Source organism: Aotus nancymaae, unplaced genomic scaffold (genome assembly GCF_030222135.1).
Source record: "Aotus nancymaae isolate 86718 unplaced genomic scaffold, 86718_ANA_hifiasm-v0.15.2.pri h1tg000021l, whole genome shotgun sequence".
In the NCBI taxonomy this organism is placed as follows: Eukaryota; Metazoa; Chordata; class Mammalia; order Primates; family Aotidae; genus Aotus; species Aotus nancymaae.
The window spans coordinates 5973199-6045287 of record NW_026988433.1 but is presented as its reverse complement, the minus strand read 5'-3'; the positions used below and the strand labels follow the sequence as shown (position 1 = coordinate 6045287).

Sequence of the window (72089 nt, the reverse complement as noted above, 5' to 3'; positions counted from 1 at the left end):
GAGTCAGTGTAAAAATCAGAAACTTCCCCAAGGACTTCCAAATCTTTCTGGAGTTGAAATACTACCACTGGGATGAGAACCAATAAAGGCAATTTAATAATTTACTTTAAGTATGTCCAGAGAATCCAGTACATAACTGACTTTTGAAGTGACATATATTTATCTAAACTTATGTTTCTCTGAATATTTGAAAATCATCTTGCTATAATTCATCTCCATGTAACTCCTATTTACCTAACGTATGGGGCAGATGTGCTTTAAAAGCTCTTGGGTGATCGAGACTCTTTCTGCTTAGATTGAGGTGCTGGCAGTCAGTCAAGGTCATGGTTCATGTGTGTCTCCTGCTCCTGGCCATCACTCATCTCTGCGTGGAAAACTTGCTGGGAACCTATTGGTCACATGTCTTATCTGTGTCCTCAGCTCCAAGAAAAAGGAAATGTATCACAAAACAGACTTTGTTGAATTGTAAGTGTGTTTTCATTTTTTTGACTACAGTTAGGGGCGGAAAGTGTTGGCAATAGAAGGCTTACACACAGGCAGGTGCACATATACACACACACACACACAAACACATACAACATGCTGCCTTCCTGGAAACACATGTGCATCATTTCTGGATGAAGGTAGAGTAACACCAACCAGTTGTATCTTCTATGTTTCCAGTTGCTTCCCTTCAGACAAGCTCCACTGTAAACTACGTTTCAGTTCTGGCTTTGCTACCTAACCTGCTGTGGAACTTTGGGGGAATGGTCACCCTCTCTAAACCTTAGTTTTTTTAATCTGTGAATAAGGAATTAAAAATTTCTATGCACTAGACTTCATTCTAGGGAGAAAGTGATGAAATTAATGCAAAACTCTTATCACAATAAGGTTCAGTAATTGCTAATTATTATCATTAATATTGTTATTTGAGGGGACTTCAAAAGAAACTCAACTGTTTTAACTGAAGTGTAGCATTCATATAATACCATGCCCAAATCTTGAGACTATACCTAGATGAATATTTGCATAGCGCTATGCACCTATGTAACTCCTTCCAGAATCCTTAATTATTCAGAATATAGAATATTAACAGGATATCAGAATACTTCCCATGAATTCCCAGCTTCTACATCTCCCTTCAGAGAAGAGGAGAGGATAATTGATCTCTGACAGTTTTAGGTATTTTTGGAATTCATATGCAGGGAATAATTCACTATAAGTTATTTTGTGTTTGGCTTCTCTTGCTCTTTTTTTAAAGTTTGAGAGATTTATGCATATTGCTCTGCATAGAAATACTTCATTTCTACTGCTATATTCAGTTTTTGCTATATTGCAACATTCAATTGTATGAACACACTGCGATGCATTAATTTGTTTTCCTATTTGTGGGCATTTTTGTTGTTTCCAGATGTGGCTCTTATGAAGAAATCACATTTTTGGGGGAATATAAATCTATCTTAGGGTTATACCTAGAAGGAGAACTTCTGAGACAGCAGGTTGGTGTTTGTTGCCTTAAATTTACTAGATGAAACTTTTTGACCTGCAAGTTAATTATATCTCCATTCAACAGTAACTTTCCACCTTCTCATTTTGTTTCTGCCAGAGGTGTTTCGCTGGCTTTAAATTGAAGAAACCATGATGTTTGGCCTAGTTTTATATTCTTGGCCACCACAGAAGCCCACAGATACTAATTGTACTATAATAATCAATGAAAATATAAATCAATTCATCTGTCCTCATTCTTTACTTTTACCAAAAATCCTGCTTATGTTTGAAAAACTGACCCTCTTTATTACTATACTTTCAGCTTTTCTCATATTTTGACATCCCCTAACATCTATTTTACTTTGGTTACTTTACTACAGAAAAGAAAACCTGTTGAGGGGAAAAAGAAATAATGAAAAAAGGCAACCTGTGAACTCATTGTGCTGTGTTTCAGTCTCACCTTCCGAAATTTCAATCACCACCATTCAACATTTTCATGTACACTGTTGTGATTGCTTCACACCCCTCACCCCCACCCCCACCCGGGAAGGCTGCAGTTTCAGACAATGCAGCCTCCACACCCACTATATTAGCCTTTTCCTGTAACAAAGCAAAACAAGTTCTCACAGCTTGGCCTTTATCCCAGTGGCTGAACCAGGGCTCTCAATTGGTTCTGAAACATTCAAATTAGGAACTGCTGTGTCTTTGCTCTGGAGATCAATCGAAGCACTTTCTCAGAAGTGTATAAATGAAACTCAGAATGGGTAAACTCTAACAGGAAGTCATAACCTTATCTGCTAGCAGCTCAAATTGCTTTGTTTCTAAACCTCTGGACAAGAAAAGCTATACTCTGGTTTAACTGAAGCATGAAAGATGCCAACACACGTCCAGAACTTTGAACTGATGGAGGGAGAGAGAGAGAGACTGATTTCCTGCAAGAGGTGTTAAAAATGTCTGGGGTTGGACACCAGAGTCTGGAAAACCTGTTGTTATTTTTATTCCCTACTCAGGTGGCACCAGGAGAACTATAGGACGTTGCCTCTTGTGCTGAGTTGAGGGGTTGCAAAATTAATAATCAGCCCCAGGCAACTCGTAGCAGAATTACAGATGGTTTTTGGTGCTTCTCACAAAATGGAAATGATGTAGATGGTTCCTGAAGATAAGATAGGGACTAGTTTCATTATTAGCCATTGGTTTTCTGAGCACCATACCCTACAGAAAGATCATTAACAGCAGCACAGAGATTTGGGAGCAGTTTTGTATTTTTCTCTTCTTAAACTTGGGTAAATATTTGGTAGGAGATTGCAAATCGTGAGAAAAACCTTGAAAATGAAATACAACAGCCATATATTTCTCAATTTGAAAAGGATTTGGGAGTCAAACATGAGCTACTGAAGGAGAAAGAGCAGAAGCTGCTTTTATTTCACCCGATGGCACTTCTGTGACCCGCAGGGTGTCTGTTGTCTTATTCCACTGACAGTGACCCTGAATGACTGTAATGGCTGAGAATGCTCTGGGTAGACAGGCATCGAGCATGTGCTGCAGGTGCACACGGACAGGCAGATCAGGGATCACGGAATGGGCCCAGGTGACAGGAATAGGAAAATTCTCTGAAGTCAGCACCACCCCGTGGAGGACAGCGCCTGTTCTAGACTGATGCTGGTCTGGGGAAACACACTCTGCAGCGTGCAGGTGGGGAGGGTATACAGGAAAACAAACTCACCATAGCTTTTTAACCAATGGATTTCATGTGCCCCTGGGATGGATCTGTCATGAGCTTTGCGGATTGTACTTGCTCGGGACTAAGTAAAACTGAGTCAGGGCTTGGTACTGACTGGCTGGCATCAGGACCAGGCAGCAGTGTGCACTGATAAGCCCCTGCTCCGAAGACAGACAGGCCTGGGCTCCGGCGCCAGCACTGCCCTGTGACCTGTGTCATCCAGCGGGTTATGTAACCGGTCTATGCCTAGCTGTCCTGAGTTGTGACTTGTAAGTGCCTCATAAGTTTGGTGCAATGGTTATGTTGGAAAGTGAGTGTAAACTGATTTTTTTTTTTTTTTGAGACAGAATTTCACTCTTGTTGCTCAGGCTGAAGTGCAATGGCATGACCTTGGCTCACTGCAACCTCCACCTCCCGGGTTCAAGCGATTCTCCTGCCTCAGCTTCCCGAGTAGCTGGGATTATAGGCATGCGCCACCACACCTGGCTACTTTGTATTTTCAGTAAAGACAAGGTTTCTCCATGTTGGTCAGAACTCCATGCTGGTCTCGAACTCCTAACCTCAGGTGATCCACTTGTCTCGGCCTCTCAAAGTGCTGGGATTACAGGCATGAGCCACCACAGCCAACCCTAAAATGCTTCTTAGAATGTCTGGAACATAGTGAATCCTCCCAAGGTTGCCCATTTGGTGGATAGACATTGCTTGTTTTGATTGAAAGATGTCGTAGACCAGAAACACTTCTGATAGCAGGGAGGCTTGGGTTGGAATACACTTGATCCTCCAGGAACCCAGGCAGCTGAACTGAAGTTAGATGTGGAGGAAGAGAGCCTGGATGTCCAGGTAGGAAGTGAAGGAAAGCCCCTCTGATGAAGGCAAGGTGGGAGGAGTGCTCCTTGCTGCCTGTTCTAATTGAAAAAGCTGCCAATAATTGGACAGGCTTCGCTTTTTGGTTCTAGTGATTTCATCTTGTCCATAATACAGTCTTCAATTTATCGAGGTCTGAGTGCTTAGATTTCTTTTCATTGAGTTCTTTGCTACAAAATAAATTTCAATGTAATGTGTAGAGTTGATTTATTTTCGTTTTTCTCAGGTAAGTCTCTTCTCTTGCTGTTCCTGAAGGCTTCTGATTAAGGCTGGCATCTTTTATGGATGACTCAAGGTCATTGTATATTCTTTAAAAGACAAACCAAAAAAAAACCTTTTGGATACAATTTAAATTCACGCGCAGTTGTGAGAAGTAATACAGAAAGATCCCATCTACCTTTTCACCCAACTTTCTCCACTGATAATAGCTTTCCTAACTACACTGCAATTAATAATGCAACCAGACATTTTCACTGATACCATTTCTCTACCTTATTCATATTTTGTCAGGTTTACTTTCCCTTGTACGTGTAATTCTGTAAGATTTTGTCGCAGGTGTAGATTTTTGAACTGTCTTTTAAGATTGTAATCTTTCTTTTAAATGAGTGAAAAAACTTGCTTCAAAAAGGGATCTATTCAAATACAAGAATTATTGTCCACATTATTATCTCCAAAGGAAATCTGTAATAATGAGAATCTTGTCATATGGTTTCAGCTGCTACAATCTCTCATATAACTCCTCTAAGTGAAGCCTGAAACACAACTCTAGGGGAGTCTACAAGCTCTCTGTGGTCTGGAGGTCACCACAGAAATATCCCTGGCTGCCACTGTCCTGAGAGCTACAATAAGCCATGTTGAACATCTTCAGTAATCCACTCAGAACCTAACCTGCTCCTAGAAATCTGGAGAGAGAAGAGGCACTAAGGAGAAATGTATCCATGTTTACTGCATGGTACAACTAGTATCCTTTATTTTTTTTTATCTTTAATCATTTAAAGCTTTGTTGAGGTATAATTGAAATTAAAAATGCAAATATTTAAAATGAAGTATACAGTTTGATGAGGGTTGACGTATACATATTGATGCAGGATTTTCTTCTCAGTCATTTAGCAAGCCAAAAACCTCCGGCTGGCAATGCCCCACCCAGGCCATGCTTGACCACACTACCTGCTGTAGGAAATGGTCCACCCACTGAGCCTGCCAGGGCTGAGTCTGTCTTGTGCACCAGTTCCCAAGTTCCTGTCCAGTGCCCAAGATGAATGAGGATGCACTGACCATCAAAGAGTAAACAAGGTGGGGAGTTTTATTGAGTGATAAAACAGCTTTCAGCGAAGAGGGGATACAGGGGTGGTCCCCCTACCCAAAGGCAGGAAAGTCCACCCAATATGGCTGAATCCAGGGCTTTTTATAGACTCAAAATGGGGAAGGAGCGGGAGCAAGCCATAGGTAGTATTGGAAAAGTCAACATTCAATGGGTTGAAAGGCATTATTCAGAAAGAATCTGTAGGGGAAGGGTGGGCAAACAGGAACATAAGCTCTCACTCTGGGTCACAGGTTTCATCTGGGACCAGCAGTCTGGTCCTTCAGCCTTCATGCAGCTGTTGGCTTGAAGGTGGGGTTTCACCAGAGATCCGCCCCATCTGTGTAGGCATTTGTCTCCCTCTTGTCGCTATCGATATGGTTATAACGAATTCGTTGTTTTTGTTTTGTATGTAAAACGTTTTATGCAATCAAATTGGTTACATAATTTAACTGTTGATGATTGAGAAACCTACTACAATAAAGTATGAGTGGTTTTTACATTTAATAGTCTTCAATGTTACCGATAGATGATATATTTAACTTAATAGAGCTATTTACCCCAAAGACAGCCTATTTATCAAATAATAGTAGACAGTGATGGATAAGGCTCTCCAGAATTTGTTTTTATACAACTGAGTTTTCCAGTGTGCTAGGTGTTTTTATTAGTTCAGGGGAAACAGTTGGGCAGTAGAAACTGTATTCACTTGGCCTAAAGAGAGGTATAGACGGTGACTGAAAGCTGGCCAGGATGGAGGAGTTGAACTTTTGATAAAACTAATATGTAGATTTTTAAAAACAGTATTCACTAGAATAAAGGGAGTGCAGGGTTGTTTAATGAAAAAGTGACCTGTCACTATTCCGTCTCACTATAATGAAAGTATTAACTAGCCTTATGTAAAATGTGGCGTCAGACAGCTCACATCAGCAGGCAGTCTGCTTTCTCTAAGGTTTCTAATACCAAATACACAATCAAACAGGAGCCAGATCTTCTGTATTCCCCTCCCATACAGGGCAAGACAGAGGAGATGCAGCCAAAGAACCTTCTCATACATCTTAAAATAATGACTTGCCAGCTTAAATTCTGGACCTTTACTACATTAAATAAACCTGAAATCAGTTCCTGGACTTTGACAAAAGCACCAAGTCCAGGGCCGACTCATCGAGAATTGATCCTCTGATTGATGATAATTTTACCACTAATGCTCTAAAAATCAGGGAAACCACCTTCGCAGTAATTATAACAGAGAGAAAATTGTAACAGTGTGGCAGATCTGATCTAGCCAAACCCCCTCTTGCTTTTAGCCTTCAAGCTGCCTTCATTATTCTTGGGTTTAGGCTGGGCTGGCTTTGGTAGACATTTAGTTTATGCTTTAAATGATAATAGCCTTTCCCCAAAACTCAACTGTCTTTGTAAAACTAATGACAAAGCACCATGCTAGGAGAATAAAGAAGCTTGATTTCTGCTAAAGTGTAGACATAAATGATTGCCAGCCATGATTCCAAAGGTCACCAGATATGCAACTTTCCCAATTGCTCCTGCAGATAACATCCTTACTGTAGAAGCTAAGATTGGCATTTTGAGATATCTTTGCAGATTTTTTTGCATGTCTGACACTGATGATGGCTCCACCTGGACCCACCAACCACTCCTGTGGCCCCACCTAGAAGTGATTCTGCCACAGGAGATCAATGGCTGCCTGCTGCTGATTGGCTGAGGGTGCAATTATAGGGTGATTGCACCCCAATCAATAAGCAATAATTGCCCACTTCCTAGCCTCTCCCACCCCTTCTTCAAAGTGTTACTGGTGGAGGGTATCCAGGTTCTTGGCATCTTGACCAAAGAATTGGACAAAGCACACAAACAAAGCAAGAAAGGAATAAAGGGTTTTCTTGAAAATGAAAGTACACCCCACAGTGTGAGAGCGGGCCTGAGCATAGGGGCTCAAAAGCCCTGTTACAGAATTTTGGGGAGTTTAAATAACCCCTAGAGGATTCCATTGGTTACTTTGGGTACTCCCTATGTAAATAGAGAGGATGAAGTAAAATTACAAAGACATTTACTGTGCATACCCTATGGAAAGGACATTTCCTGGGGACATGTGGCCAACTCCACATGTCCCCAGGTCTTACCTAGCTGGAAGGCAGGTAAGTTAAATAATTTCAATTATCAAAAGCCAAAGAAGCAGTTTATGACCTTAAAGCATTTAGCGTATCTAATATTTGAACATAATTAGGACCCATGGTTACATTTTGAAGACAATTGTATTTTATCAATAATCTTTAAAATTGTCTTTTTTCCCCCAAAGATTGCTAAAGTCACGTGAACTAAAAGGCATGACACTTTCTACCTTTCTGACAAAATATTTAAGTTCTTATTATTATTAGTCCAGTTAAGTTAAGACTTCACAGAGGAGATTAACCAGTTTGCACAGAGAGAAAAAGGCCAGAGACTGATAGTAAGAAATTCTTACCTTTTTGCCAGCAGGCCAGGTTTCTGGATTCTCTCTCCTTGAGCGGCCCTAGGGACCCTGCTTGACTGTATGCAAACGAACACATTGCCATGAGTCAAGAATACCCACAAATACTTTACACATTTTGAAGAAATTAGGTAGAGAGAGAGAGATAAATATGTCTCAAATTATATTTGCAAAAGTATACTTAACACATGTAAAGTATCAGGAAGCCTAAAATTCAAAGTTTGTTTAAATAAAATGCTGGTGTGCTCCATGAATTCCTGTAGCCCAACAAAGTTAGCTTAGGAATTCCAGATAAATTGAATGGATGATGACTTGCTAGAATGCATAGGAATCAAAATAACTATTCACAGAGCCAAATAAAAGCCTTTTACTAGCATGGGTTTATATAGAAAGCCGAAGAAGAATAAACAGCAAATGAATGAAAACTAGAAGAAAGACAAATAAAAAACCAACCCTAAATTTGCATACTAAATTTATCCTGGAAGCTACAGTGTTACCCCAAATCCGACATAATGAATATTTTATTTCTGATATACAATTCAACATACGTAAGTTCACCAATATCATGATACATTCTGTGCAATCAAGAAGTCCACCGTAGGCACGTGACCAACAGGTTACTCCAGCACTATCCATGGAAAACAGTAAACACAGTGTGAAGCAATGCAAGCGTGTTTGTGAAAATTGGCTTGACGCTAAATTCACCTTCATGCTTGACTGTAGTAAAGAAAGTATTGTGAAACTGTCATTGCATTTGTACAATACTTCTTACTTTAATCAAGCTCGAGTTTTAACTGTGAAAATCTTAATTAGCCAAATGTTTCCAATTCTTTATCAGGTTTTGAAGAATATTTTATTATTTAAACTTTTTCAACTCCTTTCTCCCCTATTTAATGGTTCCTTACTATATTGTTTCAGAATCTTTTTCAAACCTTTTCAAATCTTAGTCTTTTTAAATCTGTAATTTCAACTAACTTTTAGATAACTTCTGAATTAGACGACATTATTTTCTTCTCCACTAGTAATAAAAGCATTTCTTGTACATTTTGTATACAGAACTACCTGCTAACTAGAATTTTATTTTTAGTAACCTAAAACTTTAGTAAAGCCCTAAAAAGCAAGAAACCCTGAACGATCAGATATGGGCATTCATAGATAAGAATAATTCCACCATTTTAGAAACATATTTCTCCATATTACAACCCATTTTTAATTGGAAATGACCCAGATATCAAATGAGCATTAAAAATAACTTTAAGATTTTAATTTACACAAAAAGTTTACCTAAAATAATTATTCTCTTCACTGTACTTAATTTTTTACTTTTAACAAGGGAGATGAGACATTCATCAACATACGTAAAATGAACATTGGTTTTGTCTGGAGGAAAGGCAAGGCGGGACAACTTTAGGGGAGAAGGGGGCTTGGGGCTTTCAGATCATGGGTGGGAGACAAATGGTTGCATTCTTTTGACTTTCTGATTAGCCTTTCCAAAGGAAGCAATCGGAAATGCATTTATCTCAGTGAGATTCTGAATAGTACGGGAGGCAGGCTCATCCCAAGCAGCTCCCAGCTTGAATTAACACTAACATTTAGAAATTTCTAGCAAAGACAAACATAAAATTCAGACAAAATGCATGCTGACAATTCTGAAGGCATTTCTATTTTTATTCCACTAACAATTGTAAAGCAAGCTTGTTTAGTAAAGTTATACATAAGTCATGTGAAGTTGAAAACCGCTCAGACTTATTTTACTTTATTTATGAGCACTCTTTTCTTATAACCAGTTTGGTAGACACAACGTATAACAGTACGTGCACAAATAAACACATCTAGACATGTGTGCACACACATAGACGAAGATCCAATGGCTTGGAACCTTAGCCGTGAGACAGCAATACAAGCTTGCTGGTTTTACTTTGCCCCGATAGATAATCCAAGGAAGGCCGTGAAGCAAAATTTTGGGGAAATCGGTCTCCACGGCAGTTTGATTTTAAAGGCTAAATGTCCCCAGACTCCAAGGAGTACTGGGGCCCAACCAAAGGAGGTCGTCACACATTAACCAGGCCCTCTGCTTAGAAGAGCAGCACAAAAGCCTGGATACGGGCAATGCCATTTCACTTTCCAGTTCAACAGTAAACTTCAGATTCTAAGCAATGTGGGGGCCAAGCAGCATTGCAACTGTTAGAGAAAATTCCAAGGCAGGCTTATTACTAGACCTCAGAACATCTGCCGAGATCATCCCCTTTGGAGAGTTTGAGGTCCGGAGGATCCCCAGGCGCATCCACTTTGTGGGGTCTAATCTTAGAGTCCCAGGCATCTCTGGCCTTTGTGGGCACCGGTGCCACTTTGCATGTGTTCCCTCCAGAGCCTATGGGCTTTCCTTTGGTACGTGGGTGTAATCCTCAACTTTTTGCATCCTTATAATTTGATAAGGGCATCCTTTTCCATGCTTCCGGTTCCATGAACTTTAATGATAGGAACTGGAGGCTGAGTGGGTTTCCTCTGCCCTTAGCCATTTGAATAGGGGAAGGGGAGACCTGAGCGTAAGGAAAAAAGGTCTAGGTCACCTGAAACAGGTGCGAGTTCGCTCTCAGCTGTGCCACGTGTAGGGATCAGGGACCACACACCAAAAATATATGAAAAGGTCCTTTCCCCTTTGGGGCAGGGTGATTATTTCCATTCATTCTTAGGCCTTCGGGCAATACCAGGGAGTGACCCCAGCCAATTTCCCTCCATTTCCAAGGAGCTACTAGGAAACGGCCATTGAAAGACTGAAAAAGAAAAAGAGAAAGAAAACCTGAAAAAGATCCAGATTCCTTAAGTGAATCGGGCGGTGGTGGTCAGGCTTCTCCACATGGAAACCTTTTAGTTTCACTGATCATGGCCAGAAGCTTGCAGTTCCTTCCATGTTTAGGTGCTGCCCAGTAAAAATTCTGCATTGGAAAGGAAAAGAGAGAGAGATTCCCCTGTACAGAGCAGAAAGGAAGAGGAGAAAGAAGAAGAAATCCCAAATTTTGGACTTACCTCTTCCTTCTGGCTGGCTTACCAAAATATGTTAATGGTGGAGGGTATCCAGGTTCTTGGGAGTATTTAAACTCCCCAAAATTCTATAACGGGGCCTTTGAGCTCCTATGCTCAGGCCTGCTCCCACGCTGTGGAGTGTACTTTCATTTTCAACAAAACCCTTCATTCCTTCCTTGCTTTGTTTGTGGCTTCGTCCAGTTCTTTGTTCCACTGGCTACTCTGGGTACGCCCTATGTAAATAGGGAGGATGAAGTAAAGTTACAAAGTCATTTACAGCATATGCCCTATGGAGAGGATATTTCCTGTTATAGCTGAAGTGTGAATAAGCCTTATGTTCCCTGCCTCCAGACCCTACTTTCCTGCCTCAAAACTAGCTTTTAAAAACCCCTAGTCTACCAGCCTTTGATGAGATTGATTTAAGGAATAATTCTCTCCCATGTGGCGTGGCTGGCCTTGTGTCAATTAAACTTTCTTTACTGCAATGCCGTGCTCTCTGTGAATTGATTGTGTTTGTGTAGCAGGCGGAAGAACAGGTCAGATGGTTACATCAGCCTTTCTACAAAGACAAACGAACCAACAGGCCAAGACGTCCAGTATTTATCACTCTTTTTTTCTCTTAAAATATGGAATTGAGTCCTCAGCAGTGAAAAATTTGGATGCTATTTGTAAACATTACAGAATCTTTCAAATGTTATCTTAAGAGCACCCTTATATTTTCTGCACCTCTTCTACACTAGCAATGCTATAAACAATGGGTGGGCAATAAAACGGTTTTCTGAGCCAAGCTAGTGTTCTCCTCCAAGAAGGCATTATTGTGTCTGTGAATGCTTCAACATTTTATTTTCATTACAGAGAAAACAAAGCAAAGTAAAATAAAACAAAACAAAAACAAACACACATGCACTGTGCAGAGTTATTTACCTGCCCTGCATTTATCCTACTTTTTCCCTCGAGAACATATGTTTCTGCAAATTTCTGTCTGGCTCAATGCCTCACACTGGGAAAAATTCCGTTGCATATTACAAGATAGCAGAAAAGTACTTAGCGACTGCCTGCCTGCTTGCGGTAGGCAACTGCGACTCGCTTGTTCGCTTTTGTTTCGTTTCCATTTTCTCTCTTAGCACAATTAATCTCCCTTTTGAAATTAGCACTTGGTATTTTTTTCTCTAGATTGGCCTTCTCTCTTCTCACCCACCCTCACCATCCCTGCAGCTCCATGCATCTCCTTCATATGGGGCTGACTCCAACCTTCGGATGCAGGGAAGTCACCTAACCCAGGCCTGACCAATCAGGGCATCATGCCTCTTAGAGATTATTTAAAGGACGGGCTCATGAGCCAATGTGATCTCTCCCTGGGGCTTTGCTGAGAATACGGAGGGAAGTTGCCCTTTCTTCTATCTGTTTCCTCACCTGATAGATATGTAGCTTGAAGCTGCAGGTGTTTATCTTGTTTTATTCGGGAAGTATCTACCTGAAAATTACAGAATGAAATAGAGCCAAATATGAAAATCCTGTTACCTGAAGACATTTTTGATAACCTGATCCCCTCTTTTACCTTTTAGCTGCATAAGACAATACATTGCCTTATTTGTGTGTTCATGTATGTCTTTATTAGAGGCTTAATCACAGTAAAGATAAGTCTTGGTCGCTTTCATCTGAAACCTGACAAGTACGCTCATCACACACTCTGCACCTTACTGTGATTCAATGCTGCCTCTGTGTGTTGAGAACATTGCTTCTTATTGTCAAGATACCTTCCCCTTTCTTCAGACTGGTAGCATCACAGCTGTTCAAATAAATGCTCCTTCTTCTACCACTCTGCCTAGATGGGCCAATGGTTGCTCCTTAGCGTTCACAGCTTTGGTGTACTGCACTGGACTATGAGTGACCCGGGTGGAGACTGAGTTTGAGTCATCTTTGTTTGCAGCACCCACCACAAAGTGTTCGTGCTGAACAAGCAGAGGAGGCTCCACATCCTGTTCTTTACAGATTTTGATTACTCTCAGGTGCCCGACTGGCTGAAAAAAAAAATCCTTCCCTTTTCCTGGCTTTCCGAGTGTCTTTCTTTTCTGGATCTTCATTAGGAGGTGGGCTCAGCCCTACCATGCTCATGTAGTCCTGTTGCTTCAGGGGATGCTCAGCATCCAGGTGGCAGCAAGAAAAGAAGGTGAATAGCTATGAATCTACCTTTTAGCCTCTTTCTGCCTTAAAATACTATAATTTTGCCTGAATGTGCTTGTGTCTGAGGGAAATACTGAGATACGGACATCCAGAAGAAAATGTTCCCCGGCATTAGAATCCTGCACACATCCACCCACCTCTTCTGTGTTTACCCCAATGCTGCTGTTAGTGAGGGGAGCAGGGAGAGGTCCTGAGACAGCCTGGGAGTCACCTACAGGAAGAGACATGGCTCCTGAAGAGGAAGTCACCGGGGTCTGGCAGGCAGGTCAGCTCACCTTCATTACCACCTGCCGCCCAGGTCTCTCTCTATCCGTCACAGAGAGGTTCCCAACTCTGATCATGAAAACTCTGAAGGAGCTTTCCAACACAAAGATTCCTGAGTCCTGTTCCAGATTTAGAGGTCTGAAGGTCTAGCAGTAGTCACCTAGGGAATTTATTTATTTTACAAAGCTCTGCAAGTTTGACAACCACTGCCTTAAAACACACACTTCTTCTGCCTCAGGCAACTGAAAATGCAACACTAACATATTCTCTGCGCCTCACAGGAAACCAAAGCATAAAGACCTTGAATTTCCCAGGATTGGCCCGTGTTGCAGAAAGGAATCCTAGCAGATTTGAACATCTTCTGTTGTTCCATAGCAGGGAGCTTGGTAAATATGTTGTTTTCTATCTCTACAAGCGTACATGTAAGAGAGCACATCACAAAATTATTAACTGAGAAGTGGCCTTATGTCTTGTTTTAGCCAATTAAATGTGAGCAGAAGTCATGTGGGTCACTTCCAGGTGTGGGATATAAGAGGCTTGCATGCTTCATCTTATTTGTTTGTCTCTCTTTGTCATGACAGCTGACAATCTTCCAGAAAGGCAATGCCTAATAAGTCTGCCTCAGAGGTGAGGACGTTGTCATGGTAGAGCAGCCTTCTGGGGTGAACGAGTAGCCTGAAAATCCTGAGTAATCTCCAAAAGCCTTCCAGAATTAATGCGTAAATTTAGCAAGCTCTCAGAATACAATGTTAACACACCCAAATCAACCACATTTCTATATCTTATCAGTGTACAATTAGAAACTTAAATTAAAACACGTGTGCGCGTGCACACACACACACACACACAACAATGCTATGTTGAATAGCTCCCCTAAAGTGAAATACATTGATATAGATTTAACAGGACATGTAAAGGTTGGTATGTTGGAAATTAAGAGAATCAGAGAATACCTACATAAAATGAGAACTAATTCATGTCGACGTAGTAAAGATGTCAGTTTCCTCCAAATGGATCTTTAAATTTAATGCAATACTAGTTAAAATCCCACCAGGACTTTTATAGTTATAGATATGTTAATTCTGTAATATATATGGAAAAGAAAATGAATTAGAAGACCAAAACAGTGTTGAAAATCAAAAATATAGTTGGAAGAAGCAGTACCCAATTTTAAGACATACTATTAATTGATAGGAATCAAGACATTGCAGTACTAATGAAGAGGTGGCCACTCCCGCTGCCCCGACTGGGATCTCTAAATGCTACTGACCAGTAGCAAGAACCAGACCCCCATAAGGAAATGGCTCATTCCAAATATTGGTCTGTAAAGGTACAAAATGAACCTGTGTGTCTTGTTATAATTGAAAGCAAGGACACCGTCGACTGTTCATGCAATTTAGTCAAAAAAAGATTCAGGGACCTGATCAAAGGTTATCCCCCCGGATAAAGAAGTGACAATCTGAGGATTAAAAAAAAAAAAAGATATCGTCAGTGCTTGGTAACACACAAAACATAGCCAAAAGGAGTAACGTTTTGAGCTTACTAGGTTACCATGTTACCATTTTGACTTCCAGAGCTGTGGTATTGGCCCTTTGCACTGGCTTATGCCTGTAATCCCAGCACTTTGTGAGGTCAAGGCAGGCAGATCATTTGAGGTCAGGAGTTCAAGACCAGCCTGGCCAACATGTGAAATCCCAAAAATACAAAATTAGCCAGGCATGGTGGTGGGTACCTGTAATCCCAACTAATTGTGAGGCTGAGGTAGGAGAATAGCTTGAACCTGGGGGACAGAGGTTGCAGTGAACTGAGATTGTGCCATTGCACTCCAGTCTGGGTGACAGAGTGAGACTCCATATCAAACAAACAGACAAACAACAACAAAAATAAACCCCTGTAATATAAAAAATTTATATTGTTTCTAGCCACTCCATTTGTTACAACTTATTACAGGAATGTTAAGAAACTTTTCTATTTTCTGTAGAGGCCCTGGAGCTCCTTAGCTTTGTGATAAGCCAGTGCTTTTCCCAACCGTGGGGTCAGCACTTGGAAGTGAGAGAAAGGAAGGACGATGACGGTCTGGTCAGGGACAGTTGCCTGGAGGAGGAGAAAGTGGAGGAAACGTAGCTGAGCCTGGAGAGATGCGGACGGTACCTTAAAGCAGCTGTCAGCCATGGGGATCTGATTGTTTTAAGCAGTCACAACACTAGACTCTTAATCAGAAAGCTCTGTAAGCAATTAAAAGCCACTGTTGTTTTAAACTGTTTTTATGTCACCTTCTAGCAACAAGGAAAATGATAAATCACCTCAACAAAATGCCTCAGTGAGTTGGAACACGTTTTTTATTTGCATTTTTATTTGCACATTTTCTAAGATACAACCATGTCAAAGTTTCCAATTATCTTTTTTTGTTTTGTTTTGTTTTTTGAGACGGAGTCTCCATTTGTTGCCCAGGCTGGAGTGCAGTGGTGTGATCTAGGCTCACTGCAACCTCTCTCTCCCTGGCTCAAGCGATCCATCAACCTCAGCCTCCTAAGTAGCTGGAACGACAGGTGCCCACCACCATACCTGGATAATTTTGTTTGTTGTCTGTTTTGTTTAGAGACAGGAGCTTGCTCTGTCATCTAGGCAAGAATACAGTGATGCAGTCTCTGCCCACTTCAACCTCCACTTCCTGGATTAAAGCAATTCTCCCAACTCAACCTCCCAAGTAGTTGAGATTCCAGGCACCCACCACCACGCCTGGCTAATTTTTGTATTTTTAGGAGTTGGGATTTCACCGTGTTGGCCAGACTGGTCTTGAACTGCTGACCTCAAATAATCTTCCCACCTTTGCCTCCCAAAGGGCTGGGATTATAAGCATGAGCCACCATGCCTGGCAAATATAATTATGTTTGACCTCACAAATTTACTTGCAAATATATGGTGAGGGTTGGACACTTGCTACACAGTGGGAGACACTCAGGAAAGCAGGTATGGTGCCGTCATTGGCTGACGTTGAAACCTCAGGGAAGAGACAGGCAGCAAAGCATTACCCTATGATAAATTAGTGGTCTTGCAATAAACCTGTTGTGAGATGATGTCAATGGAGGTCCCTGTAGACTTACGCAGCTCCAATGTGGGAGGGGGTGGAAAAAGGAAGGGGAGAGACATCCAGAGATGGGGTTTTGGCGTCATCTCTCAGAGGCTGGGAGAGACCTAGTCCAGGCTCACATGCTCAGCTTTCTTGGTTTACTGAAAAATGGAAAAAAAATGTACAAAATATTGTGTTATACTTTAACTGCTTCCATTAAAAAGATTCTTATTTCTGATAGATGCATGCAAGTATAACTGTCTTTCAAAATGTTAACAAATACATTTACCTGTGGCTGTGGGTCAGTTAGCAACCTGCATCTAATGTGGCTTCTTCCTACTTTCTCTCTGCCCCACTCCATAATTGGCTATGGATTTTAAATGGCATGACTGAGCCTCAGATTGGAGGATTTTGACAGTATAGATGCCAATGTTTTAAAATGAAATGAACATTGAGTACAGGAGAAATTCCTTGCAAAACTAAAATGGTAGTATCTTCTACCAAAGAACGAAGGCTACAAAGATACATCGTTCCTCTGTACATCTATTCATGTTTGACTTCTAGATTAGGAAATCGAGCTAGGTGAGGTAGCTCACTTCTGTAATCCCAGGCAGATCACCTGAGGTCAGGAGTTCTAGATCAGCCTGGATAACATGGTGAAAACCCATCTCTACTAAAAATACAAAAATTAGCCAGGTGTGGTGGTGGGCACCTGTAATCTCAGCTACTCGGGAGACTGAGGCATGAGAATCACTTGAACCTGGGAGGCAGATGTTGCACTGAGCCGAGATTGCACCACTGCACTCCAGTCAGAGCAACAGAGTAAGACTCCATCTCAAAGAAAAACAAACAAACAGACAAACAAAAAAGATTAGGAAATAGAACCTGAGTCTCTATTTTTATTATGACCAGCAAGGGTAAATGGGAATAGATAATCATAATATTATCGCTTTGCTTTTCGCCATTATCCTATTATCCAACTTGGCGGGTGGTTTCAGGAATGCCCCTGGAACCAATTACCAGTGAATTATTTATATTAACAGCTGCTATGAAGTGTATTCCAGCTGTTGCTTCATGAAGGACATCTTGTAGTTTTGGGATTTTGCTGAAGGCCTATGTAAGAAACAAAATTCATCAAATGAAAGAGATTATTTTCCCTCATTTTCAAATATAAAGACATAGTCAAACACACAGAGTTCTTCCATAGGGAAAGCCAACATTCCAATCTTAGCTATAAGTTCTCAAGATAACACTCTTATTTGCCACTGTGTTCTGTGCAATATTTAGTCTAATGTGGAAACAGAAGGGTTAGGTTCTGCCCACCACAATGGCAGACACTCCGAGTTTCAGTCATATGTTAGGATTCACTGCTTATTTAAACAGAAGAAATCTCAGGCAATGCCCTTCAAGTACCAGTCCGCCTCCCTTTATATTTAAAATGTTTTTTATGAACATGCACACTTTAATATTAACCAAAGGAAAACTTTATTACAAAGTCAAAATAATGAAAACTTCAAAAGAAATGAGTTAAGATACTTTAGATTTCTTTTTTTTTAAACCTTTCCACCTCAAAACTTATCCAGTGTCTCACTTCCTCAGTGCCCCTCTCTGCCATTCCTAAGATAAAAGCTCCATAGTGGAAAAACTGATTTGAAATAATATGTTCAATAATTGTTAGCAGATTGACCAAATTCAGATGTCAGTTTCCATTTTAATGGGAACTTTTTGGGAACATAAGGGGGACTGTGTTGGTGGAAATTTTAGGAACAGTCACAAAAAATGGTAATGAGAAATATGGTCCGGATGGTGCTATATTTCCTGACAACTTCAGTGAAAAGCAGCCATCTGAAGTTGCTTGTCTTAATAGTTGTGTTCCATCTTTTCTTTGGTACCATCTCAGGAGATGGAAGTTGATGTGCCCCTTCAGACGTCAAGATCTTTTTAACTCCACCAAACAATGTTTTTCTAAGACTTTCACACCTTCCTCATCCTATGTTCAGTTGGTGAGTAGCAGGAGGGGAAGAGACAGAAGCACATGAAATGATAATGCTTCTTCAATTTCCATGGCTGTTTCCTGCTCTGAGAACAAATGCACATCTCCCAAGAAGGTCACAATAACACTCAGCCTCCACCCACATCCACACAAACACATGCACATTCTTCCACATAGAGTCAAACATCAGCCAGTGAGGATGTTTAAACAGCTGAAACTAGCGGAATAGTGAAATTCCTAAATGCTGTATTGATTAGCTCTGTGTGGGCAAGCATGGATCTTAAGCTGTCTTCCATCGAATTCTATTTAGAAATGTAGAGCTGTAGACATATGAACACAGAGAGAAATCTTCTCCAGATGGGTAACACATGCACCTAAGCCCCTGTATAAATACATATGAATGGCAGTTACTCAGATTTCTGATATACTAAGGAAATAAAAAGTTAATACCAATTGCATTACCAGAGCCTTGGCTGATATATTACCAGTTCTGGGAAAAAAGATAACAAGAATGGAGTGATGAGATGATAAGTTTCACTTTCAACCACTGCAAAACATTGAATGTGGCTCCTCCTGGCTGCCCTACAGTTACATATTCACCTAGCAAATATGTATCCAGAATTTGCAATGTGTGGTGTTAGCCCCATTCTTTAGATGACTTGGATCCATTTGCATCATATCAATAGGTTAGTGAGGGAATCTCTGACTTTGCCCCATGGTTCCTGTAATGAATGTCTGCCTCATTTCCTGCAGCCAAGTCAAAGCAGCCATCTGAAGTTCTTTGTCAGACCCATCCGCTGGTCCTCTGACCACCTTCGAGCAGGGGCTCCTTGCCTGCCCCTTCAGCTTCCCTAGGTCTATTCTTCCTCTCAGCCCCTTGTTCTCTCCTCCCAGGTCTGAACCTCAGTCTGAACATCAGGGCTCCGATGCCATGCAAGGACCACACAGACACCCACTGGCTGGACACTGTCCCTCGCCTCCTCCTGCTGGGACTCCCTTGGTTCCTGTCCTCTTCCCAGGGGTCTAGTCTCTGGGTCCTTTCTGCCCAAGTGCAGTTCCCTCCACCACCAGCCAAGACAAGCAGAAGAGAAGAGATTAGACAACATTATTTTGTTTTCGAATGTACAGTGAGCAATCAGTTCTTGTACTTCATTCTTAGCATATGTCCTCATTGGAATTCTCCCAAAAGCAGAAAACTGACACAGAGACTTAGGTTGAGGTGAAGGTGGATCCCAGAAATCACAAATGAGAGAGTGGGGAAAGTGAGGTGGGAGAAAGAGAAAGTCAATAGGTATGTATTAAATGGTGTTTGCTCCACATTCCACTGGGAACCTTCTAAGGAATGATGTACAGTGTGTCTCAGAAAAGTCCCTCTGTGGGACAGGGACACTGGGCTGTCTGTCCGGGACTCCTGCCTTCCTTTGGCTGAGAGTTGCTATTGGCAGCATTTCCAAGCTACCTTGCACCAGGCTGAGCATCTTCTGCAAGGCTGGAGAAAGCTCCCAGGCAAAGATGTAAAAGAATTCAGGAAGCTTCCAGAGTGCAAAGAAACTGCTCTCCACAGCTCTGGATGGATTAGAAAGTGGGCTCAGCAGCTGTGGGGCAGGGCACTAACGATGACTGTGACAGCACAAATTCTCATCTCACACCACCTGCCATTGCTTCTGCCAGGAGTGTTCTTCCCTCACATCTGAAAAAGCCTCTCCTTTAACTGCATCTAGGCCTTTCCTATCTGTTCTGCTTCTCTGGAGGACCCTGACTCATTGAGGGGTTAAGGGTAGAAGCAAGGAGACCATCTTGGGTGTGGTGCAGAATCCAGGGGAAAGGCCACGGTGGTTGGGAACTGGGGGTAGTAGGTGAGTGGTGAGAAGTGGTCAGAATCTGTATATATTTGCAGGAGGTGGCAAGAGGATTTCCTTGCAGATTGGATATGGTATGAGAGAAAGGAATGACCTTGAAAAATAGAGATGCCATCAGCTGAGATGGATTGGCTGCTAGGGACCCCAGATGTGGCTGTGGTAAGAGTGGGGAAGGGCCAGTGCTTATAACTCTGCTTCTGCAGGTATCCCCAATTCTACTTTGGCACCCCAGTGGTCCATGGCTGAGGAACATCATTAGAAAACACCTTCAGCATGAACATTAGTGTATGAGTGGCTGACACCTTCCAGAGGGGACATAATGGAGCTCCTCCCAGCAGCCTCTCCAGGAACAGACTTCACAGGACCTGAGATGGTAGCATGGAGGATGTTAAGAGTAACAGGTGTTCAGGTCTCATTCTGCAGCTGTGTGCCACCAAAACCAGTGGGTTACCCAGCAGACAGGTCACCAGGTGACCTGTTCACATTCCAAAGCCCAGTAATGTCATGTTGCAGTGAGTTATTAATTGTATCTAGATTTATAAACTTTAAATAGGCTTTAAATCTTCCATTACATATAAAATACCAACATCATCAAAGATTGATTGCAAATTAGTCCACACGTCTCAATTTCCACCACCAGCTTCCTATTCCTCACTGAATTAGTCCATTCTCATATTGATATAAAGAACTACTTGAGACTGGGTAATTTATAAATAAAAGAGGTTTAACAGACTCACAGTTCTGCAGACTGTACAGAAAGCATGGTGGAAAGGAGGCCTCAGGAAACTTACAGTCATGGTGGAAAGTGAAGGGGAAACAGGCACATCTTAACATGGTCATAGAAGGAGGGAGAGAGTGAAAGGGGAGGTGCTACATGCTTTTAAACAGCCAGATCTCCTGAGAACTCACTCACTATCATGAGAACAGCGAGGGGGAAATCTTCCCCCATAATCCAATCACCTCCAACACTGGGGATTACAGCTTAACATGAGATTTGGGCAGGGACACAGATCCAAACCGTACCACATACCATGATCTCCCCTTTCCTGGATGTTTGTCACAATTTCCTGGAATGTCTCTATGATTCTCTTTCTGCCCTAGTTCAGAGAGATCCTTTTAATGATTAAATTATATCATGATACTCTGTCTCTTCAAAGCTTTCAATTCTATCTCATCACACTTAGAATTTAAATCTCTCTCTCTCTCTCTCTCTCAAGAATCATTGAATAGGCTCTGTGTAGTGTGACCCCAGCTCATGCAAGCACCTTCATCTCATGGTCCTTTCTCTTCCTCCCTGTGCACCAGCCACCCTGGTGTTCCTCACTGGCTATAAAGAAACTTTTATCTTTCAAGAAAGGGAATTTAGTTTTGGGGCACCTCCATTTAACAAAGCCTAAAAACCCAACTGAATACACAGAAGTTAAGGACTGATTGACTTTGTTGATCAACATTGGGTACAAATCAACATTTGAAGAGAAAGTTTGTTTTTGGCCATCTCGGGAAGACACATGTGGGGGTCACAGGAAGGACGGCCGTGGCAGCTGCCAGCTCACACGGCACTCGGAGCCACCGAGCTGTGACGCTCCCGAGCCATTCATCACTCTTGGCAGCAGGACTTTGATGTTGATTCAGCAGCGGCACAGGGGAAGGATAAAAGATGCTCTTGCCACTTCGTCTTGGCATTCGTCTTTTCTCCAGACATCAGGGCCAGGGAGCATCTGCTGCCAAGACATGAATCACAAACAGATGAAGAATCTCACTTTATGGGCCAATTCTCTTCTTCCTCCTCTCCACCTATGCTATAAAACCCACTTAGTAAACCGCAGGTAAACTCTTAATCATGTAAAGGATCATAGACAGGGCCCCCTGTGACTCACACCATGGCCAGAATCAGTTCCCAACACTTGTCACCTCCCATCTGCTGAGTTTATCAACATGAGAAGCACCAAATCATGTTCAGCAACAGCCTCATCCTTTTCTCTTTTGTCCTCTGCCGAGGCATAAATCTAAAGAAATCTTCAGGTCCATGGTTTTGTATTCGTTACTCACTGATTTTGTCGATTAATAAATATTTGACAAGCATTGATTAGCTCACAGACACTAAGAATAAAGAAAATGTAGTGCTTGCATTCATGGAGCTTAATTATTGTGAGGAGCATGTGAAGAAAATGAGTATTCTTTTGAGACAGAGTCTTGCCCTGTCACCCAGGCTGGAGTGCAGTGGTGCAATTTTGGCTCACTGCAGCCTCTGTCTCCAGGGTTCAAGCAATTCATGTGGCTCAGCCTCCTGAGTAGCTGAGACTATAGGTGTGCACCATCATGCCCAGTTGATTTTTTTTTTTTTTTTTGTATTTTTAATAGAGATGTTACCATGTTGCCCAGACTGGTCTTGAACTCCTAGGCTCAAGTGATCTGCCTGTCTTGGCCTCCCAAAGTGCTGGGAGTACAGGCGTGGCCCACTGTGCCTGGCTATATTTTTAATATTTTAATCTGAACACTTTAGAATAGAATATAGAAAAAAACGTAAAGACAAGGAGATATGAATTTGAGTAAGCATACTTCATGGAACGAGCAAAACTCATTTTCTCAGGTCAATGGACATCACATCTATCATCATGGATTTCTTGGTCTATGTAAAAATGGCCATACTGCCCCAAATAATTTATACATTCAATGCTATCCCCATCAAGCTACCAATGACTTTCTTTACCGAATTGGAAAAAAAATCTTAAACTTCATATGGAACCAAAAAAGAACCTGCATAGCCAAGACAATCCTAAGCAAAAAAAAAAAAACCAAGCTGGAGGCATCACGCTACCTGACTTCAAATTATATTGCAAGGCTACAGAAATCAAAATAGCATGGTACTAGCACCAAAACAGAGATATAGACCAATGGAACAAAATAGAGGCCTCAGAAAGAAAGACATAAGACACAGAAGCACACTTAGAAGTTGTAAGTCCAGGATAGAGCAGAAGATTCACAGGGAATGTTTCAAAAGCCATAGGTAGGGTGGTGCACTGGGAATGTCTGATATGGCTTCCGTCCCCTCTGTCTCAAGACCCACCTTCATCTCCTTTGCCTGGCCTATTTCTTATTGTCTTTCATGCCTCATTTTGTGTGTTTACTCCTGAGGGAAGACTTTTCTGGCCTTCAGCATCATCCTGGCTGAGCTGCCACTGCAGTAGTGTCTGAAGCACTCACTTCTGTCTCTCCCTCACAGCCCTGACTGCATTGCATTGTGACTGTCTGTGAATGTGGCTGTTTCCGCCAGCTGACATACTGACGGAGGCTAGGGCTGCCAGATTCGCACAGACACATCTGAATTTCACACTAACAATGAATATATTTTTAGTCTAAAGGTTGCCCTGTGCATATTTTATACATGCTGCATCTATTGAGAATCTTATGGTATCTGACACAAAACAGGCACTAATTTTAATGAATGACTAAACAGAACATTCACAGCAGCATATAGCTAATGTAACTGAAAGCAGACATACATCTGATCCTACGGCAAGCCTCTGTTACCCTTGGCACAGTGAAACCTCCACAACTGTCTTTTTTTTTTTTTTTTTTTTTTTTTTTTTGCAGAAGGACAAGACATCTAATGTGCGTTAACTTCAGGAAACACACTGGCTATCTGTCAGGTGCATAATCCTCTATCAGGGCATTAAAATAGAACCTGTACAGCAGCAAGGCAATGAAGCTGTGAAAAGCTTGTGGGATGAGTAGCCTGAGATGTAAATATCCACGTTTCATGAGTCTTTGTATTAAATCATGTATGGGAATGACCGTGTTGCTAAATTTAATAGAGCGTAACAGTAGTCAGTAGTCTCACAATGATTATTTGCCTCCTCACTTTGTTGATTAAGTTTGCCATGCGGGTGGATCAGCTGAGGTCGGGAGTTCGAGACCAGCTTAAATACGGAGAAACCCTGTCTCTACTGAAAAAACAAAATTAGCCGGGTGTGGTGGTGCATGCCTGTAATTCCAGCTACCTGGGAGACTGAGGCAGGAGAATCACTTGAACCTGGGAGGCCGAGGTTGCAGTGAGCCGAGATCACACCATCGCACTCCAACCTGCGCAACAAGAGCAAAACTCCGTCTCAAAACAACAAGTTTGCCATAATATCCTGTCAAAGATAAGAGATTCATTTCATTAGAAGAACGTTCATGGGAGTATCTGGTGCAGGCTGTTGCTTTGAGAAAACACAGCAGAGGACACAGAGGTGGAGGAAGTGAAGCAGAAAAGCGCGGACAACGTAAAACCAGAAAGTGATTAAGCTTCAATGAACTATTCCCACTGCCTGATTATTTCATTAGGGAATTGACTGAAGTCTGAAGCCGTTTTACTCATCTCCCATCTTCCCAGTCTCTCTCACACACAGACACATTCTCTGCCACGGTCTCTCGCCAAGGAGCTACAAACTCATTTGGCCTCCAGGCCATGAAGATGACTTAAATTCACAAATTGCTACTCACCTACAGTCATTTTTAAAAAATAAACTTTATTTTTGCTCACCAATTATGTATTTATGCATGTATTTAATTGTTTTATTTTTATTTTAATAAAACTTTGTTTGAGACAAGGTATCCCTCTGTCACCCAGGCTAGAGTCCAGTGGCACAATTATGGCTCACCTCCCTGGATCAAGCGATCCACCTATCCAGCCTCCAGAGTAGCTGGGACTACAGGCATGCACCATCATACCTGCGTAATTTAAAAAAAAATTTTCAAAGATGTGGTCTTGCCATGTTGCCCAGGCTGGTCTCAAAGTCCTGGGCTCAAGCAATCCTCCCCACAACTATTCACAGCAAAACTGAGTGAAAGGTACAGGGATTTCCTGTCCCCACACAGGCACAGCCTCCTTCGTTCTCAGCATCCCTCACCAGAGTAGTCTAGTTGTTACAATGGATAAACTTATGTTAACAAATCATTATGACCCAAGATCCATTACTGACATTAGGGTTCACTCCTGGTGGTGTACATTCTGAAGGTTTGCACAAATGTATAATGGCGTGTATCCACCAGTGTAGTATCATGCAGACTCATTTCACTGTCCACAAAATCCTCCGTGCACTGCCTATTCATTTCTTTCTCTCTAGTTTTTACTGCATCCAAATATGGATAAGATGTAGCCATATTTTCTCACTTTTGGAGAAAATCCTGAGACCTAAAAGTAAAATCCCACAACTTTTAAATCTCTTGAGCCCACACCTGTGCTCGCAGAAGTCCCCATGACGTCCTACCTGACACCAGCTCTTGCTCAATCCCCACTTCATTGGCCCAGCTATTTTTGGTCAGTTCAGCCCTCAGGGGACTCCCCCGAGCCCCTGTGTTCCAAACTACCCCATGCGCCAGTTGTGGGGAATTTATCCCACAGTCTCGTCACCACTAATGGCATCTATCCATATCAGTCATTGTACAGACACTGCCTCATATATAGTTACACATTCATTTGTTATGTATGCCATATTTCAAGAGATTATGATGATTTAAAAATAATATCCAAACAACATGCTTTGTCTTAGAGAGTTTATTTTGAACAGAACAGTTAGGATAATTATCAGAAGTGTTTCTGTTAAACCTAGGCTAAGGGCTTTCCTTTTTTTTTCACTTAATCCAACCTCATCATAGTCTGAGGAAGAAGTTACCACTGGAATCCTTATTCTATGGGGAAACTGAGTCCAAGGGAGGTGACATCTCAAGTGGCTAAGCAGGTAGTGAATATCAGAGCTTGAGTTTAAATCCAGGATGTGGGGAATTCTAAAAAATGTTCTTAAGAAGCATTTGGGTGAAAGGATAACTTGTGGAGTGCTGACACTCCCTGATCCACCGTAAGTCTCCAAAAACCGTGAACATGTCCCAGAATTTAGACAAAGGAGAAGCCAGTGGTTTGCAGTGAGCCTTCCTCAGTTATTTTTAAGGTGCCTGCAGGCTGAGTCAATTCCAACATCTCTTTTCAGAGAATCCTTGGCTCTTTGAACTCATTTGTTAAGTACCTTCTTTTACTCATTTTACTGGAAAGATTCTCTGGTACAACTCTGCCTTTTAATGGGCAAGTAATATATATTTTTAACTGCTCAAGGCCAAACATCCTTAAGGAAATAGAAGCAGACAGTGATGCTTGTAGTTCTGGAATTTCAGAATGCCTCATAGACCTACAACCTCCTAAATGCTGCTTTGCCTTCTTACAACTTTAAACCTGAACTCAATTCTTCATGAGGCAAAGTAACAGGTATCATGATTACATAATAATCTTGATTGAAGTATAACAAATGCACATGGGGACAGAACTAATAGGATAGATGTATATATGAAGAGGAGTTTATTATGGAATAGTGAGTCACACAATCACAAGGTGAAGTCCCACAATAAGCCATTGGAAGCTGAGGAGCCAGGAAGCCAGCCCAAGTTCCAAAACCTCAAAATCAGACAAGCCAACATTGCAGCCTTCAGTCTGTGGCCAAAAGCCTGAGATCCCCTGGCAAACCACTGGTATAGGTCCAAGAGTCCAAAAGCTGAAGAACTTGGAGTCTGATGTTCAAAGGCAGGAAGCAGCCAGCACGGGAGAAAGATGGAGGCTGGCAGACTCAGCAAGTCAGGTCCTTCCAACTTCCTCCACCTGCTGTATTCTAGCTGCACTGGCAGCTGATTGGAGGGTGCCCACCCAGATTGAGGGTGGGTCTGCCTCTGCCAGTCTACTGACTCAAATGTCATTCTCTTTCGGCAACACCCTCACAGACACACCCAGGAACAATACTTTGTATTCTTCAATCCAATCAAGTTGACACTCAGTATTTGCCATCAGTTGACACTCAAATCTTGCCTTAATCAGTTTCACATTAAGATGGTGCACAGGGACAATAATCTGGACTAATCTGACCACAGAGAGCTTTGTCTGGCCAAATTCAAGTTTAATGTCTTCATGAAGAGAGTCCATGCTCTCTAGGCACTGCAAACCTCACCAGCTCATCATGCACTTGCAATCACTCGTGTTCTGTACTTGGTACCAGTAAACATTCACTTTTGGAATGCCTGGAACTTTTGTGAGGATTGTATATTTTCTGTCTCTCCACATATATTTAGAGGTGCTAATATCTGATTAGCACCTCTCTCTATATATAGAGTCAGAAATATCTGATTAGACTTTTTTTATTTCTAATCTGAGGATTGAATATAAATATCCTTCAAGAAAGAGCAGAGAGAGATAAGCTATCAGTGACTTGTAGTTATTTGTAGCTATTGGGAAGACTCATTCCTTGATGGTTCAGAGAAGGCACTGTGCCTTTTTCAGAACTCAGCTGAGTTAAGTTCTGGTGTGGAGGCTGACATCTGGAGAAAGATGTAACACCCATGGGAAGGAGGAGACACGTATATCGAACTCAAGCCCACCATCTGTTAAGTGCACAAGTGGCTTCAGTACTTTAAGGAGACTACACCTATGAGTTCTTCTACAGAAGGAAGGTGAACCTGTCACTAAACAGTGATATTATAATATAGGGTGCTACAAATGGAAGCTTCAGCTGGGCACCAAGGGAACAGGTGGGCACTTCGAAGTGAAGACAAGAGCTAATGCAAGGACCCAGCACACACACCACTCACTTAATATTCACAAATGTGTCTCCGTTTCCAGAGTGTGAAAGAAGCATCCTAAGAACAGTCATGAAAAGGAAAATTAGATTAGATTTCGTTTATTTGATGAATTCCTTATTTGATGAATTCCATTATTTGCTCCTGCTTCTGGGAAGAGATAGAATTACTGAAGTCTACCATAAATCTGGTAAGAGCTGTTATTCAATTTAATCATGATTATTAATATAAATGACTATCAATAAATGAGATTTTTGCAACCTAGTAAGAAGGTAGGAAACCATTTGTTTCCTACTGAGGATCATTAACCATGAAGGGAATAATTACAGACCTCATAAGTAAAAATGGAATTAAACAATTTTGTATAATTTTTATTTTGTACAGTTTTTATGCTCAGAGATGTGTAAAATGTTCTACTCATTAGTTTTTTGTAAATAAGAACAAGAAACCTGAAACTGTTCAATAATATAATAAGTTATAAAGATTACATTTAATCTTTTATTTAAATTCACATGATGGTCAGTTGGGAAGAAAATGAGGATAAAGAATCAGAAACTCAGAGAATCAGGATGGGGTTTGCTGAATAGCTGGGAGTCTGGAGATTTGGGTCCTTCTATTCTGAGCTCCATCATGAAAAATCTTTGTGGAGTCATTCCTGCTGCACATAAGAGTTTTAAATTCATGGTCACTTTGTTATCATCTATCTGTGAATTAAAATAAGAAGGGAGAGAGAGTTAGCGACACTCTCTTTTTTGATACAGGAAGACAGAAAATAAACAAGAGTATAGAAAACTTGAACAACTCAATTAAATTGGACTCCAGTGATCTTTACAGGACACTCCACCCAGCAACATCAGCATACATATTCTTCTCAGGTACTCATAAAACATTTCCCAATATAGAACATATTCTGGCCCATAATAAACCTTCAAGAAATTTAAAAGGATTTGAATAATACACATTTATGATTTGTCCAACATGAATATAAATTAGAAATCAATACCAGGAAGACCTATGAAAAACTTCCAGATATTTGGAAATCAAACAGCATAATTTTAAGGAACTTGAACCAGAAACTGGAAAACATTTTGAATTAAATGGGAATGAAATGCAGCATATCAATATTTGTGTGACATGGCTAAGATAATTCTTGGGAAAATTTGTTTTTGTTCTGTTTTCTTGAGATAGTGTCTTGGTCTGTTACCTGGGCTGGAATGTGGTGGCGTGATCACAGCTCACTGCAGCCCCAAATTCCTGGGCTCAAGTGACCCTTTCACTTCAGCCTCCAGAGTACCTGGGACTACAAGCATGTGCCACCATGCTCAGCTATTTTTTGAAGTTTTATTTCTGTAGGAACAGTCTTGCTATGTTGCCTAGGCTGGTCTCCAACTCCTGGCCTCAAGCGATTCTCCTGCCTCAGTCTCCCAAAATGCTTGGATTACAGGCATGAGCTATTGTAGTACCTACAATAAGTAAGTCCTACAAAAGTTTATTGGGAAAAAGAAAAAGTCTGTGTCAGAAAAGAAGTAGGGCCGCAAATCAATGACCTAAACTTTCACTTTAGGAAATAAACAGAGAAAGGGCAATAAGAAGGAAGAGCAAATAAAATCCGAAGTAAGCAGAAGAAAAGAAATAATAAAGACCAGAGTGGAAACCAATTAAGTTGAAAAGAAAACAATAGAGAAAATTTAATGAAGCAAATCTAGTTCTTTAAGAAGAACTGTAAGCCCTCAGTCAGATTTACCAAGAATCAAAGAGAGAGAGAAAAAAAACAGAAATTGGCAACGTACAGAACCAGAGAGGTCATCTCACTGCAGATTCTACAGATGGTAAAAAAACAAAACATGATGAACCCTAAGCCTATATAATGCATCAACTTAGTTGTAATACATAAATTCCCTGAAAGACAAAGGACCAAAGCACACTAAAAAATAAATATATAAGACCAAGCGCGGTAGCTCACGCCTGTAATTCCAGCACTTTGGGAGGCTGAGGAGGGTGGATCACCTGAGGTCAAGAGTTCAAGACCAGCCTGGCCAACATGGTGAAACACCATCTCTACTAAAAATACAAAAATTAGCTGGGCATAGTGGTGTGTGCGCCCGTAATCCCAGTTACTTGGGAGGCTGAGGCAGGAGAATTACTTGAACTCGGGAGGTGGAGGTTGCAGTGAGCCGAGATGGTGCCACTGTACTCCAGTCTGGCCAACAGAGTGAGACTTCATCCTTCATCTCAGATAATAATAATAATAAATATATATATATAATTAATATCTGAGTTTATTAAAGAAATTTAAGATAAACCATCCCACAAGCAGCCAGATGGCTCCACTGGTGAATTCTACCATATGTTAAGAATAAATAAATACACAAATAAATAATAGCAATTCTACTCAATGTCTTCTAGAAGATTTAACAGGAGAGGACACTTACTGGCCAATAAATTCTATGAGGGCAGCATTATTTTTGTACCAAAATCTGCCACAGATAAAATAAGAAAGACAGCTGTAGATCCACATCCTTAATATGGATGCAAAAGTTCTGAACAAAATGTAATTCAATAGTACATATATAAGCAGTAAATAATTTACCATGATCTAATATGGTTTACTGCAGTAATTCAAGTTTTTTTAAATTTCTGAATATCAATCAGGGATTAATTTATTAACAGACTGAAAAAGAGAAATAAGTATAACTATTAAAAAAAGTCGGAATTGCATTTGACAAATGCAACACCTATTTCTGTTAAAAAGCAAGAAAACAAACAAGAAACACTCAATAAACTTGTAATAGGGAGAAAAATAATTTCCCAAGTAGGTAAAGAGTACTTACAGAAATACTGCAGCTAACCTCATCCTTAGGTAAAAGACAGAGTTTTACTTAGAATAATTTTTGCTTAGAGATAAAAGACAGAGCTTTCCCCTTAAGGTGGGGAGCAAGTCAGTGATGCCAGCTCTGACTAATATTTTATTCAACATTGTCCAGGAGATTCTAGTCAGAGAAATAAGGCAAGAAAGCAGAAGTAAAGACTTAAACATCTGTCTTTATTTCACAAAAGTTCTGCTGGAACTCACTGGTGAGCTTTAAAAGGTTGCCAGATACAATATTTTGAAAATCCATTGTATTTCTATTAGTAACAGATAATTCAAATTTAAAATGAAGAAAACAATAGCACTTAAAATGGCATAAAATATGTGTAAGAGAGGAATAAACCTGACAAAAGATGCATAAGTTCCATACAGCACAGGAACCACCACTCAGGACCGAGCCTCCTCTGCTCTGCCTGCCAGAGTGAACACAGCTCGTCACTTGCCTCCTCCGATTCTAGATCTTGCCTGCTCCCTCGGACCCTGAGACTTAATCAAGACTCTCCAGAAATTTGCCCCAACGAGCCTCTGAAGGCCTCATTCTGGTCTTCCTGGTCCATACTCTTTCATCCTCCATTACACTCAGGGGGTTCCTTAACAACATATCACAAATAAAGTGGCTTAACAGAACAGAACTTCATTTTCTCATGGTTCTTGAGGCCAAAAATCTGAAATCAGGCTGTCAGCAGTGTTGATTCCTGCTGAGGCTGTGCTGGGAGACTTCTTCAGGCCTCTCTTCTAGCCTCTGGTGAGTGCTGGAGACCTCTGACATTCCTTGGCTTGCTGCTGGGAGCCTTCTCCAGGCCTCTGTTCTAGCCTCTGGTGAGTGCTGGACACCCCTGACATTCCTTGGATTATAGATGCGTCACTCCCATCTCTGCTCTCATCTTCCCCAGACATTCTCCCTGTCTTCTTATGGAGGACACCAGGCATATTGAATTAGGGGCCGTAATTCAATTTTGTTCAAGCCAACATTGAACAAAACAGGCAATGGTTCCATGACTTCCCGCTGACTTGGGAAAAAGACAAAGCTCTTTGATAGAGCTGACAAAAATCAGTAAAGCCAAATTCCTACTTTTTTCTCTGGTTAAGGTCCCCAAGTTCCCTTTCACACTCACCCTATTCTGCTGTGACTACATCGTCACCAATCATATGTGAAAGGACCTTATTTCCAAATAAAGTCACATTCTGGGGTACTGGATTTAGGACTTCAACAGATTTTTTTTTTTTTTTTTTTTTTTTTGGCAGATGACAATCCAGTGCATGACACCTTCCATACTCCAATTATATCCTGAGGCTTCACGACCACCTCTACTGGGCATGGGTGGACAGTGTTGGGCGGCAGTGGCCGGGGTTTGAGTGAATTCTTGTTCTTCCCCTTACAGGTTTAGTGAATCTAGGCAGATCATTATTCTTCTCTGGGCCCTCTTTCCTGACATCTATGAAATGGACAATTGTCCTAGATGAATGGACAATTCCTATAATCTCCCAATAAGTGTTATGAATTCTAGTTATTATCTATCAAGACACTCTTCAGATTTATGTCTAATTTTTACTTTCCCTGATCACCTGCCTCTTTCTAATTTATTGATCATTTGAAAGGGCATTTATGGCAATGTGTATTCAATTGTCCCATGGCCTCATTGTCACTGATCTATGAATCTGTCACTGAGGGCATTCTGGAAGCTCTTGAAAACAGGGTCTAAACCTCGCTGTCCCATACCTACCCAGAACCTTGTCTATGGCAGCTTTAGCAAGAGTTGGGCAAATTAAGTTCAGAAAATGTACAGATGAATTCTAGACAGATTTATTTCAAAAGCCAGAATTTAACAAAACAGGCAATGGTTTGTTCCATGGATTCCCGCTGACTTAGGAAAAAGACTAAGCTCTTTGATATAGCTGACAAAAATCCATACAGTCCAATTCCTACTTTTCTCTCTGGTTAAGGTCCCCAAATTCCCATTCACACTCACTCTTTGTGCCACTGGCCTTACCTTGTCTTTCACACTCACTATGCTCTCTCCTTCCCCAGGACGTTGGCACAGGCTGCTCCCTCTGCTAGGAACGCCCTCTCCTCCTGCTTTCACCTGGTTAACGCTTAACCTTATCTTCAGGCTCCAAGTCACATGTGAGGTCCTCAGAGCCAGCTCGACATCCTGGATTGGGTCAATTCCACCATTTCACGTTCCTCTTCTGCATAGACTTGGAGGTGCTGCAATTTTCCATATGGTTATGGGAATATTTGGTGTACGACTGTCTCCCCTAGACTGTGCACACACAGGCAGGGAGCAGTTTCCTTATTCCACACTGTGCCCCCTTGTGTTCATTACATACGATAAAATCAGTTTCATTAGTTAATTAACCAGCACCAGAAGGCATGTGAGCATATTTTATTTCAATATTATCCTTGAGTGGCTTACATTAAAAATGTTGTAAAACAAATAAACAAAAATGTAAATAATCCCTGATTTTATGCAATATCTAAAGAGATGCATCTGTACTCTAGAATATGTTGCTAAGTATTCTAATAGAATAATGAAAAATGTGCCCTTTTTTCTAATCAGACATATATCAGACAAAATATACAAACATATGTATTTTCTAATTGTATTTATGTATATGTACACCATCCATACATTCATACATATATGTAAGTATATATGAAAGACATTTTTATAAGTTATTTTAAGGAAAGGGTGATCTTAACTAGATAGCCAACAGGGTTTTGTAAGACCATGAAAACCATTGACATATGCCTTCTTTTGAAGATTACCCATCTCTGTTCTTTATCTTGTCTCATCCTTTCAACTTCATGTTGTGGTTCTAGTCAATATTTATTGTATATTAAATATGTATCTCACACAAAGTCAATAATAGCTCATACCAAGTACATATCGAATTTAATAAGGGGCTATTGGTAGCTAAGGATTCATTACCACAGCATGAGTTTTTGTGTCTGGATCTAGGAAACATAATCATTAAAAATAAGTCATCATGTGTGTTAACATTAAATGACAACTAAAATACCTAAAATATAGTTTTCTTGTAAAGATTAAATGAGATAATAAGGGAACTATCATTAATTTGGGTGGCCTACCTTTTAATGTAATTTAATACTATGTGCATTAAACTAATCATTAACTATGAATGGTGTGGAATTTTAAAATGCCACACCGTCCTATTAAACATTACTAGTAACATTGATAGAACCAGACGCAGCTTGAACTTCTGCTCTGATACTTTTTATGCCTGCTTGACAATGTCATTATGGTAAAAATAGTTTTCTAGGATTGATTTTATTCAAATGTGAAGCCTCAGTAAGGCCCCAAGCTGTAATCCTCAGTACGAAGAGTTTACCACAATGCTCCTGTTATATTTTAATATAGATCAGTAAGTTATCACATTGTGTTCCACAGACCTATAGGTTCCACAGCAAGGCTGCTTTATTTAGGGGAAGAACAAAATGGGTGGAGAAGGGTGAGCCTCAGGTCGAGCTGGGTTCATGAGTTTCTGACTAGAGCAGCCACCCTTTTGTCTGGCAATTCAGATGAAAGAGGAATGCAACTGGTAGAATGTCATCTCTGAACAGGAGGCATATCTTCTATGCTGTGTCTGACTATAAACAACAGAAAACTTAAGTCAGAGTGATTTAAAATAAAAAGCCATTTGTTCTTGAAATGTCCAGTAGTGGCTACCTCATGGTTGGCTTAGTGATAACTAAGAGATGTTATTATAAATACAGGCTCCTTCCACTGTTTCACTCTAACATGCTTAACTGGTTATTTCCTCCCCAGTGCTCAATGCCTCACAGTTCCAAAGGGGTTTCCTCAGCTCCAGGCATCACATCATCATAGACAGCATACAAAGCAGTACAGAGTATGAGACAGGAGGACAAGATAACCTGTGCATTAAAAAAATAGATAAGGGGAGGATTTTCCTCCAGAGCGCACCAGTTCTGACTTGTGTCTCATTGTCCAGAAATAAGTGAGATGTGGCCCCACAATCACTGGGAACAGCACTGCAATAACAATCAGACCAGTGTTGTTAGATCCCCTGGGCTGGGAACACAACTAGCCCAATAGCATCAGGTTTGGGAAGCTGGGAGACAGTGAGAATGGCTGCTGGGTGTTGGCCAAAGGAGGATAACAGCTTTGAGCACAGTTTAGTTTTCCGCTGGGTGGGAGATGATGAAGAAAGCGCTTGTTTGGGAGTTTCGACTGTGAAAACGTCCTATTAAGGAGCACCAATGAATTGTTTTTAAAATTATTGTGGTTATCCCTTTTTCCTTAAGAAGAAAATAATACAGATGAAAATTAGCTACTTTCTTAATCTAAACTTGTGTTTTCCCAGAGATTCACCTTCTGGTCACATCTAACCTAAAAATCAGTTTTTTTTTCCAGGAATTTATCCATTTTTTCCAGGTTTACTAGTTTATGTGCATAGAGTTGTTTGTAATAATCTCTGATGATGGTTTGTATTTCTGTGGAATCTGTGGTGATATCCCCTTTATTATTTTTTATTGCATCTATTTGATTATTCTCTCTTTTCTTTTTTATTAATCTGGCTAGAGGTCTGTCTATTTTGTTGATCTATTTGAAAAACCAGCTCCTGGATTTATTGATTTTTTGAAGGGTTTTTTGTGTCTCTATCTCCTTCAGTTCTGCTCTGATCTTAGTTACTGTCTTCTGCTAGGTTTTGAAACTAACTCAGAACCACACAGCTTCATGGAAACTGAACAACTGGCTCTTGAATAAAAATCAGCTTTGTATTATACATGACTACCATAAAGACACATTGCTCTATTAGCTGCCAAAGGGAGATTTTTTTAGGAGTGAAATGATAATACTATGTTTTAGTAAACTTTAACTTCAAAGTGTGGACACATAGAATTATTTCAAGATCCCCTGAGCAAGTCAGGAAACTAGAAGTCACTTTTAGGTAGAAAGAGGGAATTTTCTTTTACATTGAAAACAAGAAAAGCAAGCAAATGTAATTTTACTATCATCTCTCTTGAGTTTTCCAGATTAAATCAATCATTTAGTGATAAATCATTTGTCATAGTCATTTAAATAGATTGCAGTGATTCATTGAAGTACAGCCACAGTTAAAAATTGGATAATTAAGTCGAATAGATCCTTAAAAATGATATGCAAAACCCATGTATTGTAGTGGTACTAACTTTGCAAAAACTGCATTCATTTATCACGGATGACTCAGACATGATGTGGAATTCGCTCATGTGCAATCAAGCCTAGATGAGCTTATTTTGGTTACATTAATAGCTGAATCTCTGATGAGAGACATCAGGAAATAATAATCAAACTCATTCAGACTTTTCTGCTGCCTATGTGAAGCTTCTCAGCAATGACTCATGCATTTGCAACTTTTAGGAGAATAAAAAATATGATGTCATGTGAGGCATGAGCCAATAAGAATGGAGAGAAATGGACATAAACTAATTACAGCAGTGAAGAGCAGGCTTTTCCATCAGCTTCCGTTCCAGTAAGTCAGAGGTTTGTCATGTGAGCAACTGTGTTACTTGCTGGCAGAACTTCAATGGCTCCTGTGCAAATGAGTGAGCTCTATTCTTTTGCAAAACAATTTTTATTTATTTGAAAATAATTTAATATATAAATAGGCATTTTTAAATGAAAAAGTAGAAAATACAGATGAGATTAAAAATGGAAAGCCATGAAAGTTCTCCTATCCAGGGGAAATAATGTCCTTTACAAACAGCATTTCCGAAATCCTATCAAAAATACAAACTAACCAGATGTGGTTTCTCTGCTTTCCTGTGGATTGGTCCTACTTCTGAGTTCATGTGGTAAATGTGTATTTTACAGGCTGATGCCTTTGATGTGAGCTCAGCCACAACTCTGTGGAGACAACCTTAAAGCTTAGGACTCACTGTAGCTCTGTTCCTCTCTCATTCGGCACTATACACCATTTTGTAATTAGTCACGGGCCAAATCAACAACTTATAAATGTGCCCCCTGATTGACATCAATAATCCATCAGCACAATGAATTCTCCAAGTTCCTCTAAATCTGGACAATAGCGCTGTTACTTTAAATGGTCTCAGCTGGACACACTTTGACCCTGAAAGCTGGTCACCTGCAGGTGACCTCCTGCTGGTCACACAGAATGTGGCTGGGGAAGGTTAGGGGTAAGAAACAGTAGTGAAAGCTTGAGCAGCAAAGACAGCAATAATGCTATTCAAAGGAATTGATCTATACTCCACAAAATCATTTCCTTTAGAAATAGGCAAGCAGGTGGCTGCAATTTATATTTATTAAGTTTACCCCTGCTGCTTTTATTTTTTTTATCTTTATGGACAGCTTTTTAACCAAGCTGTTAATGTACAAGTTATTTATCCTGCTTGTTTTATTTTTCTGTGCCCATTTCCTTCTCTGCCTTCCTCATGGAAAGTTTTAATCAAAAATGTAAGCATTATCTACCAGAAACCAAATGAGTAAAATAATCAATGTATTTCCTTTTTGTGAATGTATATCTAAATAGATCACTTGTGGAAAATTATGAGTAAGGACAGATTATGATTTCACATTGTAGAATTGTGCAATTTTTTCCTGCCAGGCCCTGAGCTATCATTATAATCAAAATTCTTTTTTTTTTTGAAAAACCAAAATGAAATTTCAAAATTTCTAAACAGTGCACGATGGTGGCAGATAGTAGGGAATGCAAAAAGTTAATGAAACTTAGATTCATAGATCACACTGAATAGTTAGAAAAGGGGATGTGATCTCCTATTGTCCAGTAACTTTATCACATCTTCTCTGCTTTCAGAGGTATTGAAAAACCTAAGTCAGTGTTTGCAAAAGTAATGGCAAGAGGAGAACAGAATGAGTTGCCTTGCCTATACTTCTGAGGACAGTAGGAATGGACATCTCCCCTGCACTCATGTGGATGGGATGTCTTTGTGCAGATTACATTTTCAAGGAAGGAGCATGACAAAATATCTACAGCACCCAACATCTTTCATCACTCCTGTCTCAGATTTCGCCCACCTGCCTGCCTAAGCTAGCACAGCTATAGAGGGAGCACTGACCCCAGCATGAATACAGTTCTCCGTGTCTTCCTCTCAGCTGTGTCTAGCCACAGAGTTCTTTTACTGTTGGAAAAGAGTCTCACCTACTATATTGGAATATATATTGGAATATATATTATATAATATATATAAGAATATATATATGCTTAAAACTATAAGAATCCTAGGGGAAAAAAACATATGAAACAACATTCTGGGCATTGGCCTTGGGAAGGAATTTATGACTAACTCCTTCAAAAGCAATTGCAACAAAAACAGGAATTGACAGCTGGAACCTAATTAAACTAAAGAGCTTCTTCACAAAAAAAGAAACCATCAAGGAAGCAAACAGAGAACTTCCAGATTGGGAAAAGCTATTTGGAACTCTACATCCAACGAAAGTCTAATACCCAGAATTTGGAGGGCACTTTAAAAAGTCAACAACCAAAAACAAATAACCCCATTTAGAAACGGGCAAAAAACATGAACAGACACTTCTCAAAAGAAGTTATACAATTGAATAACAAACGTGAATAAATGCTCCACATCACTAATCATCAGAGAAATGCAAATCAAAATCACAATGAGATACCATCTCACACTAGTCAAAATGGTGATTATTAAAAATTCCAAAAACAGCAGATGCTGGTAAGGCTGCAGAGAAAAGAAAGGGAATGCTTTTACACAGTTGGTGGGAATGTAAATTATTTCAGCCACTGTGAAAAGCAGTCTGGATATTTCTCCAAGAACTAGAAGCAGAACTACCATTAGACTCAGCAATTCCATTACTGGATATATACCCAAAATAATACAAATCATTTTATTAAAAAGACACATTCATTTGTACATTCATCACAGCACTATTCAGAGTAGCAAAGACATTAAATCAACCTCTGTGCCCATCATTGGTGGATTAAAGAAAATATACATATACATCACAGAATACTACACAGCCATAAAAAAGAACGAAATCATTTCTCTTGAGGCAACATGAATGCAGCTGGAGGCCATGATCCTAAGCAAATTAATGTAAGGATAGAAAACCAAATACCACATGTTCTGAATGGTAAGTGGGAACTGAGCATTAGGTATACACAGACATAAAGATGGCAACAATAGACATTTGGGGAAAGGTGTGAGATGGGGAAAAGTTGAAAAACTTACTATTAGGTACCATGCTCACTACCTAGGTGATGGGATTTATACCCCCGACCTCAACATCACACAATATACCCAGGTACCAAACCTGCATAGATACCATCTGAATCTAAAATAAAAGTTCAAAATAAATAAATAAATAAATATGACTTTTTAAAACCCTGTATTTAGCATTTAAAAATGTGTATTTCAGGCTTCTCTTTTAAAAAAGAAACATAGTTCCCAATCTAAGCATTGTGTGCAGCTGCTCCAGCCAGACAGAGGATCTGCTCTGCTGACGCCACAGTCTCTACTCCTCCCTGCCATTCCACCTGTCTCACTTAAGTAATTTAAGTCTTCTCTCTGGTGGCTGTTGGTGTTTATTTGGAACTTGTTCTACTCTTCTGCTCTGATATCCTTCCTGTGAGCTTCATTACTTCCTAAAGTCTCATCCTACAATCTCTTCCAGAATCTTAGTGCAGTTTCTCAGCTTGTGCCTGCAAACAAGCTGCCATCCATTTGAAGCAGAACAAGAAGACAGAGTGGCCTAAAGAGGAGAGGAGAGGAGAGGACAAGGCAGCCTGCAAGGGGACCTCTGAGGGGCTAATAATGTGGCCAAGGGGACAAGGGCTTTTCTTTCCTGTCTCCATGGATTTTCCTACCTTGTCCTCTTCTCTGACTAGTACCTGCTGAGGCTGAAATGGAGGCATCATTTGTGTTCTGATGGTCTTGTCAGTCGTTCTACTGCCATTCTTCCAACTTCAGTCACAGTCCTGAGGTCTGGGAGTCCTTAGAATTCTGTGGCACGGAATTCCTCCACACTCCTTCCTCTGTGCATCCACAGCATGTCTTGAAGGTCCCTTTAGTTTTGTTCTGCAACTTCCTAGTTTGTCTGTGTGTCATTCTTCAGTCTTGCAATTTCCTTACCCTCACATTAATGCTGGAGCAAGTTTTATTATTCCAGCCACCAAAATGCCCTCCTGTCTCCACCTGATTTCTGCCCCCAACTCCTTACTCATCTATTCTTATGCTTGGACTGTTGCAGTAGCTCCTTAACTTCATCACACATCTACTCTTGTCTTGGCAAACCATTATCCACACAGGATTTACGGCCACCTTTTTAAACTACATGACCTCACTCTCATGAATAAAAATATCTCCGTGAGTTTCTCAATGCATATAACATCATCAACTCTAGTCAACCTTTCCAATCTACTCTATCTATTTTCATCTCTTTAAGCTTCTAAAAAAATGGGTTTCTTTACCTTTCTCAAACACTCCAGGCATTGCCTTTGCATTTCCTGTTCCCTGTTTCTGGAATTGGTTTTCCTTTAGGTTAGCATATCTGGCTTTTACATCCTCCTGGTCTGTTAAATGTCCATTCTTCAGAGAGACCTTCTTGGAAGACTCACAATTAAAGCAGCATCATAACTTCATTTTATGAAGTTAAAAGTGATGTTATGAAGTAAAAAGCGATTTCTTTTACTTCATAACTTCATAATTGGAGTAAAGTGATGGGAATAATTGGAGTAAAGCACTCCAATAATTGTCTTCCTGTCTTTTTTTTTTTTTTAAGACAGAAAGACAATTATTGGAGTGCTTTACTCCAATTATTTCCCCTGAAGCCATCTTATTTTTTCGTTTACCCATGCACAGTTGACCACTCCCACAGAAGACCAACTCCACATCAGCAGAGATCTTACCCCTCGTACACAACTATATTCCCAATGACTAACTGGTAAAGAGTGGACCCCCTCAAATACATGTGGGATGGTGAATGTTTTGCAGTAACTATAAGTTGTCTCAAGAATTACTGTTTTATTTTTTATGTTTTTCAAGACACAGGGTCTCACTCTGTCACCCAGGCTTAAGTGCAGTGTTGCAATCATAGCTCACGGTAGCCTCAAAATTCTGGGCTCAAGTGATTCTCCTGCCTCAGCCTCCCAAGTAACTGGGACTACAGATGCACCCACCACACCTGGATAATCGTATTAGTCCATTCTCATACTGCTGACAAAGACATACTCAGGACTGGGTAATTTATAAAGAAAAAGAGGTTTAATAGACTCACAGTTTCACATGGCGGGGGAGGCCTCACTATCATGGCGGAAGGTAAAGGAGGAGCAAAGGAAAGTCTTAAATGGCAGCAAGTAAGTGTGTGTAGGGAACTGCCCTTTATACACTCATCAGATCTTATAAGACCTATTCACTATCCTGAGAACAACATGGAAAACTCTTGCCCCATGATTCAATTATCTCTCACCAGGTCCCTCCTAAAACATGTGTGAATTATGGGATTCAAGATGAGATCTGGGTGGAGACACAGCCAAACCATATCATTAGTTTTTGTGTTTTTTGTAGAGACAGAGGTTTCACTATGCTAACCAGGCTGGTGTTGAGCTCTTGGGCTCAAGTGATTCTCCTGCCTCAGCCTCCCAAAGCACTGGGATTACAGGTGTGAGCCACTGTGCCTGGCCAATAATTACTATAAACTACTGAAATTACTGTAAATTTCTTTTTTGTGGGGCTCACGTCACCCTCTTTCCTCCCCAGAACCCAGTATCATTCCTGGAACAGAGCAGCTGCTGATATCACACATATTTGTGATGGCAAATGCTGGTGCCTGAAAACATTTTATATTTACTTGTAGTATGAAACTGTCTCTGTGCAATGAAATGTGAGAATTAACTCACATACAAAGCAGTTCTGGGGCTTGACTCTCTACCCTACTCTTCCCTAACTCTGTAAACATTGGGTCTCATGTTGAGATTGAGCCTCTGGTGAGAATGCCTTTCCTCCAAATAACAAAAAAAACCCAGGTTGGATATGTGGCAGAAACATGAAATAATCTCTTGTGATGTTGTTTATATTTTATGCTGCTGAGATGGTGGAGCTCTTTGTTACAGGGCATAACCTAGCCCATCCTTACCGATGTAGCGTATCCACCTACTAGACACTATCTTAGATGCGATTGACACAAAATGAACAAGATAGCCTCTTCCTCAGAGGAAATTAAGGCTGGTGAGATTGAGTGATAGAAATTAAATGAGGTGCCTAGATGACTGGTGCAGTCAATGAGTAGCATAACTTAGCAAGTTTGCTACTCAAAATACATTTCTCTAACTGCACATTTATGTTTCTTTTCCACAGCATTGGGTTGCTGTTAAAGATCTCTCATACAACACATCGCAAAACTCTTTCATCTTTTTGTATGTTTACATTGTTTGATCACCGTCACCAACCACAGAAGTTGTTGGAATGAGCATCACTAGAACCCTAGAAAATGTGTCCTTAACTCTCATCATCCCATAGACTTAGTTCCCTCATCCATGAATATATATTAGAAAACAGCAAGAAAAATTTTAGCCAGCAGAAAGCTCAGCACTTGAAAACTTTACACACAACTTTCTAAAATCAACCTTGATTTGGAAAGACACCCAGGTTCTCTTCACCCTTACTTCTGAAAGTATCTGAAGGTAATAAGATATCAGAAGTTTACAATCATTATAGGAAGTTACAAGTTTGTAAAAATGTGCGTGTGCATGTGTGTTTATGTGTGTTTTTGTATTCTCTGGTACCATTCTTTTTATGTATTTACTTGGCCATGGCTGACCCCTCCCATGGGAGGACCAGCTACATAGCAGCAGATAGCTTGTGACTTGTTAACCCCGTACCCCAATTGGAAGAAAGGATGCTAAGATGGAAGCAGTAGGCTAATGGTGAGATTAACTGCACTGAATAATTTTTGTTAGAATTTTTAAATAAAAATATATTACTGTTGCATTTTTAAGGGAAATTATACTAAAGGAACTGTTTCACCTTGACATGTCCTGAGTTTCCTATTTGAGACATTTTGCATCTTTTTAATTTTTCTTTTATCTTTTAGAGATGGGATCTGTTCAGCCAGGCTGGAATGCAGTGGTGTGGTCACGGCTCACCACAGCCTTGACATCCTAGGCCTAAGTGAGCTCTGCACTATGACTGGCCAGATTTTATAGCTTTCACACTGAGTTGTGTAAAACAGAGCAAGCCATCTTTGCAGGACTGTCTGAGATCAGAAGCACATATCAGGATAAGCTCCTCTGCCTAGTCTTATCTCCTTGTTGTAGCATCCTGGGGCAAGGGAATGGGAGGGATTCTGAGAGTACGTTTGACCTCAGACAGTGCTAGGATTGCTTGAGAGTGCCTATCTGGGCCATCAGGGGGATAAACAGGAGCATCTGTGTTATGAAGTTTTAACTCAAGTTTAGAATGCTATGATGGCATTTCTCCAGCTAATAGCACTGACGTTATCACTGTTACTTCACAAATGATGCATATTTTGAGCAGTTAATGAAATACTTAATCTGTACCAATTTTTAATGCTAACAAAACTACCAATATTATTCACAGTTGTTCATATATGAAAGCCACATTTCTAGATAACTAATAGGAAAAACTTACCAATTCAACCCCAAGGCAACAGTTACAGAAATTAGTTTGCTTTGCTTTTAAGCAACAAGCAGACTATCAAAATATTAATCTGATAAACTACAAAGTAAATTAGATTAAGCAAAGTAGCTACTTTGTATTTTTACATTTTAAATATAGTCCTGTGCAAATCAGAGAAGTAATTCCCATGTAATAATTTATTTCTGCATTTTAATGATGTTAAAATCCTCTTTACACTTACCTTTTAAAAATTTTAATATTTCTTAAATGTATAGAAATAAATTTTAATTTGGCAAACAAATTAAAACTGGCATTTATACTTAAAGGAGAAAAGGATGACTGTCTAGGAGAATATAAATACCAGCTAAACATAGGCTTTAGATTTTTGTTCTTTTTTAAGATGGGAGAGTTGACACAGAGTTTATATCTAAATATGCATTAAGAAAGCACACATTTGGTCCAATTCTTCCATTTCGTAACATCTTCTGTGTTTAGCCTTGTACTTTCTTGCAATTTTATCATTTATAAAAGCATCCCTAGTCATAAGGTTCAGTATTATTCACCTGGTTCCCCAAATTCTTTCCCTTCTTCAATGGCACAGTGGTGCCCATGCTGATAGTGTATGGAAATAATGGGGCAATTGGAAATGGTTTTGAAATTTCTATCATATAAGCTTACTGTTAAATTGTCTGAGTTCTGTTAACTATGATCTGGAAAACTGCCTTTAATCTCTGGAAACCTTTGGCTATGTTTGAAAGCGGTATTTCAGAAATTGGCTTTCTCAGTATGTACAAAATAACTTCTTAAGCAATGACATTCACTTTTGTATAGATAGCAGATATGGGCAGTCATAATGGGTGGTTTGTAAAATGGTTTCTATTTGTTTATAATCAGAGAATATGTATTAGAGCCAGACATTAATGTTAATAATAATTATTATTATTCTCATTAAGCATCTATTTATTGAGGAATCACCTATGCCATGGTCTGTAGCTGTGACAGTCACTAGTTGCAACCACCACCCCAGAGCACACAACTTCATTATCTCTCTTTCCCACTGACAAAATCCTTGATCTTAGCTAGCTATGCAGAATAAACACTGCATTTTCCTGTCTCTCTTGCAGCTAAATATAACTCCATAATTAAGTTTTGGCCAGTAGGATATGGAAAAATAATGTATGCCTCTTACGGGCCATAGCTATTTTTTTTTAATAAAAAGAACATATTCTCAGCTCCATGTCCCTCTTCTCACTAGCAGTAGTAGGATGTGAAGATGCATCATCTTGAAACATTTAGATAATAAAAACATTGTAAGGTCGGGTAAATGACGAAACAGAAATTGCCCTCTTACGACCATTTCTTTCTGAATGTTTCATGTTTCCAGTTATAAATACAAACAACCATCACTTACACACCAGGTAAAACAAACATCGTTACCCCTTTTTGAAAGCTATGGAGACTGGCAGTCAAGGGGCTGAAATACACAGAGAGTTCCTGGTGACATCAGAATCAGAAGTCAGATTTTCCAGTGTAGACTCCTGACAGGGTGGTGACAGGGATGGATAATAGAGTGTTAAAAGCCAACAAAGGCACATTTCCTGGGAGAACCTGTATTTCATTCTAGCTGGCAAGGGATTTAATGGTAGGAGATGGTGAGATAATCCGTCAGTGTTGAAGAGGGCTTTAAACTCCTGAGTAGTGAGTAAAGATCTCAGATTCAAGCAATATTGCTGGTCATAAAGCATTTTCCCTCCTCTCATTCTTCCTCCCAATTCCTCCTGCACAGGCAGGAAGTGCTATTGTTTACCCTTTGCAACTGGGGAAATAACACACAGATGGTCTATTAGTCTGTTTTTGCACTGCTATAAAGAACTACCTGAGACTTGGTAATTTATAAAAGAAAGAGGCTTAGTTGACTCATGATTCTACGGGTTGTACAGGAAGCATGGCTGGGGAAGCCTTAGGAAACTTTAAATCATGGCAGAAGGGAAAAGCAAAGCAGGTACCTCTTACATGGCTGAAGCAGGAGGGAGAGACCAGGGTGGGGTGGGGGGAAGGTGCTATACACTTTTAAACAACCAGATCTCATGAGAACTCTATCACAAGAACAGCAAAACGGGGAGCTATCTACCTCCATGGTCCCATCACCTCCCACCAGATCCCTCCTCCAACACTGGGGATTACAGTTCAACACGAGATTTGGGCAGGGATCCAAGTCCAAACCATATCAAACGGCTTCAACTTTCCCTGTCATGAAGCACTTGTTTTGTTCGTGTTAAGGACTGTATCTTGATCTACATGTATTTAGTTCCAATTCACCTGTGGCACAGCCCAACTTTTCTTTAATGTGACAGTTGAGGAAAAAATTGGTTTTCTTTCTACAAGCTATAGAGAAGCTGAGCAAAACACTCACTGACCCTGCCTCACCCTGGAAGCAGGGGCTCTTGGTTAGACTTTATATCGGCCATGACTTGAGTTAATGTTTTTAATGTTTTTAAGTGAACAAGAGGAAGATTTCTAGCATGGTAGGCTTCTGAATATACACAGAATGAGTTGAATGGGAGAAAACCCTCCTGTTGACTGCAAGGAACTCTCTAAACCTTCCCTGACAGCTGTTGATGCAGGTTAAAATGTGGCATTTTGGGAAGTGGATGAGACAGCACATATATGGCATTTCTGATAAGATTTGGTCATTAAAATTGAGAATTTTGTACTTTATATTTTTTATTCAGGAAGACGGTTCCATTAGGCTTTTATAAAATGAACTCAGCAAACATTACCAGCTCAATAATCGATGTCTGGCTATTGGGGCAGGTAAAGAACTAAATTTAATAAATACAAGACTGAAGACACAGAATGTTGCTAATTTTCTGAATAACGGTTCTGAATTTATAGCATGTGAACCAGAAAGTTCCACCTGTGCTCACAAGTAGTACATGACTTACTTGTAGCTATATAGGAAAGGAGGTGTTTTTGTTGACATCTGAGTCATGTTTCAAGCTGTTGCTTTAATTAGGACTTTTGCCTTTATTCCATTATGCTGAAAGCCTCTTGGGACACGGGCATCATTAGGGATGTTTAGTGGTAAATAGAACACGGTTTTGTCTATGTATTGACTTGGGTTCAAGCTCTGCTTTATCCTAAATAATATATATATATAGACACATTTATATATATATATATATATATAGACACACACACATATGTATATGCACAACTGGGTACAAACCTAAATTAGAGATAATTAAGCCATGAGTAGTAATACTTCTTCTTTTTTTTTTTTTTTTTTGAGACGGACTCTCACCATGTTGCCCAGACTGGAGGGCAATGGTGCAATCTAGGCTCACCGCAACCTCCACATCCTGGGTTCAAATAATTTTCTTGCCTCAGTCTCCAGAGTAGCTGGGATTACAGGCACCCGCCACCACGCTCAGCTAATTTTTGTATTTTTAGTAGAGACGGGGTTTCACCACGTTGGCCAGGCTGATCTCAAACTCCTGACCCTAGGTGATCCTCCTGAGTCTTTTTTAGTACAATTTTCAAATATTTCTACTTTTAGTACTTTGCATGGAATCCTCTGGGATTAAGATTTTTCAAAATTAGAATATGAAGGGTCTAACTTAAAATTTCATTCTAAGACAATTTTATCAGTTGGTTACAGAAAGTCCATTTTGAGCAGTATGATAAAGGCATATATCTAAATATATTTTAAGTAAATTGAGACCATTTTAACCCTTGATTGATTATTTTACTTTGCATGATAATTCCATAATAAAAGGACATTCTGTGTGGAAGTGCAGAAAATAAGACGAGAATATTTTAAGAATCCTCTAGTCTCTTTTGTGCCCTTCTGTATTAGTAAGGAGAAACAGAACCAACAGGGTAGGTATATAGACAGATATAGAAAGATATAGGAGGAGGCATATTAAGGAAATTGACTTACATGATTCTGGAGGCTGAGAGGTCCCATGGCAAGACACTTGTAAGCTGGAGACCCTGGGATGACAGTATCATGACTCAGTCCAAGCTCTAAAGCCTCAGGACCAGGGAAGCTGATGATGTAATTCTCAATCTGAGCACAAAGGCCGGAGGACCTGGGTGCTGCTTGTGTTAAGTCTTGCAGCCCCAAGGCCAGGAAGACTAGAATTCTAATGTCTAAACTTCAGGAGGAGAAGAGTGTCCCAGCTCCAGGAGAGAACAACAGGGAATCTTTTTCTCTCTATTTTTGTTTTATCCCAGTCCACAGCTGTTTGAATGGTGCTCTCCCACATTGAGGGTGGGTCTTCTCCACTTGGTCCACTGACTCACATGCCCATCTCCTCTGGAGACACCCTCACAGATGCACTCAGCAGTGATAATTTACCAGCTCCCTCTATATTCCTTAATCCAGTCATGTTAACTATTAAAAGTAACCCGCACTCTCCCCTCCAGCATGTTTTTATAAAAGATTAGAGAAGGATATTGGACTTTATACAAAATGAAGATTCACTCTTTGGGACTCTACTGGTTTATTTATATCTTCAGAGAAGGTTGATTTTCTCCAAGTTGAAACTTTTGCAGAGATTTACGGGACTTTTGCTGTACCTGGACCATGTGAATGGGAAAGATTCACCTGTGCTCACAGGTAGTACAGGATTTGCTTGTATCTGTAGAGGAAGGAAGTCATTTTTGTTGACATTTGAGTTACGTTTCAAGCTGTTGCTTTAATTAGGGCCTTTGCCTTAATCCCATTACGCTGAAAGCCTCGTAGGGCACAGGTGTCATTAGGGATGTTCAGTGTAGATGGAACACAGATTTTGGTTTATTTATTACTCGGGTTTAAGCTCTGCTGCTTATTGAATTTGTGGTTTCGGGCTTTCGGGCAAATAGCTTAAACTTGCTGAACCTCACACTCTTCAACCGTTAAAATGAAGCACTTATGTGGGGATCGCTCCAGCATCGAGACCACTCAGTGTCTCCGCCATAATGGAGTTTGAGCCTGGACACGTTTCCCACCCCCTGGAGGTAGTCGAGATCAGTGAAAGAGAGATTTAATAGAAGTTTGAGTTTGCAGAAGTCTATTTCTGGTCCACTGACCTAAAGGCTGGGTGAAGGCTGTGTGGTTTTACTAGGCATTGTTTCTTGAAGTACCTGCTCTGGGCTAGTTTTATGACTTTGTTTACCCTCTATTGATGGGTCCCGTGCTTGTTCCTGTGACTGCTATTTGCAAAGTTAATGGGTCTATCGCCTCTCTGATGACTTGCATAGATCATTAACATTTTAACTATAGGTTTCCTCACCCTGATAATGAGACCCACCTGCATGACTTGATTGTACCCATTGTGTGTTTTCCGCTGCCTAAGCTTGTAGCCGGATGGCTTTCTCTTCCCTTTATTAAGATAATGGCATCTGATAATTGAGATGGGACTAAGAATGCTTATATAAATGAGGTGGGGCAAAGAATGTTCCTGTAAATGAGGTAGGAAAAGATATATATACTAACTCTGTGTACAATAAAGTTGCTGGTTTTAAGCATTGCTAAATTGGGAATTGCCTGGCCAGCCCTCCAGACTCCAGCTGTTCTGTCTTTTCTTTTCTTCCGCACACTCTCTCTTCCAGGTATTGGGACCCTCTTGCAGGTCAAGAGACCCTGGCAGATGTGCTGTTCTCACCGGCCCCCGACACACTTGTGTCATTCAGCTTCTATGATGCTTAAGTAATAAAAGAGGAGAGTTGGTATAATTAATATTTTCTGCATCTTTTCCTTATAGGTGCTGCTTCTACCAACTCCATGTGATTCTGGTGCAGCTGTGAAATGTGTGGCTTGCTTAATTAGTAAGAACCGCATAGCTCTTACTTCTGCCAGGCACTGTTCTAAATTCTTTAAAAATATTAATGCATTTAACACAACAAGTTTATGTGGTGATTTCGATTATTTATCTCATTTAACAGATGAGAAAATAGAGGCATGGGTAAATTTAGTGCCTTAATGAAAATTATACAGCTATAAGTGACAGAGCTGGATTTACACACATATTATTAGACTCAAGGGTCTATGCTCTTAAATCCTATAATGTGATGAACATGTGACTCAGACTGACCCATTATGTGACTCCACTTTTTGGAATCAGTGATTTGTCCAGGATTGTCATGCCTTACATAGTGAACCCAGTTCATGGCAATTTTTTATCTGAATCCTGGGAAACAAAGTATTCAGAATTATATAAAAGATTCTGACAACTGAAGAAGACAAAGAAAATGATCCAGTTACAAAATAGGCAAACCCTTTGAATAGACGATTCTCTAAGGAAGCTATTGGGAAGTCAAAAAGGACATGGAAAGAAGATCAACATTAGTCATTAGGGAAAGGCAAATCAAAACCTCAATAAGATACGATTTCCTGTTCATTAGGATGGTTATAATTAAAAAGATGGAAATTAACAAGTGTTGGTGAGAATGTGGAAAACCCGTGATGGAAGTACAAAATGCTACAGCCACTTTAGAAAACAATGGCAGATTCTCAACAAGTTAAACATAGAGTTACCATGTGACTCAGACATCCACTCTTAGGTATTTACCCAAGATAGTTGAAAATATATGTCTAAAAAATACTGTTACCCTAATGTCTATGGTAGTGTTACTCATACTGTCAAAATATTGGAAAGAATCCAAGTATCCATCAACTTACAGGAACAAAAAGGCTGTATGTCCATACGATAGAAGCTGATTCAACCATAAAAATTAATAACACGATGGAACTTGAAAACCTTATGTTAAGCAAAAGATGCCAGCCACAAAAGTGATTCAATTTATATGAAATTTTCAGAATATACATATTCGTAGATACAGAGAGCAGATGAGTGGGTACCAGGAGTGGTGAGGAAGAGGGAGACAGGCTGTTAATGGCTACAGGGTTTCTTTTGGAGGTGATGAAATGTTCTGGAATTAAATAGTGCTGATGGTTACATAAACTTATGAAAATACTTTAAAGGTGTATTGTATACTTTAAATAGTGAATTTCACAGTATATGGATTTTATCTCAAATTTAAAAAGAGAAAAATAAAGCACCTTTTACTGGTTTCTCTTTCTTTTCTGCCTCACTGCTCTTCAATATTTATGGGGCACTTTCTGCATAAAAAACTTGAATTTGAATACTTGTCTCAGATTTTCATTTTGAAGAATGTAAATTAAGGAAAAATCCATCTCACTCCAAGCTTAAGGCAAACGAAAAGGGCCCCCCTGGCTAGCTCAGGTAGGAATGGGGGTTATAACATTTTGACATCTTTCTCCAAAGAAATCCCCATATGCTGCTTAGCCTCCTGGAACTTCACTCTTCTTGTGGGCTCAAGATTTGTAGTCACCATCTTTACAAAGTTAGTTTAGCACTTCACTTTGAAAAACGAGGGTTCTTAACCTCAGTAGTGCTTTGTTGAACCATAAACTTGGCCCCTTATCATATTTTATTAGAAATGCAAGAATAACGTAGCAACACCCATGTATGCCAGGGTGACTTCAGGAATAAAATCTTACAAATACAGGTGAAGCCTCTGGGATACCCTTTGTCTCTCTCTCGCTTTAAGATACCATCCTGAGTTTGGTGCTAACCATGTTTAGCAGCCCTTTTAACTTTGGGGTTTGGCATGTTTACAATTTGAAATGAGAGTATTCATAAAGTGGAGATTTCAAATTTTGACTTACAATGACCGTATCTCATGCATTTTAATGTTTCATAAGGACACAATCTATTTCATTACAAATTACTTTATTTCACCTAACTAATCCTTACTCATAGGCTGTGCTGACAAATTCAAGGTATCACAAATCATTGATCAATATTTAGTTGTAAATTCAGTCCAACTTTGGAAACAGGCCCAGGAGCCAATTTTGTATCTCTTCTTGCAAATCATCCATAATTTTTAATTACTCTTTCCTTCAAATGTGACAGGTATTTGATTTTGTAAAATGGCAGTTTGTTGAACACACACACACACACACACACACAAACACACAGACATTTTTCTCTAAAAACAGGTGTTCTCCAAAAGCAGGGCATTGCCAGAAACTTTTTAAAGTTACTTTAGGGGAAACAAAAGCAATGTTTACAGAAACAGCAATACAGTTTTGAGTAACAGGAGAATTCCCATTGCTTATTTCAGCAAAAAGATGTTGGCTTGAATTTTATGATTGTTGGTGATATGTGACCTAGAATAACTTTTCTTGTCAAAAACTGAAATTTACTTCAGATGTCTGGCTAAGTAAATTGAAAGCTCTGGGAATTCTGGGTACTATAAATTTTTGGCACGGCTTTGGAATAAATACGGGTATGTAGACATCAGTCCTTTCTTTACAACACAAGAGTTTATTAATTGAGCATGGCATGGTGTGTAGCATATTTAAGTATGTGCTCAATGCTGAGGAAGGCCTCATATGCCACCCCAGGTGTAGCTTTTCACTTCTTCCAAGGGATGTAAAAATATCTTTAAAAATATTTGACGGTTTTGTGAACTCAAAGGAGAACAAATTATTTAAGCCTCAGAGATGACAATAAATTCTTCCTCGTTAAAAGTGTGACACCAAAACCAACACTTCTCTTTAGAAGATGAAATGTTGACAGCTAGGATATTTTCTGTTGAGAAACATTGTTATTTAGTAACTTAAAGCTCCATGGTACTAGACAGAAAATAGTTTAAAGTGGCAATATCTGAATCAAACAGCACTACACTTTTAAGATCCCTTTTCATGTTCAGAAGCAATTGGATAAATTCCCAATTAATTATTCAGCCCTTGGAAATAATATTCTCACTGAAACAAGTATAACAGCATTACCATCACTCAGCAGTCAATTTTCCAAACCGCTCATCCTCAACCTTGCTAAATATTTACTTTCAAAAGCTGCAGTGGTCAATAGTCTATTCATTTGAAATGGGCAGCATTTCCAAGACAGGCAAGGGTTTGTTCCTAATGAAAATCGAGTTTATAAAATATATTGGTTTCTGAGTGAGTGCTATTACAGGGATCAATGAATAAATACATCATGGGAAGCAGTGGACTCTGAGAAGGGGCATCTGAGTCTTTGGACCAGTGTCCACAGGTACCTCTGAGTCTAACAACCCCAAAGACTGTGCAGCTGTGCCTAATGACCCCCTTGGAGTGGTGTGTATTAATCTATTCTCACAGTGCTACGAAAAAAATACCCAAGACTGGGTAATTTATAAAGAAAAGAGGTTTAATTAACTCATAATTCTGCATGATTGGGGAGGCCTCAGGGAACTTACAATTTCATGGCAGAAGGTACCTCTTCACAGGGCTGCAGAAGAGAGAATGAGTGCCCAGCAAAGGAAGAAGCCCCTTATAAAACCATCGGATTTGGTGAGAACTCACTCACTGTCTTGAGAACAGCATGACAGAAACCACCCCAAGATTCAATTAACTCCATCTGATCCCGCCCTTGACAAGTGGAGATTGTTACAATTCAAAGTGAGATTTGGGTGTGGACATAGGGCCGAACCATATCATGGGGTGTCCTCCATTCATTGCTGTGGGATGGAGGAGAATTCTGTCCAATCTGCTGTTGAGTGGCCAAAGGTGCTGTGGGCTCACCTGTGCAGAAAGAGAGGGCACCTGCCTTCCCAATCAACCAGCCCTGAATGCACCTGCAGTGTTTCCGCTGTCCCCTGAAGTCAGCATCACCTCAAGAGAAGGAAGAGGTTCTGTAGGATAGAGGCCCACTGTGGATCTCATGGAGCCAAAATCAAAGAGTCATCAGGTTTGTGTTCTTTCCTGGAGGCTCCAGAGAGGACGTGTTTTCCTTACCTTTTTCAGCTTCCAGAGGTAAATGCATTCCCTGGCTGATTGCCTTCTTCTCTCTTCTAAGGGAATAATGCTGCATCTCCTTGTATTCTACATCCATAGTCACAGCTTTGTCTACCTGGTAGAAAGTTTCTCCAGTTCTAGAGATTGATACGATTAGATTTGTCTCACCCAGATAATCCAGGATAATCTCTCAATTTGAAGTTGTTTCTTTGTTTGTTTGATTTTGGATACAGAATCTTGCTCTGTTACCCAGGCTGAGTGCAGTGGCACAATCTTGGCTCACTGCAACCTCCACCTGTCGGGTTCAAGCGTTTCTCCTGTCTCAGCCTCCAGAGTAGCTGGGATTACAGGTGCCCACCACCATGCCCAGCTAATTTTTTGTATATATATTTTTTAGTGGAGACGGGGTTTCACCATGTTGGCCAAGGTGGTCTCAAACTCCTGACGCCAAGTGATCCATCCTCCTCAGCCTCCCAAAGTGCTGGGATTACAGATGTGAGCAAGTTTCTTAACATTGGTCACATAAGTAGAATCCCTTTTGCCATGTAAGGTAACGTGCAGCAGGTGCCAGGATGTGGACATCTTTGAGGAGAGAGGACCATTCTGCCTATGACAAGCAGTCAACACTTTTGAGGTAACTGTCAACCAAGAGGAAACACAATCCATGGACCAGTGTCCCAGACTTCTATCCTTAAGGGGAGAATGTCCGAGGAGTGCTCCATGCAGCTCCTCTGAAGCTCCCCATCATGCCTGAGACCAGCAGTTGCTCACCGTGGTAACAAACAGTGCACAGCCCTCTTGGCTTTGCTTTTCCTGACCTCCCTGTCTCCCCCACTCCCCTCCTGATTCTATTTTTGGGGTCAGCTCCCAACTAAACTGTATAACCCGGAGTGATTGTCTCAGGCTCTGCTTTTTAGGGAATCCAAACTAAGCTGGCTTGAAGCTTCCTCTTTGCTTGCTGATTAAGGAGCCACAGCACCTTCCTCACATGCTACACTCCTGCCATTCATCCGCTGCAATCTCCAGCTTACGGCAGACCAAGAGCCTAGAGATACCTGGGAAGAACTCAGAATCAGAGTGAAGAATACTTATAAATTGTTATCATGTAAAAATGTCTGTGCTGTTGTGATATTCCTCTAATTTGATAGGGTTTTAAAAGAAATTTTTTGAATAACCTATCAAATTTGTTTTAGCATAAACAAAATCTCTCAAGCCTCGTTTTTCACTGGTTTACAAAATATTTTATTGCATGAAGCAATTCCAATAGTAAAAGAGTAGCTAAAACATGGTAAAGGTAAATATATCAATGAGCAGCCCTTATTAAAGTTCAATTTCCATGAAATGGTACTTGAATTATAAAAGAAACGAATCAAAAGATAAACTGCAAACTAGAACAAAAAATCTGGAAATATTTCATTTTTTAAAAAAAGTTTGCACTTGATATGTTAAATCTCACCAAACAGGTAGAAGACGGAATGACTAAACTCCAGGTAGAGCAATGAGTCTAAGAAACAGAGGACATACCCCCAAATGGGGGCTATTTCCTAAAAAGCAAACATTCCTTGAGAATGAATTTACTGGAGATGCATAGAGGAGTTTCCCCAGAGAGATATAAACAGCTTACAATAAATTACCAGCTGATCTTGACAGAAAACGAAGCTGTGTAGACACTTTTTAAAAGTGAGTAATTGGGAACTCGGTTTATTATCCTGGAAAGCCTGCTGATTCAGTGTTAAATGACTCTAACCTGAAAGGAGAAATAAGGAAAATTTCCCAGGGCTGTCTTGTTTATTACAAAATCCACACCTGTTGAATGGAATGGAATAACATCTATTTTTTTTTTCCAGCTCAGACTTTCAGCTAAATGTGTCAAAGTAACACTGGCTGAATTTAACGCCAATTTTCAGGCCTGAAACTTTCCCATTGTCTCTAGGGCCTTGTTCTTAACAAAAACATGTTCGTGCTGAAAATGGACCTTCTGAAAACATGAACAATGAAGTCTTAACTCAGGTTCTTGTGTTTTTGTCAATTTCAACATTTTTCACTCAGTTACAAGAAAGAAAAAATCATGGGTTCTGTTATATGGGGACATTTGAATAGATTTAACTAGCTGTCAACAAGACAATATAATACTTTTTAAAATATGAGGATGGCTACTAACATGAAGTTCTGTAAAACAAACGAATAAAAAAAATCATGAAGCTCTGGTGATTATATTTCTGTAAGGGTTTCTCCCAAGTCTGACCACAAAATGAAACATTAAAAAAGTGAAATAGTGACTTGGGAATCTTCTGAATATTGGCATGAAGTCCTATAGAGAGTTGCATAGATGGAGGAAGAGAAAGAGAAATTTCCCAAGAGAAGTAAGAAGATAGAACTGTGAGACAAAGTAGGAGAGTTGATGGGGTTCAACAGTGCATCCCTCCAGACAATAGCAACATTGAAGGGGTAATTCTAAAGCTTCCTAAGTCCCACGTAGACCCACTGAGTTTATCCCTTAAGCCCCTGCACTTTCAACAAAGGAAATCTCTTAGAATTCTTCAACCAATTGACACTTACTTTACCATGCAGTTGCTATAAGTTTGGTTATTCATTCAACAAATAGGTATGAATCAATTAAAAATGCTCTGACGCTGTACAAATGAGGTTCTGGGTAAGCGGGATGGACAAGGTCTCTTCCTTCAGGAAGCTTACAGTCTAAAAGTTGTATGGTCTCCCAGGTAAAAGCCGTTCATAGGAAACAAGTGAGAAGGTATGGAGCCTGATACAGGGGAAAAAGAGTAGGCATTAACATCACACAGTAGATGGCAGGAACGCCATAACACCAAAAGGGAGACTTTAAAGAGTTTACCCTTTTGGGTCATTTAACATGGGGACACGCTGGCTTAAACCAGTAACTCTGGTAATGGTCACTGCAGTCCACATTGGTCGCAGAGAAATAGTCAGTGCACGTGGGGTGGATCTCCAGCACACACCTGGAGGTTAGCCCGTAGAAAGAGAACTGCTTTCAGGCAGACTTGGTTGTGATGAAGTTTTGGGGTTTAAAAGCATACATTTTATTACACTATGGAATTATTTAATTTCAATATTGCTGGAACCCAGGTTTTCTTTTTAAATTTTAATGTATTTTAATTGATAAATAATTATACATATTTATGGGGTACGTATGATGAGTAATGTTTTGACACATACAGTGATCAGATCAGGGTAATTAGCATGTCCATCATTTATCATTTCTTCGTGTTGGTAATTAGCATGTCCATCATTTATCATTTTTGTGTTGGGAACGTTCATCATCCTCCTTCTACCTATCAGAAACTATATAAAATGTTGTTAACTGTAGTCATCCTAGAGTGGAATAGAACACTATAACTTAATTCTTTCTATCTGTAATTGTGTGTCCTTTAACAAATCTCTTCCTATCCTTTTCTAATCATCGTCTCATAAGCGTTTTCTCTTTTTGATGCAAAATGAGAAAATTTAGAAAGAAATTGTAAAAGGAAAACCTGTGTTCCAGCATCCTATCCAGTATCAATGACCATTTTGTTAGAACACTTTCACTTTCCTATACAACTAGGTCAGTGGCTTTGGAGAGAAATAATCCAAATGGACTCACTAGGTCAAGATAATAGGATGTAGGAGACAAAGGCTGGAAAATCAGAGCCGTCCATGCGTCCCATGTTCTGAAAGATACTGACCTGGAGGAAGCAAAAGTGAACTGTCCACATGGAGGGCAGACGGACATGCAGTTTCCCTAATGTACAGATGGCACTAAAGATCTAATGGCATTTCAGAGCAACTTAACTCATGGAAAACAAACTACGATGGAGGGTTCTTTCCCAGGTACAGGTTTCTAACTGAAAAAGAATTGGAAACTTAAACAGTTGTGGCAGGCAGATTCCATACACATGTCAAATTCACTGGATTTATTTCTAAAAGTAGAATAATCCACGAATTGCAACTTCAGAACAAACCTACAGCCTGAAGTGAGAAAAAAAAAACAACACTTTTTTTCATCCACAAAAAGTTCTGAGATTGTAAGATAGCTGTAGGGCAGACAGGGGCCCCACCATTACAGCATGTAGAGCACCATGTCAACTCCTGAAACATTGACTGCTGCTTCTCTAAAGCAGAAATGTGAGCAGGGCTAAAACTTGTCTCTGAAATACTCTACAGATTCATATGAAGTGTACAAATTTCAGCCCAAGGTGCAGGATCGGTCTAGATTTTACCAACCCTGGTATGAGGGTGTATAAAACCCTCATGATTGCCATCCCAAACACCCAGCTCACTGTGGTCCTTACTGCATTCTGGAGGATGGCTCGTCTCACATTTACCTGGCCCTCAGATTGGTGGCAAGTGGCCTTCTTTTTGTGAGATTTCATTAGCTTCTCTTTATGATCCAGCATTCTCCTTAAGTCTTTTCTTTTTTTCTTTTAGGGAAGTAGATAGCAATCTCTGCAAGAATTAGTGAAAGTCTTGACTTTCCAGGGAACGAAAAGGGTGGCTCTTAGAAAAATAAATTTCAGATAATGGTTGTAGGCGAAGCATAAAGTTTCGCTCCAATGTGAAACAATGTGTGACTTTAAGAAATTCAAATACCAAGACAGAAGTTAAAGACGGTGGGTGGTTTATAATACACACGAGTCGATTAACTCTATAAAATAGTGATTGTTGTTTCTTGGGCCTTTTCTATATCTGTACTTTTACTTGCTCCAGAAAAGAAACCAAATGCCAAAGCATATGGGAAGAGAGAAAAGGAGAGATGGAGAGGGGAGGGAAGGGGAAGAAGAAGTGGGAAATACATACCTCTTCTATAATGTTTTAATCTTGTCAATTAAAAGCCTATAATCTTTACATTAAAATAATTTTGTGTCACATTTGTAAATCTTACAAAATCAACCATCTTGCAGTAGTATGTTTTTCACCTTTTCAGGGTATAATTTTTGATGAATTAAGTGACAGCAAATACAGCAATAAAATAATAAATAAAAGAAAAGATGCAAAGATAAATAATCATTTGAGTTGTCAAGAGAAGATGAAGCTTCTTTGGACAAGTCACACATTTATTTATTTATGAGGAACAATAAGAGGTTTTCATGTGCATGTATATAGTGAAATTGTTATTACAGGTAAATAATTGAACACATCCATTACAGTCCATAGCTACCTGTTATGTGACCGTATTTCCCTGTTAAGAGGACTCTCTATAGACAATGCAAGTATTTGTTATTTAACATGAAGTCATTAATCACTGTGTGCTGTTAGCAAGTTAAGACCTTGGGATCAATTATAATTATTTGTCGCAGAAACTCATCCAGCAAACTTGGCTTTAGGCAGAAAACTACACAGCACGTGTGGTGACTCTGCTTTGTCGTTTAGCCTCCAGGGAGCAAAGGCTGTTGAGTGCCCTGTCTGAGGTGGATTTGCTCATTCCTTCAGCAGACCAAAGAGTACAGGGGACCCGTACCTAGAAAGTGTAGGCAGAAATCGGCCGGGTGTAGTGGCTCACGCCTGTGATCTCAGCACTTTGGGAGGCTGAGGAGGGCAGATCACCTGACATCGGGAGTTCGAGACCAACCTGCCCTACATGGTGAAACCCCATCTCTACTAAAAATACAACATTAGACTGGCTTAGTGGCGCATACCTGTAATCCCAGCTACTCAGGAGGCTGAGGCAGGAGAATCCCTTGAACCTGGGAGGCAGAGGGTGCTGTGAGGCGAGATTGCACCATTGCACTCCAGCCTGGGCAACAAGGGCGAAACTCCATCTAAAAATAAAACGTAGTGTAGGCAGAAATTAATAAGCACTTGGAGTTTATTTTGTTTGTTCTTTCTCTCACTGCCCTCCTTACCTCCAGTCCTTTTTCTGTCTCCATATAAACCACAGCTTTCACTAAAATTGTGGTTTTATTAGATTAAAGAGAGAGAAAGAGCTTGAAAATGTTTATTGTCACAGAGACCCACAAAGTTGACCTTTTTTTCTGATTATGTGGCAGCAAAATTTAAAGATTTTGACATGATGAAAAGAGAGTCTGAAAATACCAGCAAACCGGATTAATTGTTATTTAGACACTTACATGGCACACACTATTTTAAAGTCACTTACATAATAAAATTATTCAGATGAAAATGTGAAGAAAGAGTGACTCAGGATTTTTTCACTTCCTCCAAAAATGCCCCTAAAAGTCAGGAAAAGTACATAAATTTTATTTTTCCTTTGGATCCACATGTGTCAGAACAGAGGGATTAGAAGAAGATATAGGAAAGATATACATTTTGGAAGCTAAATCATATGTCAAAATCGAGGCAATCTGAGAAGAAATTTAATTTAGCCCATGCCACCTCCAAAGGCTCAGAAAGAAATGGCACCAGGTACATCTGGAAGTGAGGAGGCAGGTCTGACTCCCAGAGGAGAGGTTTAGAAGGCATAACCCCTCCCTAGATGAGATTACCACTAATTCTCTGCCTAATAATCTAGTGTAACAGGAACCCTCCCGGCCTTGCATCACCTAATTCCTAGGCCCACCCTCCCCTCTGCCCTCCAACAAACCATTTGGTTCCAAGAATGCATTTGGGTTTATTCACCGCCAGGCCTTATCCTAAAGAATGCACCAGGTCAGGCACGCTGGCTCACGTGTGTAATCCCATCACTGTAGGAGGCCGAGGTGGGCGGATCACAAGGTCAAGAGATCAAGACCATCCTGGCCAACATGGTGAAACCCTGTATCTACTAATAATACAAAAATTAGCCAGAGGCTGAGGCAGGAGAATTGCTTGAACCTGGGAGGTGGAGGTTGCAGTGAGTTGAGATTGTGCCACTGCACTCCAGCCTGGTGACAGCGTGAGACTTCATCTTAAAAAAAAAAAAAAAGAAAGAAAGAAAAAAAAAGAATGCACTCACAGAGAATGCCAAGTTTTATGTTTATTTTAAGTCACAAAGACAAGAGTCAAGTTGTTATCTAAAACATTCCCAGGCCCAGGATCACCAAGCACTAAACCCGTGAAGCCTGTGGAGACTATGGTTTGGACCTCGTAACATGCCGTTCAAATGAACAAGGACGGCCCCCGCATGTTAGTCCCCATGTTGTCCACAGGAGGATGGGACCATGAGCCCAGCACCCAGCAGCACCAAACTCAAATCCTCCCACATCCAATTGCTTGAAATATAGAACAAATAGGTATCTGTTTAGCCATTTGGAGAGGTCCTGCCCTGCACAGCCCACAAAACTGCACTCAGTAACTGCCAACAGTAGACCTAAGAAAGCTTGGCACTATAAGAGACCCTAAGTCATTGCTGTCCTTCAGGCCTCCCTGACACAGAGGCTCCCCGTCCTGTGGCTGAGCAATGTTTCTCAGACACGTCAGCCCCCTTACTAGTCCTTCTCTCCCCAGGGAGTTCCGTTATTTCAAAGGATTATAAAACATTCTACTATAAAGACACATGCATACGTATGTTTATTACAGCACTGTTCACAACAGCAAAGACTTGGAACCAACCCAAATGCCAATCAATGATAGACTAGATAAAGAAAATGTGGCACATATACACCCTGGAATACTATGCAACCATAAAAAAGGATGAGTTCATGTGCTTTGCAGGAACATGGATGAAGCTGGAAACCATCATTCTCAGCAAACTGACACAAGAACAGAAAACCAAACACTGCATGTTCTCACTCATAAGTGGGTGTTGAACAATGAGAACATACAGACACAGGGAGGGGAGCATCACATACTGGGGCCTGAGTGGTGGGAGGCAAGGGGAGGAAGAGCAGGGGGCAGGGGGATTGGGGAAGGATAGCATTAGGAGAAATACCTAATGTAGATGACGGGGCGATGGATGCAGCAAACCATCATCATGGCACGTGATACCTATGTAACAAACCTGCACGATCTGCACATGTACGCCAGAACTTAAAGTGTAATCAAAAAAATGTTTGAGATGATGGACAAGCTAATTACCCTTATCTGATCACCATACATTGTACATATCAAAATATGTACCCCATGAGTATGTAAAATTATGTTAATAAAAAATAAAATACTGAAAATAAAAAGAGAAAGACATTATTTCCTTCAATGTAAATTTACACACCCGAAGATACTGAGAATGATAAAATATAAAATTATATTTAGGTTTGTATTTAATTAAAAACCATTACAAAATAACAAAATTCCACAAAATGAAGACACTTCTAAAAAATATATATGTACCTAGACTCAGGTATGATTTCATAAACTGGGGACATGTGGATTATTTTCATTCCTCCCTTGCATTTATTTGGCTGTGACATTTTATAACCTGGGATTAGATAAAGTGATAATAGATGGGAAAATAAGAAAGATTATTGGTTTTCAATAAAAGGCTAATTATGACTGTTAAACTGATATTAGTTTGGGAACATTTAAAAAAACATGATAAGCTTTAAATATTAATAAGAGCTAATTTTCCTTCATTGTATGTGTGTATGTGTGTGTGTGTGTGAGATAGAGAGAGAGAGAGAAGCATTGGAAAGATATGAGCATTAGGATTTGAACAGAGCCTTAGCACCTAAACATAAATATATACTGAGACAAAAAGCAGTGAATGGGCAGCTCGGCTGGGTAGCAGGAGAGTGCATGAATCACAATAGGATGTCGGACCCAGACATGTTCATGATTAATCTGGGTTTAAAGGCCAATGTGCCCTGACTCCAGAACACACACATATAACACACATAGACACACACATGCACTATACAGAGACAGACACATATATACACATGCACATTCAAGGAAAGCTGTATCTCCTACACAATCACCAGAAGCAAATCCAGCACACAGGACCAGGGGACCTGTTTAAGTGATGTCCCAGTCATGTCACGTCCTTACTCCCTGTGCAATGGAAACTTACATGCAAGCCCCACAGCCTGGAAACCAGGAGGACCCTTCCTAATATGTCCCCAACATGCCTTCCCAGTCACACCTCTTGATTCTCCCAGACCAGTATCACAGGCTCCATCCGAATCACACTCCGCAACATTCAACAAACAAGCTGGTTCTTTCCTCAACTCCAGGCTTATTCCAAACACCTACCTCTCCCTACAATAAAGCATCACTAGTGCTTGATGAATATTTGTTGAAATTATTTGGACTAATAATAACTTCTCCTTTAGCTGTACATTCTTAATTGCATTATGTTGGTCTAAAACAAAGCCAGGAAGAAAATAAAATGCCAAAGAGGTAAAAACAGCAGACTTACCCGGACACGTTCGTTTTCCTCTCTTCCCTGAATTGCTGTGGCATAAGCTACCCTCATAGCTTCCTCATAAGCACTGCCCTCCTCTTGTACTGAAGCTCTAAATGTCAGATATGCATGATTCCATCCCCTTCTATAGCTGAAAATGAGCATGTGACACAGTCCTAGCCAAGGAAAGGCAAGGAGACAACTGCAAGGATGATTCTGAGACATTTTTCCCCAGGAAAAAAAGAGGCGCTCTAAAAGAACATTTCTCCTCATCCTCCTCCCTCCTGTTTCTGACCTGGTTGGGTGAGAAAGCATTGCCTGGAGCTGCAGCAGCCTTCCTGAGACCATGAGGAGACTAAGCTAAAAATTAGGCCAGGAGGAGCAACGTGAGATGAAAAGATGCAAAGACCATGTGTTTATTCAGTGGCATCATTGATCCTCTGAACAGTTCCTGGAAATTCCCTTCCTCTACATTTCTTTGGAAATAATAAACATCTTGGTTGTAAAAGAATCCCTGAGCTGCTGTGATTTGCAACTCATTGCAAACTCACTTGAAGAGAGGTCCTTCTCACAGTCTTCACCCCACATATAGTTGGTCACTCTGAGTCACATCTCAGCCCTGGAGATGTGTCCATGGGGATGTCTCTCAACCTGGCCTCCTCTGGGAGGCCTCTCTGACACTCTACCAAAGTCACTTTTGAGTACGAACTTCTCCATACCCAGTCCTAAAGGAAATTCACACCTGCACTATAATATCTGCAATGTTGCGAGTACAATTCATTTGCTGTAGTGATGTTTTGAATACCTGATGTCCATTCCTCCTCCTTTAAATCGTGGCTTCCTGAGTCTGTTTAGGGAAATAGCCCGCATTCCAGTTGGTGTTTCGGGTGAGATGCCACTCCGAATCTAGGGCAAACTGTGTGACTCAAGGATAGCAAACGAGAGCACAGAATCTCCTTGGGGGTTCTCAGCAGCCCCCATCATTAGCTCAGGGATAAACACGTGACCGTGGCAATCCCATAGAGGGTGGCCTTGGTGGCTTGGGACTGCTGAGCCCTCTGACATACAAACCTGGAAGCGTTTGCAGTTTCTTGTAGTGACACAGCGTACCTATCTCAGGAGAGGGCAAGTCGGAAGGTATTTGTTGAGCAGCAATTTGACTTTTCCATTCCATTTAGAATCGGAAATAGTAACATTCTGACTGTGCCAGGTGAGGCCCTGCTAGTTCTTACAAAGTCTCAGGTGGAGGCTCCCTGAGTGTCTTATTTCACCAACCACTTACTGTAAAACTCAAACACTACCAGTTACGCATTTGGAAAAGCTGACATTGGCCACCCAGTTGTCAGAATCTAGTTCTGAAGTTCAGTTTCAGTTTTTTATTACCTTCCTATACCCTCTTGCTAAATGACCCACGGATCATATATAATTACGAATTAATATCCCATCATCGCAGATGATTTGCAACTAATGATAATACCCAGTCTACGGACAGACACTATGAACCAAAGATCCAAGAAGGACCGAGCCTGGCAGTCCTGATCCATGATGCAATGAAAGTGAACCCAGAATTTGATGGATGCTACTGAAAAGAGGCTTTTTGTTTGACCAGACATAGACCTAGGGAGAGATGAGCCTGGATTTGCAGAAGCCCACTTTGCCGCTATGAAAGAAACCCCTGTCTGGCAATGGAGCCAACACAGCAGAGGGAAACCTGGGACACACAGCAGGAGTAACGCCATCTGATGAGCCCTTGAATACAGCTATGCCTGCAGGCCAAACTTCAATACTTGTCTCTGTACATGAGCTAAACACGTTTCACTTTGTTTAAGCCAGATGCAATTGCTTTTTTTGTGTTTTGTTCTTTGTCACTTGCTAAAGAGAGAGAGTTACTTGATTAATTTCATGAATTCAGGACCATGTATGTATTTACCTTAATCTCTGAAACATGAAGAGTTATTGGAATAAAATTGCTAAAGAAAGGAAAGAAAGATGGAAGGGAAGAAAGGAACAAAGAAAGAAAGGGATTTCAGGAGTGATGTTTAGGTTTTAATTGAACTTCAACATAAGTAACACAAAGGATATAAGCTAATGGTGACAATCACCTTAGAAACATGTTCTGCCACAAGAGATGCTACCTGTAAAATAAAACGCACGGTCTGTGAGCCAGATCACACTGTCCCGTGAGTTCTTTGCAACTATATCTCCCCCTTTAAAAATCTCATTATTTCAGAAATTATTTTAGTTGGATTGTGAATTATTTGAATCAGTGGACTTTGAGAAGCACGATTGTTTTAAACTGATACACCAGGAAAACTTTTTCTGAAGATAATTAAAAGTGAATTTCATTTTATGCACCAAGAGACCCTTGGTGGAGGTTGCATATGGGATCCAGGGGGAAGATACTTATAATTCCAGCATGACAACCTTCTCTTTCGTCACTGATTCCCAAATTTTGGTTCTTTATGAACACACAGAACAAAATGAAATGAAGGATTCTGGGTCTTTATCAAAGCAAAATTTCTTTCAGAAAATTGAAAATATATATAATTAGTCACCTTAGGCTTTTGAAAGAGTCATTGTGAAGATATACAGGAATGGAAAAGAGGAGAATAAAGGCCAATTTTGCAAACTGTAGAAATGCTTTGACCTCTTTCATAAGTTGAGAAAAAAAAGGGACTCACAGTCATTTCACAGGTGGCTAGTTTAGAAACACTGAATGGATAGGTACTTCTTGTCATATTGGGGCAGTGGTTCCGAGCTCAAACAGCAGGCAGGTAGCAGAAATGATGAGGCTGTCCGGGGGAAGGGGTAATCTGACAACCTCTGACTCACCTTAAGTGAGTACGTACACTTGACTCCACTCAACACTTTCAGGTAGACACCTGGGCCCTGTTGTACCCAGAAGTGTGTCAGCTTTCCATTCCTGTATGAGCAATCGCCATATATGTAATTGGTCAAAGTGCTCATTTCATTATCTCAGTTTCACCGGGTTAACAGCCCTGCCAGGCTGGGTTCTCCCTCTAGGGTCTGGTAAGGCAGAAATCAAGGTATTGGCAGGGTGGCACTCCTTACTGAAGGCCCTGGGGAAGAATCTTCTTCCCAGCTTATTCAGGATGTTGGCAAATTTAATGTTCTTCTCATGTTTTCCATGTGACCCCTGCATCTTCAAACCAGCAAGGACACATTTTATCCTTCTTATGCTTCAGATGTCTCTGACTTCCTCATCCTCCCTCAGCCAGGAAAAAGCCCTGCTTTTAAGGACTTTATGATTACATTGGACCCACCTGGATAAGCCAAGGTTATCTCCGTATTTCAGGGTCACCTAATTAGTAACCCTAATTATATCTGCAAAGTCGTTCTTGCCATGTAAGGTGACATCTTCAAAGGTGAGACATGGAGGGCAAAGGGCATAGAGAATAAAATTCTTCCAGCCACAAGAAGAGACTGGACATTTACGCTTCATGCGAAATTTCTGAATTTTTAATTATTGGCAACTAATTCGAGATTCTTTTTACCATTTTGTTATCTAGAGGGCCTACTTGCTGCATCTAGACATACTTCATGAGTACAACCTCTGCTTCAAAATAATATTGACACCAGGTGAATCCTAAATAAAAATGCCAATTTGGGTACTGAAATCACATGTCAGTGCTTGGGCTCATGGGTTTGTATTCTCTCAGGAGCATAACCCAATAAAAGTCTCAGCACTTCACTGTCCAGGGCAGGGCACTGAGGGCTGCTGCTCCATAGAGTCATTCAGGGCTCCTGGCTCTTTCTTTGCATTTTGTGGGTCTAGCGGTTCTCAGGACTCATCCTTCTATGATCAGACAATAAGTGTGGCAGAGAGAGTGTGAAGAAGGCAGGCCTGACCTAATTGCTCCAGCCCAGAGGTGTCACCCATCATCTCTGCTTACATTTCACTGGTGAGAACTCGTTATGGGGTTTCAGTGAGTGTGGAGGAAGTGTGATCTGGCCACGTACTCAAGAGGACGGAAGTATAGATATCAGTGGGCACTAGAAGAGCCTGCACAAAGATAAACTAGGTGATCCAATATGTGCTTATGTTACTTTAAATGTGTGTGTGTGTGTGTGTGTGTGTGTGGTGGTGGTGGTGGTGGTGGACACATGGATTTAAAATCCTCATAGAAATACTGGGCTACGCGAAATGCATCTGTGGATTTCAAAACTCACTTTGTAAAATTTTGAATTAAGAGATATTTGGCCAAAGATTTTTATCCAGAAAACCTTTCTGGGTTTCTGTAAAACATAAGTTGATTAACAAAATGATTGATTTAAACATAGCTCCCCAAAAACTTAACACAGCAACGAGCTGTTGACACATCCTCATTTTCCTGTTCTGCCTTTGAATGGGAAATTAAAGGTATTTTTGAGAAGGCAGATATGTTCAGGGAATAAACTCTACTTCCCAGCCTGTTTTACAGATGTGTTTAGACATGCGGCAGAGATCTAGAGAAGGATCTAGAAGGCAACTTGTCTTACGGAACTTCTGGGAAGGCTTTGTAAAGTAGGTGATTCAGCTGGACGATGCGGATATGATTCTAATTAGAGGAACTTTCCTCGCTCATGTAGCCATCAGATATTTGGTTAATCTTCTCTTCTGGCCTTTATGGTGTTTCAAAGTTTTTATTGTTGTGGTTATAAGGAAGCACTGCAAATAACCTTTCCACGCAAGTTTACACGTATCTTTACGTTTTAAAACATAATTCTAAAAACACAAAATTATTTGGTTAAAAGCCAAGCTCTGTTGTAAGTACACAAAATTTCAAAACTCATCCCTGAAATTTGCATTTCCAATAGGAAGATTTGAAATACACTTTCACATTTTGCAACATCATTGGCAATCTGGTTAGCATATGTTGATATCTAGTTGTTTATTTGCTAGCTTGTTTGTTGAGATAGGGTCTCATTATGTCATCCAGGCTGAAGTCTGATAGCACAATCATGGCTCACTGCAGCCTTGAACTGCTGGGCTCAGCCACCCGAGTAGGTGGGACTATAGGTGTGTGCCACCATGCCTGGCTAATTTTTTTGGTATTTTTTGTCGCAATGGGGTTTCGTCATTTTTCTCTAGGCTGGTCTCAAACACCTGGGCTCAAGCAATCCACCTACCTCAGCCTCCCAAACTGCTGGAATTGCAGGTGTGCACCACCACACCTGGGCAATGTCTAGTTATTGCTTTCATTTAACTCAATTACTGCTGAATTTGAACTTTTAAAAATGTATCCTTTGGCCATTTGTGGGGTTATGCCTTATAGATGCCTATTCAGTATACTTTGTAATTTATATTTCATTGTTTGTGAAGTTGTGGGGTGTGTTTGAAATTGTGGCATTTATCTCTAATTGCATTCAGGGCCCCGCCAACAATGCCTTGGACGTGACCATCATGACTGGTTAGCACGAGAGAGGAGTCACGCTCAGAGAGATTCAACGGCGCACCCAATGTTGTATGTGAAGGAGTGAGGATTTGAACTTAAAACCCTAAATCCCATGGTCTTTTCTTTTTTTTTCTTTTCAGAAGAACACATTATGTTCCTCCTGCCTCTTCTCTCCTGCAATATCCGTCACAGGGAAATGTTTTGTCAGCTGGTGAGAGGAAAGAAACAGAAAATAAAATCAATCCTTGGTCATGTCCATGCAGGTGGGGGTTGGGAGTGTTCAGGAAGGTGGTACAGGGGTGCCACTGACTAAGGGACAGGAATCAGGTTCATTCCTTGCTGTCCTCTATGACCTGAGCAAGCTCCAACCTCTTAGAGCCTCACTGATCTCATTTTCAAATGGAGGTAATTAAACTTCCTCTGCTTACCTCCCCAGGTTCCAATCAGATAATGGAATAGGGAGAGCAGTATAAATAATAATCAAAAAATTATGATAGTGCTGTTTTACAATTAGGGGTGATTTTTAGAAATAAAGAGGCTTCCCTTAAAGTTCTAGCAAATGAAATAATGCATACAAAATGGTTTTGAGACTGTGAACAGTTTGATATAAATATACAAGATTGAGATTCAATTCTTTTGCTGGGTGATCATGCTAAATGCCAAACTTCATGACCCCAGTGAGTTTGAAAATCTTGGCCAGGTGCAGTGGCTCCCAGCACTTTGGGAGGCCAAGTGGGTGGATCACCTGAGGTCAGGAGTTGGAGACCAGCTTGGCCAACATGGTAAAAGCTTGTCTCTATTAAAAATACAAAAATTAGGCAGTTGTGATGGTTTCCTCCTATATTCTCAGCTATGGGGGAAGCTGAGGCAGAAGAATAGCTTCAACTCAGAGTTGAAGTGAGCTAAGATCATACTACTGCACTCCAGCCTGGGTGACAGAGTGAGAGTCTGTCTCGAAAAAAAAAATCTTAAATCTTAAAATTATTTACATCAAATAAGGTCACCTTTACAGACAAAATTTCCCCAAGAATTAAGTATCTGTGTGAACCAGAAGCTCCAGAAGGGTCATTTCCGTTTGTGTCAAAGGCCTTCCTCACTTCAGAGCACATCTTTTTGAATAGCAGGAAGGCCCCAGAATGATGCAGGAACTCTGCATAACCTGGTGTCTCACAAAGTAAAGACTTCTGAACCCCAGAAACTTCCCAAAGGACAGGAGCAAGCCCACTGTCTAAGAAATTCCACATGGGTCCATCCTATGCTTTTAAAGACAAACATCCACTAAAAAGAACACTCAGTATCGGATGTTACCTATCCAGCCTCGGGTGGGTCATGAACCTGTGCATGCAACTCCGACATCCCTAGTTGAGACGTGTTCTATGCATTGTCCCCTAGAAGGTATGAGGTGAAACTCACTTCTGCATTAGGTGGCAAAACGTGACCAGGAGGAATCTGTCCTCAGAGCTACTGTGTAAGTCTGTTCATGGTTCACTTCAAAGATACACAAAGTGTCATAGAGTATAAGGTTTCTCACCTGAAATAAGCAAGAATATTCCTTTTAGTGACACAAAGTTTGCTCAGGGGATCCCCAGTATGTGCTATCAGGAAGAATGCTCTAAAATACTTTGGGAGTGGATATGCAGAAATATTGCTGCTCTGCAGTTAAAAGGAGGGGCCGAGGGACATGGGATACAGCAGGGTTTCCCAAACCCACCTGTTCATCAGGATCACTGAAGTCACTTGCTGGCAGTCACCAGCTGCGCAGCAGACCTACTGATTTAGAACCTCAGGACCAGGCCTCTGGGTGTTTTAACCTCCCACCACCTGCTGAGTTTCTGACGCATACTTGGGTTTGAGCGTCTGTGGGTACAAGTGTGGAGGGCAGGGAGATGCAGGCATGCAGACTCTGGCTCCAGAAGTGGACTGCTTGAGTTGGAATCACACTTCCATCCCGTATTCACTATGTGATTTGGGGTAAGCTTCCTAAACAATATGCTTCATTTTCCTCTGCAACAAGAAAGAACTAAAATAGTGTCCACCTTTGAGGATTTTTGTAAGGATTAAAGAGCACATACATATACACACACACACACACACATATATATAAAACAAGTATAGAATTCCATATATAGGACACTTGTAATTCCATATATTCCTGCTTAGAATAAGCTCCTGTGTAGCTTTTCTTATTTTATCTGATGAAATCTCCAGTACGTGAACACACTGATCAGAATATGGAGCGTTCATCCCTTTTGTTAGCTTTACTTTAGCCACTGCTCCTAGACCAGGGTCTGGGAATAATAAGCATTCAATAATCAATTAATTATCTTAGTTAATTAATAATCCGTGATTAATGAACATGTCTCACAAATTGTCAAACTCTGCTTTATTCCTTAAAGTTTCCAAACAGTCTGGTTTTTCAAGAGAAGCCAGGTATCAAAGTTTTTTTAAAAAAATAAAATCCCACAATGTTAAAATAAAAGTGGTAAAATACATTTTTTATATCTACATGTGTGCAATCTCTTTATTTTGCAGTTCCTTGAGATTTATTTTTTGTGATTTGATGCTTTTATTTTGTTTTATTTCAAAGCAATGGGGCTATAATATTTAATATAATTCTCGGTGCAGAAAACAAGAGTTATTCATTCAAAAGTTTCAGTCAATATTAATTAAAAAGAGAGTTATTGGTGAATATCAAGGAGAATTGTCAGAAGTGAGGAAGGAAGGGGTTCTAATTTGAGCTTTTAAGGACAATTCTGCGAAGGACTCTGTATCTTCCAGGGAAGAGAGTCTCACAAACTCTGCCACACCTGGGAAGCTTCCCGAGCTAGTCTCAAAAGGCTTGCCATGTTCCACCAATCACATAAAAAAAAAAAAAAAGAATGACCCAGGTGATGGCCATCAATTTTCTCATGTGTCCTGCTTCCATATTAAAAACTCCCACACTTGCCACTCAAAATTATGTGCTAATCTGTGAGGAAAGAGTAGGCATAGCAGGCCCAAGACTGCTATTAAAACTGCCATTGCAAAATTACAATTGAGACAGTGAAAGAAATTGGACCTAACCAATTCCATCGTGATTCTAACCTCCAAGCTGTCCTTGTTCATTCCTGGGTACAGGCTGAACTAACTTTGGGAGGAACTTAGTTTATAGTTTAAAACAAAGACAATAACAGGCTTTTCCAAAAACAAACCCCTTCTTACCTGGAGACTAGACTGCCTTTTTAGGACTAACAAGTTTGCCAAAAGATGAGAAGTTACGGTTTAAAAGTCATGCAGCTAGAGGCTACAAGATTCTGACCCTCCCTGAACTGCTTTTGGGGATAACAACACTATTGTAAAACTAAGACCACTGCTTGAGATATTTTGCAGACCCTGAACATGATGGATCAGCTGGCACCACCCAGGTCAATAAACTGGCTCATCTGATCTTGTGGCCCCCACCCAGGGATTGACTCAGCACAAGAGGACAGCTTCCGCTCTCTATGATTTCATCTCTGACCAAACCAATCAGCACTCCCAACTCACTGGCTCCCTCCCACCCACAATATCATCCTTAAAAACTCTGATCCAGGATGGGTGCGGTAGCTCATGCATGTAATCTCAGCACTTTGGGAGGCTGAGGTGAGCAGGTCACAAGGTCAGGAGTTTGAGATCATATGGTGAAACCCTGTCTCTATGAAAAATACAAAACTTAGCTGGGCATGATGGCATGCGCCTGTAGTCCCAGCTACTGGGAGGCTGAGGCAGGAGAATTGCTTGAACCCTGGAGGTGGAGGTTGCAGTGAGCCGAGATGGAGCCACTGCACTCCAGCCTGGGTGAATGAGTAAGACTCCATCTCAAAAACAAAACAAGCAAACAAACAAACAAAAACACCTCTCATCCAAGAATGCTCAGGGTGACTGATTTTAATAACAATAAAACTCCAGTCTCCCACACATCCAGGTCTGTGTGAATTACTCTTTCTCTATTGCATTTCCCGTTTTGATAAATCAGCTCTGTCTAGGCAGCGGGCAAGGTGAACCTGTTGGGCAATTACACTATCCTTAGAAACAGCTGCTCGAGATGCTTCCCCGTTGGCTAGCATCTGGTAACCTGGATTTTGGGTAGATACTCACATTCTCAAAACTGATACAAGGGGCTCACTGTGCCTAAACAACGTGGTCCTTGTGATAGAGACATGAGGCAGGGAAATTCCGGGCAGAAAAGCGCCAGTTTCTGGCAAGGGGCCCCATACTTAAGCCTTTAACTGTGGCCCATAGTGAGAACATGCATTCGTGTTTTCCCACTCGAATGCTGCCTTTTCCAAAACCACTCATACCCCCCACCCCAACCTGTGCCATATAAACCCCAGGCTCCACCTGCAGAGAGCAG

The 72089-nt window shown here is 40.5% G+C and overlaps 1 long non-coding RNA gene across 3 annotated transcripts; it reads right to left on the bottom strand.

Moving 5' to 3' along the window:
* Window positions 1-21644: 21644 nt before the first annotated feature.
* On the bottom strand, window positions 21645-47318 carry LOC110568072 (uncharacterized). 3 transcript variants are annotated; one of them, XR_010343761.1, is made up of 3 exons: window positions 47243-47318; window positions 24226-24307; window positions 21645-21945 (listed from the first exon to the last, which is right to left on the bottom strand). It is a non-coding gene; the product is annotated as an uncharacterized LOC110568072 (long non-coding RNA). The 3 variants fall into 3 exon arrangements; XR_010343760.1 differs by lacking the exon at window positions 47243-47318 and adding an exon at window positions 32681-32754; XR_002478401.2 differs by lacking the exons at window positions 21645-21945; window positions 24226-24307; window positions 47243-47318 and adding exons at window positions 28305-28524; window positions 32681-32769.
* Between the last annotated feature and the right edge of the window lie 24771 nt (window positions 47319-72089).